At 35.8% G+C, this 72,089-nt stretch overlaps 3 protein-coding genes and 1 long non-coding RNA gene across 4 annotated transcripts; all 4 read right to left on the bottom strand.

Annotated features, from left to right (window-relative positions):
• Nucleotides 1-2,027: 2,027 nt before the first annotated feature.
• Nucleotides 2,028-3,308, bottom strand: LOC137401921 (uncharacterized). Its single transcript, XM_068088394.1, has one exon. The coding sequence runs from the start codon at nt 3,306-3,308 to the stop codon at nt 2,028-2,030; it is 1,281 nt and encodes a 426-aa protein (XP_067944495.1).
• Nucleotides 3,309-3,811: 503 nt separating this feature from the next.
• On the bottom strand, nt 3,812-5,542 carry LOC137401920 (uncharacterized). The gene has a single exon (XM_068088393.1). The coding sequence runs from the start codon at nt 5,540-5,542 to the stop codon at nt 3,812-3,814; it is 1,731 nt and encodes a 576-aa protein (XP_067944494.1).
• A 21,221-nt stretch (nt 5,543-26,763) lies between these two features.
• On the bottom strand, nt 26,764-37,090 carry LOC137401917 (uncharacterized). The gene is made up of 6 exons (XM_068088390.1): nt 36,412-37,090; nt 33,676-33,870; nt 33,378-33,473; nt 33,110-33,165; nt 30,353-30,526; nt 26,764-27,213 (listed from the first exon to the last, which is right to left on the bottom strand). The coding sequence occupies exons 1-6, from the start codon at nt 37,088-37,090 to the stop codon at nt 26,764-26,766; spliced, it is 1,650 nt and encodes a 549-aa protein (XP_067944491.1).
• A 16,818-nt stretch (nt 37,091-53,908) lies between these two features.
• Nucleotides 53,909-63,221, bottom strand: LOC137402082 (uncharacterized). Its single transcript, XR_010979444.1, has 3 exons — nt 63,108-63,221; nt 57,460-57,597; nt 53,909-53,987 (listed from the first exon to the last, which is right to left on the bottom strand). It is a non-coding gene; the product is annotated as an uncharacterized lncRNA (long non-coding RNA).
• Between the last annotated feature and the right edge of the window lie 8,868 nt (nt 63,222-72,089).

The following is a 72,089-nucleotide window of genomic DNA, read 5'->3' as shown; positions in this document are numbered from 1 at the left end:
TTTGCATATCGTTCATATTTTGCTTACTCTGTACTTTATGTTTATCATATATTTTTCTTTTTTTTCATACAGGTTCATGTGGGTACCCTTTACCATTTACTCATTTTAAATTTCCTGTCGACTGTAAAAGACGAGCACAATGGAAATCCTTAGTCAATCGAAAGACATCTTCTAAAAAAGTCTGGTCTCCTTCAAGATATTCTGTTATCTGCAGTAAAAATTTTATCAATGGTGTCCCAACAATAATGTACCTATGCTACACATGGGCTATTCTCCGTGCAGTATTCCACCGCAAGGCAGAGTCCCAAATGCATAGTGGCTACAGATAAACATTTTCCTATAATTTATGATGGCAATAAGTCGAATGCCTATGGTGAAGGCTGGCTAGAAATAACAGGAAGCGCTTCACATTGTGATAGACAAAACTCGCCGATTGAAATAGCACCAGCTGAACCTGAATTTACGACACCTTTCATCTCAAGACGTTTGAGTAAAAAGTAGAAATCTCTGCAAGGGCGATACTTTAATCAAACACTTGCTTTAAGAAGAAAGATGAATCAGCTAAAACTTTACACCTAGCCCAAATATAAACAAACTCTGAAATCTGGTAAGGACAGTGTTTTCTATACTGGGATTCCAAAATTGGAACTTTTTCATAGCTTATGTGAATATGCTGCAAAAGCGAGAAAATAATGTTTAAATACTCCATCTAGAAATGCTGTAGCTGCACTGTTGAGGGCAAAGTATAAAGGCTTTACTACTTTTACTACCATGCGCTGTCATCTGTCTCCTGTTCCCCAATCCAAGTTTTCAATTTATTCGGATCACCAGCTTTCACTCTTATTTGCAGTGACGCCTTGTAATCTAATTTTTTAGATGTATCTTGCTGTTTTAATGTTGGTTCTTCAGAGACATTAGCATTATACAAAAAATATACCCTTGAACAGCGCTCAAGACGAGTCCCCGAGATGCCGCATGCACGTTTTTGACAGTACTCCTTTAGAGCATCAGTTGTCCATGTCTGCACTTCTTCAAGACTTATTAGTTGAGTTTCAAACAAAGTCGAATTGCAGTCGATGTCCATTTTGTGACAAAATGCCAAAGAATGAGAAAATACTAAATTGAATCGGGTAATATAGCAAAGTTTCATTGAGAAAATGAAATTAATGTCCATGTCAAACCATTTGTTTAGGTTTATTAGTGCACTTAGTAATTGTACTGCGTATCACGTTTTGTGAGAAGGAATTCAACTGATGAGTTGTGATGCTAGTGTTTTATTTCTATCACCACAGTTTCACCGTGAAAACTATGGATAAAATAAGCATAGTAAATATTCAAATAACATTGTCTTTGATTATATAATTCAGATAAAACAATGCATGTTACATGATAAAATACAAGAATTATTTTTGTTTCATATTTAAACATAGCAGCCATCAATTCAATGAATCCAATTATAAGAAATGTTTCAAAAATATGCATTAAGATAGAAAATACCTTGTTGGCTCCAGACAGGATACACAGTAAAGGCAAAGAGATGAAGTTCGTATAATTTTCCAAGTATCTTCTTTAAAATGATATGTGTTGAAGTAAAAGGTTTACTATGCTCATCGCAGAATTTGCTTGTTTTCTGGATGAGCCGCAGAGTAAGAATGAAAAAGGGTGCTCTTTTGTGGATCCAAAAGGAAAATATCAGAAAAACATCGCGAATCATAATTGTTTCATAAAGGCAATGAAATTGCTATATAAAGGAAAAAGGTCACATGTTGCTGACAGATTGTGACTATCCGGATGTGGTATGCAATTAATTGTTGATTTACACACAAGGTAACTGGTGATATCATGAATTAGCTGAATGCTGTGTTTCTACATGTGTTTACGTTGTTTGGATTTGATGCGTAATTGCTATTTATAGGGCTATTCCTACTTCTAAATATGCTGACAATGATACTATGAATTTAAGATATGATATCATGATACTAAGAATCTTACACTTCCACCTAAAATAAGCAGAGCGCAATTTTACTTTACTTGCTAGACGTTCTTATCAGTACAACAACCCTGCTCACTGGCCTCTCAACGCATCGCGCTGCCCGGGCAGGATACTGCCGTGACCCAACCCTGAGCCGAAGTGACCTGACCTCACCATCATGTGACCTTACACACTCTTCAACTTTTCCCAGTGACCAGCAATTACGAAAGCCTTCATCTTGTAATACATGAACTATGTCTCCCACCAATATTTCTGGTGTTTTTCTGACCCACTTTTGTCTTTGTTGTAAGCTCTGCAGGTACTCACCTTTCCAGCGCCTCCAAAACATATTTGCTAATGATTGCACAACACACCACCTTTTTCGAGAGTATGTATCTGCGTCAGTGAAATTTTCAGGAGGTGGAAGAGTAATCTCTGATTTCATGGTCAGCAGCATATTAGGAGAAAGAGGCATTTCATTCTCTGTTACACTTCCCAGAGGCCGACTATTGATTGTAGCCATGACCTCATAGAATAAGGTACGCAACTGAGATGAGCTCATTCTCCCTCCATACTTGCTTTCCAATCCTTTCAGAATGCTACGAGCTGATTGAATCTGGCATTCCCAGACTTCGCCCATATTGCTTGCATGAGGAGGGTTGAAAATGAACTTTGTGTTGAGATTCTCTGACCTTTGCGGATTTTTGAATAGTTCGTTAAATGCTCCTACAAAATTGGTTCCTTGATCACACCTGATAGTGCTGATGTGATCTCGGATTGCGATTACATTTCTCAAGGCATTGATAAAACAGTCAGTTGTCATGTCTTCGAGGGTTTCAATGTGCACAGCCCGACACGAAAGACATGTTACCATGAGACCATACATCTTTCTTTCCTTTCTCCCATCTTTGACAATGAAAGGCCCAAAACAGTCAATACCACAGTGAGTGAATGGAGCAGATTCATTCACTCTTTCCTCTGGCAGAGTTGCCATAATTGGATGGCAGGGCTGGCCGCGGATCTTTTTGCAGGTGATGCAGTCTCGGATTGCTTGAAATACTTTGGATTTTGCTTTTACAGTCCAGTATCCATGATTTCTGATATTGGCTAGGGTGGGTTCACGACCTTGATGTCCAGAAAGATTGTGGAAATGGCGAATAAGGAGAGTGGTGATGTGAGCAGATTTTGGAAGGATGATGGGGTGCTTTTTTTCATAAGAGAGCATGGTGCTGTTTTCCAGCCTTCCACCAATGCGAATGATACCATTGTTGTCGAGAAATGGATATAGTTTGAGTAGAGCACTACATCTTTTTAAAGGTTGGAATGATTGAAGCATATGTACTTCATCAGGAAAGTGTTCTTGTTGCACAAGTTTTAGAATTGCAAGCTCAGCTTGCTTCAAGTCGCGAACAGGCTGTTTATTTAATAATTTTTGAAGTGTGGCGACTGCCTTAATGGCATTGTCCCATTGAGAAAATCTTTCAAGGTTTTTGTCAAGAAAAAACTCGTTTTGCAGTGTTGCAAAGGATGTGGAGTTCTTTTTAACTTCAACACATCGTTTGGATTTAGAGTTACTTGAGGTTGGGAAGGAAAGACTATAGGTTCTGTCCACAAGAAAGTTGGTCCAGTTAACCAAGATGATTGCAAAAGTGTATCAGGTGTTGCTCCTCTGGAGACCAAATCAGCTGGATTTTCCTCCGTAGGCACCCAAAACCATGAGTTTGTGTCAGAAAGAGAATGAATGGTTTGAACACGATTTGAGACGTAAGTATGGTAGCGCTCTTTGGTATTTGTGATATAGCCAAGGGTAACAGTGGAATCAGAAAAGAAGAATTTCTGTTAATCAGGGATGTCAATTTCTTCTTGGATTTTGTTAGCAAGTCTGACAGCTCCAGGAGCAGCCTGGAGTTCAAGACGTGGAACGGTAACAGATTTGAGAGGTGCTACTTTAGCTTTACTAGCTAGCAGTGAAACATGAACATGATTGGCCTTGTCTTTTAGACGAAGGTAAGCGCACTGACCGTAGCCAGATGTGCTTGCATCAGCGAAGGTGTGAAGCTCAGCTGTCTGAACTACTTGAAGGTAGTTTGGTTTCAAACACCTTGGAATTTGAATTTGGTCAATGTGACGCATTTGGGCCTTCCATTGTTTCCATTTTTGAAGTATAGGACCTTCAAGTGGAGTGTCCCAAGCTGAGTTAGATTTACAGATTTCTTGCAGGATCAACTTGCCATTTAAAATAGCGGGTGAGACAAACCCAGTAGGATCAAAGAGAGAGGCAACAGTTGAGAGCACTCCCCTTCTAGTATTTGGTTTTTCTAGGGTTAGGTCAAATTTGAATGTGAATGCATCAATTTCAGTGTCCCATGTGACACCTAATGACGTCTCTTTAGGAAGGTTATCAGTGTGAATGTGGAGATTTTGCAGTGAGCTGCTGTGTTCAGTCTTGGGTATTGCTTCCATGACTTCACGGCAGTTGGATACAATTTTATGTATCCACAGATTTTCAGAAGCACAAAGCTTTTGTGTGTCCTGTATCAGTTTGATTGCTTCTTTGGGAGAGTCAACACTGGCCAACGCATCATCGACATAAAAGTTCCGATGGATTAGTGTTGGAGCATGAGAGCCAGGATTTTCTTTCTCATACTGATTAGCGAGATACCTCAGTCCATAGGTAGCACAAGCAGGCGATGAACGTGCACCAAACAGATGCACTTGCATTTTGAATGTTGCTGGTTTGGTATTTTCATCGTACCATATAAATTTGAGGAATCTCTGGTGTTCTGGCAAAACACGGAATTGATGGAACATTCTTTCGATGTCCCCCATGACAGCAACAGGTCCTTTTCGGAACCTTAACAAATTCCCTTGCAAGCAATTTATGTGCTCTGGTCCCTGTAGAAGGAAGTTATTCAAGCTTACTCCTCCCACCTTGACAGCACAATCAAATACAACACGAATCTTGTCTGGTTTTTTGAGGTGGTACACTCCAAAGTGCGGAATGTACCAGTCGTTTGCAACATCATTCTCATCATGTACCTTGGTGGCTTCGTGTTTTTTGATTATGTCATTCATGAATTCTATGTACTGTTGCTTATATATCTGGTCCCTGGCAAATTTGATTTCTAGCATTTTAAACCTATGCATGGCAGCGTGCTTTGTGTTTTGTTGTAAAGGAGATGTTTTAAATGACAGAGGCATGACAACTCTCTTGTCATTGTCTTGGTGGATTTTAGTTTGCATAATTTCCATAAATTGTCTATCATCTACAGACATACCTAAACTACTGTCATCAGAATCAGCAAAGTCACGGTCAAAAATATCTATGAGCTTCTGTATGTCTTTACGTGTACTCGCACTACATTGGAACGTTACTACAGAACGGTTTACTGGCTGGTCTACAATTGTTGCAAATGTTCTATGATCTGAATTTGTCTTGCCCATAACAAGCCATCCTATGTTGGTTTTCATAGCAAACAGTTCATTGTCATGGTTTCCTTTCAGAATTTCAGTGGGTTTGAATGCTTTGCCGAAGTCACGACCTATCAACAAGCCTACAGGAATATTCATTTTGCCGCTAGGTAAGCTGTTTGCTACTTTTACCAGATGCGGCCACTGAATGAGATTGGTTGGTGTTGGAATTTCAGATTTCTTTACTGGAATATTTGCATGGGAATATACAGTTGGCAATGCATGCCAAGTTTCATCATTGAAGCCTCTAACTAAAAGGTTTTAAACTTCACAGCTTTTAACGTCAACATTTTGAGATGTGAGGGTTGTCATAGAGAGATTTGTGACTTTGTGATTTGGTTGAAGTTTGTTCATGACATTATCAGATATATAGGTGGTATCTGAAGCAGAATCTACAAGTGCATACACTAGCATTTCATCATTTTCACTTTCGGAAGTACTTATCCATACAGGTACTATCCAAGCCAAGCCATCTGAGTTTGCACACATGGTTGTTTTCACGTTGATGGCCTGTAAGTTCTGATCACTAGATAGTCAACTAGATTGTTTAGTTTCAGAAGAAATCACGGGAGTTGTTTCTTTTGTGTTGTCAACAGGTTTTGGTGGTTTGACCTCATGTTTCTGTTGAGGCGGAATTGGAGTCTTTTGTTCCCCATTGCTTACCTTAGGGGTTGTCTTCTTGGTGTGAAGAGCAGTTGGGTGAGAATTTTTGCAGATTCTGCAAGTTTTGGGTTTGCTACAGTCCTTGCTGGTGTGTTTTTATGGTTCAAAGCAGGAGTAGCACAGGCATTTTGACCTCACGAAATCATGCAGCTCCTTGAAGAGGAGCTTCCCTAGCTTGAGCAAGTGTCTGTATTGTGATTGGTCATGTCACAGTACAGGCATTTCTTCTCATTGACTCAGGCCTTTTGTTCATAGTTGGTGACCATGGTGGTTGTTTTCTTGCTAGCAGGTTTGTTTTGATTGATATGAGTGGCTTGAAACAGACTACAGCATGCGATCTCTGCCTCCTTCTCAATGAAGCGACAGAACACTGAGAATGGTGGGAAAACCATGTGTTTGTTTTGGTAGGTATTGACATGCCAAGCCCATTTGAGTACCATCCATTCCGGAAGCTTTTGAAGCAATCTTTTGTTTTCTCTAGAGTCGTTCAATATCTGCAGTTCTGGGATTTCATCCATGGCTGCTAGACATTGCTGCAGAAAATCAGAAAATAATCTCAAGGCATCTCCCTCCTTGTTTCCAACCCTAGGCCAAGAATCAATTTTACTGCGGAATGCCTCGGAGATTGTGAATGGGTTCCCAAATTGCTTTGTCAAGGCGGCCATGGCTTTTTCATAGGCTTGCGGGCTTTGCAAAAGAAAGAAACTACTGATTGCTGCTTCTGCTTTTCCTCCAACATATCTTTTGAGATAGTGAAGTTTTTCAATGGATGAAAGATTTTGTTTCCCAATGAGACTGTCAAATGAGAGTTTCCAATCTGAGTATTGCAGTGGATCACCAAAGAACTTCGTGGGTTCAGGAGGGGCAATCTTGACATTGAATATGCCGATGTAATGGCCTGCTCTATGCCAGTAGTGAGTCTATTGATTGCACTGGCAGAGATTTCAGACATTTCTGATGCTGGTGTGTGAATTGTTTTGCTTGGCACACTTCTATCACTTAGATTCCACGACTGCACTGTTATGTTGGGATTTAGTTCGTTTGCGGCGGGTAGATCATCATCGTCGGAGTCAATTACATCAAGTGGGGTTTTATCAGCATGATTTGAAACATGCGGGAGCGCATGGTTGGATGTAACAGGCTGGTTTTTGGCAGCCGGCATCGGATTAGGTGTGGGAGCTGGCTGAATGGTTCCAATTGGTGCAGGTTTAGCTTGTTGTTCTGCATGTTGTGGTTGTGAGGCGTTGTCTGGTGGCAGCGACTTACTTCTCGCATCATTTTTAGCATGGGGAGGTTTGTTGCTAACTACTGACAGCACACTACCAACGCTAAGGAATCTATATTCCTCCTGCTCCTCTTCTATTGCTGCCTTTTGAAATATTTCCGATTTTCTTTTCACTGCATTTAGTTCACTCCGCAATTTGATTTCATTCAGCTTGTGTTGCTGGGCAGCATGCTCTTTTTTGGCTTGCTGCGCTTCTATCAAGGCAGCTAGCTTGGCTTCTTTTTCAGCGGCTTCAACGGCTGCTTCCATTGCCATCATTCTGATGGAGGATGAGTGGTGGCTTGAACCTCGTGATCGCATGCTTGATTTGGAACGGATAGACCTGCTATCAGTTTTGGTTTGCACTTGCTCTATTGTGCTTAGCAGTAGTTGTATGTCATGCACTATCCTATCAACTGCCTTAACTGTTGATGGCTCTACAGTTTCTATAGTCAGTTTTACTGTGTTGTGGGTGTCCGTGATCTCTTTCATGCTCACTTCTAAATTTATTTTCATTTGATTCAGCCTTTCTGTACTAGTACCAGATTTTAGTTCTTGCATGACAGCTTTTTTCATTTCAGTCAGCTGTAGCACAATTTGATTGATTTCGTCATACAACTGTTGTTTAATTGCCATGTTTTTAATGCGCTCTGAGCTGCGGCGCTCATCAGTTTTGGGCAATTTATCTACTGTGATTTCATCAGTTACTGACACTGTGGAAGCATTAGCCTTTGATTGTTTAGTCCTAACATCCATATTACCAGAAATATCAGGGTGAAGTTGGAAGTTTTCATTAAAATTTGAAGCTAGATTTTGCAATGGCTGGTCACCTGGTGAGGTATCAGCAGTGGGCAATCCACTCTCCAGTGAGGCCATCGCAACACAATAAAGGTGTAAACACGGCTGCTATCCTAATAATAATGCCGCAGCAAGTAACTTAAGCTATTCCTATCCTATAGCAATTAGCGCAAGATGGGAGCTTTGTACGCTATGATGATTATGACAATGAGTATTCAACTAATTGTCTGATATCACCAGCTTTACAATAACGAAATTTGTTAATATCGTTGATTGCTACAACAAGAAAGTTATTATGATGCAAAGAAGGCTTCACTAATTAAGTTAAAGTCTACTGATATTAAATTTACAGTTGACTGACAAGAATTGTTTACTGACATAAACAGTTTCAAATTGTTCAGAAGTGCAGGGTTACCAATTTCAGGATTACCGTCCCTATACGGAGTTACTGTTGTGGAGTTACTGCCAGGTTTCTGTAGAATCGCTGTCTCAGTTTTAGTAATCACTCATACCTTGTTTGTTGAGAATGTGTTCTTACGTTCTCGTTGAGGTTGCAGTTTGTATTGCTGCTCCAGATCTTTACCGACAGGTTTCACTGGAAGTCCAAGCTTTCACTGAGCATCAAGTTTTCACTGTACTGCGTATAACGTCTTGTGAGAAGGAATTCAACTGATGAGTTGTGATGCTAGTGTTTTATTTCTATCACCACAGTTTCACCGTGAAAACTATGGATAAAATAAGCATAGTAAATATTCAAATAACATTGTCTTTGATTATATAATTCAGATAAAACAATGCATGTTACATGATAAAATACAAGAATTATTTTTGTTTCATATTTAAACATAGCAGCCATCAATTCAATGAATCCAATTATAAGAAATGCTTCAAAAATATGCATTAAGATAGAAAATACCTTGTTGGCTCCAGACAGGATACCCAGTAAAGGCAAAGAGATGAAGTTCGTATAATTTTCCAAGTATCTTCTTTAAAATGATATGTGTTGAAGTAAAAGGTTTACAATGCTCATCGCAGAATTTGCTTGTTTTCTGGATGAGCCGCAGAGTAAGAATGAAGAAGGGTGCTCTTTTGTAGATCCAAAAGGAAAATATCAGAAAAACATCGTGAATCATAATTGTTTCATAAAGGCAACAAAATTGCTATATAAAGGAAAAAGGTCACATGTTGCTGACAGATTGTGACTATCCGGATGTGATATGCTATCAATTGTTGATTTACACACAAGGTAACTGGTGATATCATGAATTAGCTGAATGCTGTGTTTCGACATGTGTTTACGTTGTTTGGATTTGATGCGTAATTGCTATTTATAGGGCTATTCCTACTTCTAAATATGCTGACAATGATACTATGAATTTAAGATATGATATCATGATACTAAGAATCTTACAGTAATAATTTTTTCCCTCATTAACCACATATAAACAATGTGAACTAGTACTGAAAGAAATAATTTGGTGCATAGAACTGGTGCATTTCGGCCAGAAGTTAATTTTTTGACTTTTCTTTCAATTGGTATGTAGTACATCAAAAGACAATAATCACATAACAGGCTGCATTAGCAAGTGCTAACAATGTTGGATGTCTGAACGATAGTACCAGATACCACATAGTGGTTATTTTTTTGTTGGTTACCCAGTGTAGCGCACCCATTGATGCGCTATGTATACTAGAAGAACTTGTGAGCCTGATGTGTTTTCTTTGATGGCTAAGTTGTTGATTTTTCTTTCAGGTGATATATACAGCTAGGCCAGGGCATTTTTGCAAATATTTTGCTGAATATTCTAACAATGCAAAATCTAGCGTTCAATATTATTTGTGTATATTTTCCACAACCAAAAGATATACGGTCTGTTGCAGTATTAGGAGCATCTGAATACTAGGCTGATGGTTACAAGCTGTTATATCATATTCTTCAATTCATTGCTAACAGAATATACCCTTTTGAAGAAGACAACTCCAATATAGCACTGGGGGAAATTTATGTGAGGAAAAAGGTCTGGAAGTTGAAATAAAATATTGCTCTGTAGATGATTTGAACTCACAACATGCTGCCTGGTTGACAACGCCTTAACAACTGCACTAATCGGTCATTCATGAACTTTACAGAATAATTGTACATAAAGCTGTCGTCTAAACCTTATCAAGTGGTTGATCTCTCACAGCACACTAGCCTGTCACCCTGTCAGAGTACTCGTACTGTATAATTTCAAAATTACAATCTTGTATAAAAATCAATTTTTAAAGACGGCGGGGTTTAAAGGTTATGACAGCTTATATGCACCCTTGTCAGATACTAGGTTTTACCTATTCAATTATGTCTTGTCGAAGAAACTAATTTGTTGACAAAAGAGTTAGGCATGAAATCTTTACCGCAATAAACTCAGCGTATGTCTGAAGCCAAGATCTGAGACCAGGATAAAAAAATTGCCTTGCACAGGACTTGAACTCATGATGTGTAGCTTAATAGGGAGACACTATAATACCTGCACCAATCAATTTGCCCAGTCTGTGATTTATCATACCACTTGATGATCTCTCACTACACTCTAGATTGTCAGGCTACTAGTAGATATTCATATTTATTTGGGTGTTTCAGCTGAGGTTTTCTTTCATTCTGTTATTGCAAATCATCTTCAAAGGACATTTTTTAATTCTGAATTGTGAGCAATATATTTTAATTCATAGTATTTTTTTAAAATCTGCTATTAAGTGTGATTTAAAACTCCAAAAATATACTGTGTTTGTTGGCATTGTTATTATATATAAAAAAAATTTATTTATTTAAAGTTTTAATGCTTTAAAAAAGAAATTGCTACTTTAACAAACTGCCGAGGGTTGACTGTCTATTATGACTTCTACCATTGTGCACATCTATGCGTTTACATCAGAAAACTGCAGCAGAAGGCAACTCCTGGTATTAGCTAACTTTTACCATTAGGCCTGTTAGTACTAGAACAGTAAACTGTCATATCAATGTGACTAAAGGCTGTCATATGGGCTCATCACTACTAATTATATTAATAACTAACACCCTGGTAGTCTGGTGTGTTGTGAGAGATTGTAAGGGGAATAACTAACTGCATGTTTATTACTAAATGTGAAAAAGTTATCAATTAGTGTGGGTATTGGTGTGTTGTGCAGATGAACTAAAAGTAGTGAGTTGGAATCCCATGGGAAGCATTATTTTTTCATATCTAACATTTGTACATTTAGATGTGGCAGCCATGTAGATAAAGCTAACTCAATTATCATATACCTACAGACTCCTGGTGACATGAATTCTACTGGTAATCATCACAATACAAACAGTTAAAACTCACATATTTTCCTCTCTATCTTATATTATATATTTTTTATTTATGTTTTAATATTTTATTACTCTATAAGTAGCTAGCAAGTCTTTGCATGTTTGTCATTTTTGTTATCTTATTGTGCATGGATAAAGTGATATTGCACCTTCACTATATTAAGGAACAATGACTCACTCATTATGTGCAGAAAGCATTTGCCCTGCAGTATGAAGGTTTTGTCTGCACTGAGCATGCACACTGTGCACAGAGCAGCGGTATGATGTGTTTAATCATGTCTTTGGCAGCTAATAAAGTTACTTTTGTTGTAACCTGGTGTATATTCTTATATTTTCATGAAGATTAATAATGATACAGTTTCATGCAGAGTTGTACTTATAACAATCTTATAGACAAATAGTACTACTTATAGTCATGGGTAAACATGACAAGAAATAATTAAGAATCAATGGTCTAGACTAAGAAGCACATTGTAATCTGCAGTCTTATCCAACCATATGAAACAAGTCCAACACTGAAGATATTTTGATCCAGCTATATTTATGTTGATATATGGCAAGAGTAGGTAACTCCTTGAGCGATTGTGCGCACAGTTGTTTAAAACTGAAAACAGTTTTGAATCCCTTTTAAGATTATTGATTTTTGTAGCCTCAGGCCCTTTTCTCATAAGTCCATTTATCGGAATCTTTTAAAATAGTTAAAGGGTGTGAACGACTGATATACTACAAAGAGCTGGAGGCTTTAGACGAGCGTTGAGAGCTAATCTGTTTAGATACGAGCTAGCGCCGACTTGTTAGTTTGTCACCAGGAGATAAGATTACATACAAAAAAGAATATATTTTACTGATGAGCTGGAAAATATCAATGACAAACCTTTATCAATTTACTTAAGTTCATCTAAAAATCGGAGAGCAGCCAATTTGGTTGAACCTAGTTCTGTGCAATATGACACAATAAGCCAAAACAATATATTGGCCCTGTGACCTATCTATATCATTCAGTATCAAAACTTTGGAGTTATGCTCACTCGATTATTGTGACGTTGAGCACACAAAGAAACGGAAATACAAAAGCGATAAATGTGTCGAAGCACCAAAAAATTAGGGGTTGTCTTTTCTCTCTAACAGGGTGTCAAAGCACATCTAATCTAGCGTAGGAATGAAAATTGAGTATATTTGATTACATTTACTTCATTCTCAAACAGCTTGAATTGAGTGAAACCCTTTCTTTGAGATACAACCAGCTGCTACAGTGTCAACAATTTAGCCTGCAACCAGGCGCTGACTGTGCAGCAGCTGTAACCTGCCACACAGTCATGGCCTGGGTTTAGGGCTGCTGGCTACCAACAAACCAGATCAGATAACAGTAGAAGACCCAAGCTAGGGGTGCTCTAGAAAGCAGCAGAAAAAAAAACTGTCTGGGAGCGGTTACACAGGTTTGAACTAACAAACAAACAACAGGTTAAAAAATCGTTAACTGTCTTGGCTGTAAGGATTTTTTGCTGCATTGTCTCCTTAATTGTGGATTGGCTGGCTTTTATTTTGGTAGCGGGTCTTGAGGTACTTCTAATGGCTGGCACTGGTGCAATCTCAGCATAGTTAGCAGGATGATGACAACGTAAGTGTGAATAGAGGTTTGTCATTGAGCTGTCCTTGCTTTTAACTTTGCTGGTCTGTGTATCGGCACCCAACTGGCATAATACTCAATTCTTATCGTCCTTGGAGTTTAAGAACAATGCCCGCAGAGGTGAGCGTTTTCTGGTGGCTATAACTTCAACATTACTTGTGCTCGGACTACTCAGTGTACTGCTACTAGCTACAAGCATGTCAGACTGTGATATCATCTGAATATTGAACCCGCTGTCACCTTCCATTGAATTCGAGCAAAGCAACCTGCAAAATATTAACATGACGCCTTATGCATTGCATACCCTAGATATATGACGATGATGCATACCATAGATATATGACGATGATGCATACCATAGATATATGACAATGATGCATACCATAGATATATGATGATGATACATACCATAGATATATGACGATGATGCATACCATAGATATATGATGATGATGTATACCATAGATATATGATGATGATGCATACCATAGATATATGACGATGATGCATACCATAGATATATGATGATGATGCATACCATAGATATATGATGATGATGCATACCATAGATATATGACGACGATGCATCCCATAGATATATGATGATGATGCATACCATATATATATGACGATTATGCATACCATAGATATATGAATATTATGCATACCATAGATATATGACGATGATGCATACAGTATTATATGAATTGAATGATTAATAAAACATTTCATATTTCATGCTTTTAAATATCTAAGAGGATGAAGTAACATTTTCCCCTGATACATGGATGGTACTAACCTACTATAGTTACTATGTTCGCTGATTTTATTTCAGCATTTTACATTTAAACTTAAATTAATGAAATAAGCACTGTCATGAAGTTTATCTTTAGTTCTTCCAGAGTTGCAACCAAACTGATACAACTACAGTCACTCACTGCATGCATGTATAAATTGATTTATATACCTATATAATAAAAATTGAATTTGAATTGAAATAATGATAATTGGCAAATAAGTAGTATTAATAATGTTATTACTTTTAGGCAATCAATGCTTTGTTGTCTGGCCTTATAATAATGGCAATCCTATTCAACCAATTTTATTATTTATATAATACTTGTTATTTATAGCTTCCTTTACTTAATGCCAAACCAAAAATAATTTAATCAAATTTAACTTAATTAGTAATTAGTTTATTTATTATTACATACGGACGAGTAGCAATAGTTGTGATCACATTTTCTAAACACACTTTAGGTTAGAATATATTAGAGAGCGATCACTAAAACCTGCTTTGTTTGACTATTTCAACAGTTCAACTTCACTTTGTAAAATAATGAATAAAATTATTGTTTATGAAACCTTTTGTCTAGCTTGCCAGCCTGTTTCTAGAAGATTCCCAACGAGAAAGGAAATTTGCGGGCTTGCAAATAAGTTTTCAAGAACTACTGCTGTGCCGATATTGAGTCACGAAAGCCGGTGATAACCAATGTTGGTTCTCTCAATTAAACACAGATACTTCTCGCCTTCACATGATATCAAAAACGTGGATGTACCCGATTACCGAGTCGACCCACAAAACGCCTCAAAATGAAATCGTCCCACACGGAATCGACACCTATCATGTAATATCGTTTTATCGTGCAGCACTAGTTGAACCTCATATACTTTAGAACTTTTATTTGACTGCAACTATAGGAGAAGTGTTGAAAAATAGGGCGCCACCCTTTAATTGAACGCCACCTCTATTTGAACAACTAGTTTTAGGATAAAAGTTGTACGTAACTCGTATGCGGCAAAAAGTTCATCATCACATGTATGTGTGCAAATTGCAACGTGTAAAAGCATGGCTCTGCTAAAATATATCTTTGACGCTAACATCGACTAATTCAGCAGCGCAGAAAAATAGTTGCGGTCAGAAAACATTGTGGAAGGTGCTGAACAATCAGAAGATGTTTGTTCGATCGAAAGGATTGATCAGAATGCAGCTGACCTAGCGAATGAATAAAATATTTTTGTTTTAAAAACATCAATTTTGTTGTGGCATGTATTATAAGTAGGTTTAATTATGTCACTTGTTCTTAAATATATATTTTTATCAATTGATAGGTTACAATTATATAACTTATAAATTTTGAGTTTTATAACATATTATATGATAGCATTGTTGAAGTAATCTGATTTTACATTGGATGGATGCTCATAACTCCACTTCTATTGCACATAAAAAACTAGTTTAGGCAAACCGTAGCAAACATATCAATGTTAAATGACAAGCTGCTACGTAATATTGTTAAATAGAAATATAAAATAAAAATATGTCTTCAAATTTAGCATGGAATAAAAATTGAAACTTCCAAAGAATTGCACAGTAGGCCACAGACTATAATATCATCGCAGGTTAATTGTAAGCCATAGATATTCAGCAAAGATCTTTCTTGGCTTCTCAATGCATATTTATTAAAATATATTTGACAAGTTTGAGGTAAGTTAGCAGATTTATTGCGCATAAAATTGTTAATATTACTCATCCAGAAAAGAAAGCAAGTTATAGGCGACATTTGCTTCACCAATATTAGGGTTAAATTTATCCACAACGAATTCTGATGAGCTTTTTGAAACATACAACACCAGCCTCCATTAGAGCGGCACTTTCTTCTTTTAAATCACTTTTTAATTTTAAACTCCTTCTGAACACTTTTAATTTTAAAGAATCTTTTGAAATGGTTTTAAATTAGTTTTTAACAATTTCAAAAAACAATAATTGTGAAAGGTAATACTAATTGATCATTAAAAGTGCACATTTGGCACTTTTGCACAGTTTGCATGTGCCATAGACCTATTGACTATACAGTATAATATAGTTAATAGGTTTATGGCGAGTGCATACAATATGCGGTATATGATAAGAGTGATGTAATGTTAATGACTGTATAGCCCAGTAGGTAAATACTTGGTTTGAAACTTGGGATTGCATTCCTATGATTTCAAATCGAGAATGAATTGAGCTTTTAATTTCAAAAATTTAATAGCTATAAACGAACTACAGATTGAGATTTATATAAATAAACATAAATATTAATTGTAAATAGCTGCATTGTTTGTTTGCTTCCCAAAATTAACTGTGGAGAAGTTTTAAGACCGGAAAGAGAAAACCATAAATAAGTTACATTAATTCACATCGAAAACATTTAGTTTTTATAATTGAGGGTAGTTAAAGAGGAAATAAGTAGGCCTACTAATTAGTATTCATTTAAATGAGTCCGAAACCAGTTTAAAAGAGATCAGAAACTTCTCTTTACCAAGCCACTGATTTGAAAAGTCTTACAAAGTAAAGGTCATCTTCTTATTTCCACTAAGCTATGTAAAAGATGTAGATGTGTTCTGAGAGTACATCTAAGGAGTTGTCCGTCACTACTTGCATCCTATTTCTTATCATGATAGTAAAGTGTCTTTGTTCCTTCTATTTATTTTAGTAACTGTAAATTTAATCTTCTGATTGTCACTACAAGCAACAATAGCATGAGACTATAGACAAAACTATTTTATAAAGTAAAGAACAGGTGCACATAACTTCTTTTTCACGTGAAGTGGTGCACTCACTCATGGGCAAATCAAATATCAACTCACCCCAGATGTGCTCTAATTGTGATTATCCCATGGCATACACAATGGTTTGTATCAGTTTGTCTCAAACCCCTTTCATCCTTTTTGAGTGTGCCATATAACAACAGTCTGTACAGAGACTCCACCAAGACATACCACAGTAAGTCACAATATGTAACCCAGTATGCTAGTGGTCAGCATAAGCATATCCTATGGCTCTACACACTCACTATATAAACACTGAATATTATGACCCGCTACATCACAATACAACATGTATTATGATGGTTCACCATCCTGTAGCACCCCTCTTGACAGGTTGCTTGATGATATTAGTCAGTCATATGCATCAACTTCTAATAGCAAAGGGACTAACCTGAGATGCCCTCTATTATTAGCCTGTATTGTAGCTAAAAAGTGGAGGTGATTGAGACAATTGATTAGAAGTCTGCTAAGAAGCATGCTGACTTCTCTATGAATCTCAGCAACTTGAAGAGCTTTGGTAAGGGCTGGCTGACTGATGATCAACCACTGAGGAAAAAAGGGGACTAGCTTTGTTTGTCAATTAATTATCCTACTCCATGTGATACCACTAAAGGCATGTCTGTGACAATTTTGTTGGTCCAGACCAAAATCACGAAATGAAAAAAACACACACTTATTCAGCCAAAATCGACAGAATTGTCAGAGCTGTAATCGTATACAGCACACCGTAATCGTAGACGAGACGCTTTTAATAAATTGGTTGAACAAATTATTAGCAATCACGATTTTACGAGTTTTGCTATTGGTATAGTCCGATACACGTATTATGTATTACGTAAACATAATACACACAATGCAACTGCTTAGAATGCACTATTTTTTATTCTAAGCTTTTTTATTTTAAGCTATTTTACCACCCTTTTCTTCAACCATTACCTTAATGCCTAGTACAGTGTCTGCTCCAATCAGATATGTATGTGGAAGATATAGCTGTGGAAGATGAGATACAGAGGTGTTAGAAATAGTTGAAACAGCCATTCAACGTAAACATTGCAAAGGCCAAGATTCAGCAGTTACTATGGTGACTTTATAATACTTATCATGTTTGCTGATGGCTATATTTAGAGATCGACTCACAAACTTTAACAGGCAGGTTTTTATGCTTTGCCGCGTTAAAATACTCATCGAAACTGGCGTGGTACATGACATTGGTAGACAAGTCAAGCCAATCATGTGCCAAGTTCAGCCTGTACTCTTTAGCGTATTGTTTAAGCTATTTTTACAAACCTTTTTTCCAACAGTTAACCTAATGCCTAGTTTAGTGTCTGCTCCAATCAAAAATGACATATGTAGCTATCTGAAAATACATTTAAGGAGTTGTCAGCCACTAATCGCGTACTATTTCTTATCATATTAGCGAAGTGTCATGGTTCCTTCTATTTATTTTGGTTACTGAAAATTTGATATTCTGATTGTTGCTACAAGCATGAGACTATAGACAAAACTATTTTATAAAGTAAAGAACATCAGGTGCACATAACTTCTTCACGTAAAGTGGTGCACTCATTTATGGCTAAATAAATATCCACTCATCTTAGAAGTGCTCCTATTGTGATTATCCCATGACATAACCAATGGCTTGTATCAGTTTGTCTGAAACCCCTTCCATCCTTTTTGAATGTGCCATATAACAACAGTCCATACAGAGACTCTAGTAAGATATACCACAGTAAGTCCTAATATGTAACCCAGTATGCTAGTGGTCAGCATAAGCATATCATATGGCTCTATACAATCACTATACAAACACTGAATGTTATGACCCGCTACACCACACCTTGATTGCGCTATCTTTAACGCAATTAGGTCAGTTGCATTGTATTTTCTATGGCAAATCAAGTTAGTATATTTTACGTTTTGCTTTATGGGTCTTGGAATATATAAATGATGAAAACTGCTAGAATTGTGCTCACTTACAATTTGTTTAGCCAATTAAAAGTGTTTCGACTATGATTTCGGCGTGCATGCACAGCTCTGACTATTCTGTGAATTTCGGCTGAATAATTATATGTTTTTCGTTCACTGCTATGGCTCAATGACTCAAATGATTTTGGTCAGAACCAATAATAACATAAGCCTGTGTGCTGTACCTTAAGGGCAACTTCCGGTGGATTGTACAAATATTGACGGGTAAGGTTACAAATTAGTGGTATGTGTTGGTAAAAGTTGTGTCACATTCTGCAGCCAACAAAGTGTCGGAATACGCCTGTACATGCCATCAGTAGGATATGCTAACTGCAACTGATATCGATGGTAGGGTGAAGGACTGTAATTAAATCATCCCTGTATAAGATGCCATTCCTATGCATGGTCTACAAAAGCAATCATTTTTACATGAGTAATATTTCATGTGAATAATCAATCAGCATATCAAGCAACTCAGTGGGTTGACTGATGAACATTACTTAGTTTTCTGCTGCTAGGCAGACGATTGAACATCAAACAATCCAATCATGAGCTACTCCTACCCCACCACCTTCATTCAGAAGACTTTCTATCTGTTAAAAACAAAATGAGTTATGTAATCCATGTCAACAGCACCCCTGCTCACTTGGGTTCTGGCAACGCTGTCCTTGTTGTTCTCTTCATCGACTTTCCCATCGCTGGTCACTCCCGCTTTCCATAACATTCAGGTGGCCGAGTATTTCTGGCCAGACAGGGTTTTTACCTAATGAGCCCAGATGTTTTCTCTTTTGGCTAGGAAGCTGGATTGGCAGTGGGTTAGCGGGCTTACCTGGCTTTCCTGAAAATTTTCTTTCTTGTTTTGGTTGATTCTCCAGCTCCTGGCTCCTTCCTGAGCTCCTAAAGCCAGCTTTCCAGTTCTTTGCTAAATGCAAGGAAGGTGTAAGCTTCTGTTTTTGGCTTTGCTATTTCCAGCTCTGCTTCTCCATCTGGGCTCCTAGCCCTTGCTCATTTTATGTTGAACCCCTCTTCTTGGCTCTATGGTAGCTGGTGCTTGCCCAAGCACTTCTGGACAGGCATGCAATGGTTTCAGTCTGCTTTCATTCTGCACTGAGAACTGGCCCTGTCGTTCTAGCTAACACGTATTGTTTGGTTAAACCTTTTTTATTTGAAAAGGCCCTACAAAATTAGCCAACAATTTAGGGTTGTCTCCTCACCTTCTTCTTTTATTTCTTTAGAAGCCAGGCTTAGTCTTCCTTTGTTCCAGTCTTGGTCCTCTTGTCAAATGGCCATCCGCTCCACTAAAACAGAGATGTGTCCTTACCCCAGCAACCTCAACGTCTTCACCACATCTTCATGGGAGGGCTGCGCTTCTGGTGGTGGAGGATTGTACTGGATTGGGTTAACTGTCTCAGGCTAATAGTAGTTCCTTGTTTAACCTGATCTTGATACTTCAAAATACAGTACTTGCTCCTACAACATAAATAATCTGCTCCTGCAAGATTTATGTTATGAGGATTTTACGTTATAAGAACAGTAAAATACATATAAACGAGCTCATACGTTCAAATATCTTTTTAAACTCACCCATTTAGCCATAAAAAATAGAAAAACTTGAATGAGCTTTTTTTATTTGCTGGCGGCACCATAACTGCTGTATTATTGGCTTGCATTAACATTTTTTTTCTCTTTTTCACTAATAAATATCACTGGTTTTATAGACCCTCGTTTCAGCAATCTGTAAGAAGTTGATAAGAAACGCACATTGTCGACATTCATTCACATTTATTTGGTTATTTTTTCATTTAAAAACATTTTAATTTAAAAACACACACGACCTGATACTTTACATTATGTTAATTTTTTTTCTAGTACGAAGGTAAAACTTCCCATAAATTATTTATGTTATCTAGAACTTATGTTATAGGGCCATCTACTGTACCTTTATTACCAGGGCCCTTACTTGGCTCCTCCAGCTTTATTCCTTTTTTATTATGTTTTCTTGTTGGCCTGTTTTCTTGATTGTTTTTTTGGTTGTTTTCTTGACACTTTTGTTATTAGTATTTTTATACCAACTTTGATTTGCCATAGAAGTTGTCTTCCCTTAATAACAGTGTTCCGTTCTAAAGATACTGTCATGAAGCACTCCTATTGTTGAATAAGCTTCCCTTTGAGTCTCTGTTGATAAGAATTGTACTTGGTAGTAGGCTACTGTATTGGATATGTATAGGTTATGTACACTGTGATGTACTTCCTCACATTTTCTCTTTCTTTACCATTTATTAGCTTTTAATATAAGGTGTAAACTTTAAAGATATAAATTAAATTTTAAATCACATTTCAAGACTTTTCTAATAACCTTTAGCTGGTGCAAAAGCATGTAAACAAATGTTAGACTGCAGAGTACATTGTGGTAGATGTGATGTATTTTTATTCATTCTTTATATACATTCATTGTATTTCTCTTTTCATGTACCATTTGTATTTACTACAGGTCTTCTGTCACAATGCTACCACTTCACAATTTTCTATTTAAAACACGAGGTCGTAACTCCAAACCATTGAAAAAACTGGTATGTACTTGCTAGATATCTCAATCATCTATGCTTACCTTTGATCTGTGTTATACATCGTCCCAAGACCAAACGAACGGGAGCTTAATTTAAGAGTTTTTATGAAAAATGACTTCAAATGACTGCAATCAACTTACGAAATTATTCATCAACAATGAGAGGAACCTATGATTTGAAATATCATAAACAAATTTAACCATTGTCTTGCAGAGTCGTAAAAGTATAATAATGATACAAAACACATTTAAGCCTATTTAAATATGTTACCAAGTCTTTGTAAACCGTTGGCATTATCTTAAAACTTACCCAACTGATCGGATTATACACAAATAGACAGAATAATTTGGACAAAAATTTCAACAAAACACTGGAAAAGCTTGGTTTAATAAAAGTTAGGACCGGCCTACGATATGCCAATAAAGCCGTGCGACAGATAGTAAAACTATTTAGCAGTGCGAATTTCAAAACCGTGCTCATTTCACCAGTTTATGGCATTGTTTACTTTTAATCAAAATTATACAAAGGTTTCTGTAATAAACGTAGACCGTTTGAGGCGTAGACCGAAATACAGGTACGAAATTGTGTTACACAGTTTATCAGCCTATGTTTTTTGTTCAATCACTGAAGGTTTCATTATTTAAAATGTTAGCCAAAATTATTTACAACTTATGTACAAGCTAGGGCTGAACTACATTGCCCCTTTATGATGTGAACATTTTTATTTTGTTGCAGTTTGCAGAAAACTTTCAGACGTGTGAATGCCCATACTTACGTTCTGTTAAAGATCGCTATCAATACCATTCTACATTCAACACAGCCAACTTTCAAACTGTGTATAGTACACATTAGCTTGCCATTTTACTTCTACTTTTGCATTTCTGAGTTATAAGAAACATATTTCCTTATCGTTGTTGGGAAAATACATACATTACAGTAGGTTAGGCCTACAGCTTAAATTAATATTTTTTTTCGTTGTAAAACAGGTTTGAGATAGCAATATATTAGGTGTGACTTTTTGTGTAATTAGGTTTGATTTATTATTGTATTAAAACAAGCTTTTCAAGCCATTTCTAGAACATTTCTATTTCAATTTATATTTCAAAAAAGTCTCATTTACTCTATAATCTATCAATTCCTGCTGAGAACTACTTTTTCAACAACCAACATTACTCGTTCTTTTTTCCATTATCACTTTGGTCGTGGGCTGTATGACAGTGAAATTTCTAGTTTATAGAGTGTTTATTGTCAGAATATATGACACGGTGCTAGCAAATGCTGTTCTATTTATTGCGGAAGGCAATTTAGTTTATTAAGGTGCATCAGGCGTAGACATCTTGTTGAGCAAGTGCACTTTACCTGTTGCACAATATGGTTTGGAATAATATTTATAACAAACCAGTTCCAGTTTGTGAATTCAATCTTTCTGTACCAATCAGCTTGAATTGCTTAGCTAAGAGGTCAAATGGAGGTTGATTCCCTTTCCCTCTTTATCGACTATGCTATAAGAATGTTTGTTCCTCATCTGGTACTATATATAGCAGCAACCATAACAGGTGGCTTAAGTGTGTAAACGAGGCAGGTGACTAGTCATGGCTGGCATCTAAGCTCTGGTAAAACAGATCACCTCACATACTCACAACGCCACCTGAGATCTTATTTATTAAATAAACCTGGCATTTAGGATCCTTATGTATACAATTCACGTCAATGGCTGTCTTATCAGAGCATTGCAACACCCATGATGCAGGCTGTTGCTGATCATGAGAATAATATAGTTTATCTGAACCATATGCGGCAATACTTCCACTTTATCACAGCGACGGGAAGTAGCAGCATCTGACCCAATTAAAGAAGGCGTAACAGCGGCAAATCTTCTACTTTACAAAACCCTGGATTTTCTATGTCTGACTGTACAACATCCGGTAAATTATAACGGATGATGCAAGTTTCTTTAATACATAGCCTAAGGTTATCAACCGATCGTCTAAAAGGTTATTGGATAGTAGAATATTAAATTTGCACACCGCTAGTAGATTTATTTTTGGGTTGAATTAGTTTCTTGGGTATTATATTAAAGTAAGACTCATCCAAAAAGTCTAACTTTTGGTTTCTTTGCAAATCTGATTCATGGTGTCTCTCATCAGGTCCTCATTCTACTTATTAATAGAGTTAGTCTAGAGTTATTTTGTAACTTTGACTTTTACTTTCTCTTATTTATATTTAGTCATGTAATCACTTTTGAACATAGAGGGGGGATAACAACCATTTGTACTTGTTCAGGTTCATATACATGTAAATGTGCAATCTATTTTTTCTAGTATATGTCGCATAATTGTGTCAAATAATATTATAATTATATACTATAAATTCCCCTATCATACAGCCCACAACCAAAGTGATATTGGAAAAAAGAAAGGGTACTGATGGTTGAGAAATGCAATATTAGCCATCAAATGGCACTGCAGTGCAATAGGATAACTGCAATAGTAGCTGTAATGTACTGAGAGTGGGCGTTATTATGCACAACAAACAGCAATAATGAAAGGAAAATATTATGTTTATATCTCTCCTCCTGCAATAGGAGAAATGCAACATTATAAGTAAAATGCACTGATGTTATGAGAGTAACCAATGTTATTAATATAGTATTACTGTAATAATAGAAAAACAATACACAATTTTGTTTACATTTCAAAATGTCATAGCTAACAATATCAAGAAGTTGTGATATTTATATAGATTTTTAGAAAATCGATTTAACAAAACTATTTAGAAAAAATAATAACAGTAACATATTGTACATCATCAATGTTGTTAGTGTGACTATAACACTTCAATAGTCATCCAAACTTATAATTAAATATTGTAATAATCTCATATGAATCGTTAGAAAAAACATATCACCATCATTTCCTTTACTTTCACTGCGTTGGACATCAGTTAGAATACCAAAGTACTCAAAAGTGTCTAAAATGTCAGTTACTTTGAAATAGGCAAAAAAGAAACGATTATATTTCAGTTCTTTTACGTTAATTACAGAAACCTGCGGCATTTTGGCAATGCTATAGACTGGTGATATGTGCACGTTATTTTATCGTTAAATGCGCACGACTTAATGGTTCTATTTTGTGTTGCTCGGCAGTTCGTTTTCTGGTCCTAAATTTGATAAAAGTAAAGCTTAGCAAGTTTCAATAATGATTTTTGGCCAAATTAATCAGTCTATTTATATCGTTCAGATGGGTAAGTTTTAAGATACTGTCAGCACTTTTCAGAGACTTGGTAATATATTTGAATAGGTTTGTATGTGTTTTCCCACGACCAAACAAGAGTGAAACGATTGATTGGGAGAATTATGATAAATGCACATGTGCACACAACTCCCGAAAAATTATCCGTTAACGGCCGTCACCAAACCCTTGCAATGAAATCCTATCAAAAAATTTAACTATTTTTCAGTAAAGTCGTTTAAGTATAATAATGATACAAAACGCATATAAACCTATTTAAATATGTTACCAAGCCTTTGAAAGGTTGACGCAAATTCCTAAAACTAACCCATCTGATCGGATTATACGTAAATAGGCAGATTTATTAGGACGAAAATCGTCACAAAACGCTTGAAAAGCTTCGTTTAATAAGTTAAGACCGGAAATTGTTACGCCGAGCGACAGAGAATAGAACGATAAAGTCTTGCCACAAATCGCCACAAAACGCTTGAACAGCTTGGTTTATTAATAGTTTCGACCGACCTACGAAACGCCAATAAAGCCGTGCGACAGATAGTAGAACCTTTTACTGTGTACTGTTTGAGGCGTAGACCGATTTACAGGTACGAAAATGTGGTACACAGTTTATCAGCCTACGTTTTTGTCCAATTACCGAAGGTTTTTCAAATTATCTAGAACATCAGCCAGATTTCTTTACATCTTATCTACAAGGTAGGGCGTTACTCCAACGCCCTTTCATGACAAGAATATTTCTTTATTTCACTCCAGTTTGCATAAAACTTCCAGACGCGTAAAGGCCAACGCTTGCTCTCTGTTACATATCGCTGTCAAAACCATTCTACATTCATCACAACGCAACCAACTTTCAAACTGTATATTACACATCAGTTTGCTGTTTAACTTTTAATATTGCATTTCAGAGATATAACAAACATATTTCTTTATTGTTGGTATTGTTGTTGTTAGTTAAATTACGTACAGTAGGTTAGGTCTACAGCTTGAATTAATATTTATTTTATTATTGTAAAACATAAGTTTGAGATAGTTTAATATTTATTTTATTAATATTTATTTCCGTTACATATCGTTGTAAAAACTGTTCTGCATTCAACACAACCAACTTTCAAACTGTATATTACAATATATTTTACTTGTAATATTGCATTTCAGAGCTATAATAAACATATTTCATTATTGCTGTTGTTAGTTAAATTACGTACAGTAGTTTAGGTCTACAGCTTGAATTAATATTTATTTTAACCAACAACCAACTTTCAAATTGTGTATTACACGGCAGCTTGCCATTTACTTTTAATATTGCATTTCAATATAATAAGAGATATAATAAACATATTTCATTATTGCTGTTGTTAGTTAAATTACGTACAGTAGTTTAGGTCTACCGCTTGAATTAATATTTATTTTATTATTGTAAACATAAGTTTGAGATAGTTAATTATTTATTTTATTAATATTTATTTCTGTTACATTTCTGTTATTTCTGTTGCGCCTTTATGGAGTCGTGCTCCCTCAAATTTATTTTATATCATCTCAAACAAGTCTCATTTACATTATACTCTGTCAATTCCTGCTAAGAACTACTTTTTCGACAACCAACAGTACCCTTTCTTTTTTCCATTACTACTTTGGTCGTGGGCTGTATGACAGTGGAATTTCTAGTGTATTGGTATTATACTTAAACGACTCCACAGAAAAATGGTTAAATTTGTTGATGAGATTTTCGTACAAGGGTTTGCGACGTTGTTGATGAATAATTTTTGTAAGTTGTGTGCACATGCATTTATCAAAAAAACTCTCAAACATTGGCTCTTCTCGTTTGGTCATCGGATTACAATCATTATTATTATAATTCATACACTATGATTGGAGTACTATGATTATCATAATAAATAATATATTAAATAAAAAATGTATATATTAAAAAATATATACATTAAAAAATATAAATATTTAAATAAAATATTGCTGTTATCTCTGGCCGTTATCATTGCACCATCAGCTTGTAATAAATGATGCGAGTATATTCAATATCTTTCATAGCATTAATCTTGTGCATCGAGAAGAAAATATAGCAGAGCTACAGGCTTCTTTACATGAATATATTTTCTTAGCCACAATTCCAATAGGTATCTAAAAATTCACAGCTGCAAAGGCTGATTCTCAGGTTATGTCAGGTAGAATCTTATGTGCATTTTTAAACAGTCCTGACAACCATAACAACCAGGTCAACCATAACGACAGGACAACCACAACAACCAGGTCAAAACATAACAACCAGGTCAACCATAACAACCAGGGCAACCATAACGACCAGGTCAACCACAACAACCAGGTCAGCCCCAACAACCAGATCAACTATAACAACCAGGTCAACAACAACAACCAGGTCAACCATAAACACTAGATTAACCTCAACAACCAGGTCAACCGTAACAACCAGGTCAACCATAACAACCAGGTCAACCATAACAAACAGGTCAACCATAACAACCAGGTCAACCATAACAACCAGGTCAACCACAACAACCAGGTCAACCTCAACAACCAGGTCAACCGTAACAACCAGGTCAACCATAACAACCAGGTCAACCATAACAAACAGGTCAACCATAACAACCAGGCCAACTATAACAAACAGGTCAACCACAACAACCAGGTCAACCACAACAACCAGGTCAACAATAACAACCAGGTCAACCACAACAACCAGCTCAACAGGGATAAGTCAAACAGGTGTAAAAGCTACTAATTATAAGTTATCTTTTAATATATTTCAGTGAGATATCCTAATTATACTATTATATATATTGTTTATATGTATACAAAAATTGCTTCTGCTGTGGTATCATTGTGTAGAGGTCAGTGTCGCAACATTATTAATTAGTTCATACACAGAGCAACATAATTTAAAATGGTAAAATTGAATTGTTAGCTATACTTTCAAAATAATAAAACCGTTATAAATAGTTTTTATTATACATTGAGACACAGGAATATAATTGTTTCTTTAGCTCTATAATGTTTCCCTCAAAGGCTGAGTAAATGTTTAACAACTACATGTAATTGGCTAGTGTAAGCCAGTTGTTAGTTTCACTTTCTCTTCAGTAGTTGCTGTAAAGGATCTTTAAAGTTTGACTATAAACCAGCTGTTATAAAAGGATCTTCTATGAAAACCTACATCTCTCTACCTTCTTAAATACGCTGATTAGTAACAGTATTGTTCATAGTTGTTAAGGTTTATATAAACATAGAGCATTTCATAGAGCTACTCTCCTAACGTATAATAGTCTTCCCTCTAGTGACAGCATCATGCAAGCCATGTAATTTTGAGCTATGCAATAAAACAGCAAGTCATTAGCGTTCTACTCACCAACCTATCACACTGAGCAAACTTTGGAACCTCTATTGTTTATTTGCTGTCAGTTGGTTGTCAAAAATAAATACCATCCTGGCATGTGTCCAGTGTACAGCTGGTATTAATTATAAACAATGAGATCCAACAGGATGTTGAGGTATGCACACAAGGTAAGTGATTATTTATATATGAAGTTCTGGTAAACCTCATTGACTCACTGATATTAGCGTATGGCTGTCATTTATAGTAAACAAACCAATCACAGATTTTCAAATGACATATTTCTGCATCCCTCAGCTTGAATTAATGATCCAGCTAAAAACCCAAAAATCGATTGGTTATTTCTCCCTTTTTATGAACATTGCTGTAAGACGTTTTGTTCCTCATCTGATGTTATACTCAGTGACAACCATAACAGGTGGCTGTAGTGTTGAACCAGGCAGGTTTCTAGGCTGGCATCAACACTCGGATAAAATAAATCAAGTGTTGACTACAAAATCCACTGATATCTAATTTTGGTTACTTGCCATCAGTAGGATATGCTGACTGGTCTACTGCAACTATTATTGATACTAGGGTGAAGGACTTTAGCTAAATCATCCGTGTATAAGATGTCATTCCTATACATGGTCTACATGAGCGATGATTTATACTTGAGTAATAGCTCATGTGAATTATTAATCCGCATATCAAGCAACTCAGGGGGATTCTGCTGCTAGGCGGAGGGTTGGACATCAAGCAATTCAACCAGGAGCTATTCTCTACCCCACCATCTGTCTGCTATGCTCATACAAAATGATGATGACATCTGAACCCTCTTGCTGACCAACTCTTAAAAAATTTGGCTGCTAATTTATTTGTTGTAAGCAGACATAATAGTTCTTTGTCAAATGTTCACTGATGTACAGCCACCTGAACAGGCAAGTTGGTGGCTGTTTATCACCCAATACAGCTAATTTTTCGCCAAGCACTAACACAAAGACATGCCTACATATTGGCAGACAATTAATCTCTTTCACTGAGGTGCATGATGCTCCATGTTATTCTATTAATTGATGTTTATACAGTACCACATCAAACATAACTAGCAACTAGCTATTAGTATTTTTACAAGTACCAGTAATTCTACCGAATGTAGTCATAGCTAAAAGTATTAACACCCTCATCATCAAGTAACATTAATTAGGTTTATACTCTTTAATGCCAATCTCTGGTGTCCAAATCAGACAAATTACATTAAAAATGCTTGAGAAGATTTTCTATCCTTTAAAAACATTATGAAATAAAAACTATGTCAGTGGTCACTAGAGGCGGGCCATGGTGAACTGGAGAATTTTCGAGGCATAAATTTGCATCAATTTCTAAGCCAATTCTTCTTTGAAAATGGTTTTATGGTTAGCAGTCTTAATATCATTAGAAATACTTAATTCTCAACTTTCAATGATGTGCAATATGCATGACTTAAATAGAACATGCAGTAAGAAATATATTCAAAGTTAATTTAATTTATGCTAAATGGACTGGGTAACAGAAGCTGAAGGGTTAATACTTTTGGCCATGACTATATATTACTTAAACGGAAATCTTTAGTTCTTTCTGGCTGTTTTAAATATTTTAATTTGAAGCTGATGCTCCAAAAATGCTCAAATCAGTCATTTAATATCCTTAAACTGTTGATAAAAGATTAGCTTGAGGAGACAGTCTGGTCAGAGCAATACTCTGGGCTGCTAGGAAGCAGTCCAAAGTCTGATATCTTATCATTTAATAAATAAACCTCTCGACATTGACACTCCTTTTGTATACAATCCACGTCATGGACTGTATAAACAGAGCATTGCAAAAAAGGGTTAACTCCAATCAACCATGTAATGGCATCTCTCTTAACTCTGCATTAGCAAAAGGGATGCCTAGCAGATGCATTCCTGACATACAGATGCAGTCTCCTCTTATGAGTCCATTCGACCCTTCAGCCGCTCCTTCTTTTTGTTGAGTTCAGTGTCTTCAACATTTTGGCTAAGGAGTAGAAACTTTTCCCTGAGTTTGCTATGTTGAACTCACAAAATCTTTAGCAGCTTTGCTTGCAAGAGGAAAGCTGTACTTGACTGGCTCCTCTGACAGGGCAGAAACAAAAACCGTTATTTCATCCTTGTCATCAGCACCCCTGCTCACTTGGGCTCTGGCAACACCGTCCTTGTTGTGTCACTCACCGGCTGACCCCTCCCACTCTCCTTAACGTTTAGGTGGTGGATTGATTTTGTCTGGCGAGGGGTTGTACCTACTGACCCTAGGTGTTTTTCTCTCCTTGCTAGGAAGACGGACTGGTGCTGGACTTGCGGGCTCAGTTGGCTCTCATAGAATTAAGTTTTCTTGTTTCAGTGATTTCTCTAGTTCCTGGATCCTTCGAAGCTGCTGCAGCCGGCCTTCCAGCTCTTTACTGAATGTCAAGCCACTGTCTTTGACTTTGCCAGCTCCAGCTCTGCTTCTTCCTCCTGACCTTATAACCTCTAATGACCTCATAACCTCTAATGACCTTATAACCTCTAATGACCTTATAACCACTAATACCCTTGTAACCTTTCAGATTGGGCCCTCTTTTTGGCTCTATGGTGGATGGGGCCTGTCCAAGCTTCTCTGGGCCGGCAAGGATTGGTTTCAACTTGCTTTCATTCTACACCGAGGACTGGCCCTTTCATTCTACTAGGCACATATGGTGTGCCAAACCTTTTCTACTAGGACTTGCCCTACAAATTTTGCTTGCAATTTGGGGTCGTCCCCTCGCCTTCCTATGTTATTTAGAAACAACACTAAGTCTCCGGGTTCTTACAGGGAAGGCTCTTCTTAGTCATCTGCTCCTCTCAGAGGGCTGTTTATGCTTCAGGCAGCGTATTCAACGTCTTCACCACATCTTCATGAAATGGCTGGGCCCTGGGGGGGGGGAGGGGGAATTGGATTGGATTAACTTTCTCAGGCTAATATTAGTTCCCTGTTGAACACAGTTGTGATACTTCAAAGTACAATACGCTCTCCTACAACATAAATAATTTGTTCCAGGAAAATATATGTTGTAGGAAATTTACCTTTCATTTTTATTATTTTTCCTTGTTGGTCTATTTTTTTGATAAACTCTTTTGTTAATAGAATTTTCATATCAGATTTGTTTTCCTACAGAAGTTGTCTTCCCTTAGCAACAGTGTTACCCTCTAAAGATCCTGTCGTGAAGTGCTACCATAGTTAAATAAACTCTCCTCTGAGACCATGTTGCTAAATATTGTACTTGGTAGTAGGGTACTGTATTGCATATATATAGGTTATGTACACTGTGATGTACTTCCTCACATTTTCTCTTTCTCTACTTTCCATTGCTTTTTAATAGTAAGCGTAAACTTTTAACAAATGAATTAAATTTTAATTAACATTTCAAGTTTGTTCTTCTATTCACCTTTTGCTAGAGTAAAAACATGTAAACAAATGTTAGACTACTGCAGAGTACATTGTGGTAGATGTGATGTATTTTTACTTATTATTTATATACATTCATTATATTGTATTGTACATTCATTGTGTGTACATTCATTGAATTGCTAAACTCAAAGCCCAAATGGCAGTTGGATTCTTCTCCCTTTTTATGAACTTGGCCAAAGGAATGTTTGTTTCTCATCTGGTAATACATATAGTAGCAATCATAACAGGTGGCTGAAGGTGTGAACCAGGCAGGTGCCTAATCAAGGGTGATGTCAGAGCTCTAATAAAATGAATACCATGCTAACTACAACTACAACACCCCCTAATATCTTATCACTTAATAAATAAAACTCTCGACATTTAGACTCCTTATGTATACAATCCACGTCAACGACTGTCTTATCCGAGCATTGCGACACCTATCATCTGAATGCTGCCAAGAAATCATGAGAATAATATAGCTTATCTGAACCATTTGTGTCAATAATTCCACCTCATAATTGCGACATGAATGAGCAACTTTGACCCACCTAAAAAAAAGCGTGACAGCAGTCAGGACTATGTAATTTACAAAAACTGGTCAATTTTAATCTGGAAGATTTTTAATGAAATAACATTCATTTATTTCAAGTTTAATTTAGTTTGATAAGGAACCATGCTTTATATTGCTGGGTATGAGACAATATATTGTAATTTATAATTAATGGTGCACTCCTTGACATAGCCTAAAGTCATCAACAAATTCCTCATGGTTTATTGAACTAAAGGCTATTTCAATACCCGTATTTTACCCTACTAGGAACTATCAGTCATGTTCATCAATTCGACATCATTGCCGCCTCATGTAGCCAAGTTATGAGTTTCAAAGGAAGTATTTAGTTATATAATTTGGTTGATTAAGAAAGTCTAACAGTGCAATATGTACGGATGAAGAGATGAAGTGGAAAAAAATAGATATATTTATTCGAAAATGATGAAATACAAGTAGGGCGTGTTACAATACAAAAAACAATATAATGGGATTGCTCTGTCAATGTGTGTCTGTGGAGCACATGCGTGTCTTTAAAAATTATAGGCCTTCCTATTTTGTTGGCTGGTCATTTCTTTATATGCTGGTTTAAGCCAGGATGGATCGAATCATCTTTTCATCTCAGATTGACTGAGTCGTAGGTCGGCAGGCATCTTTAGAGTCAGAGGTTTTAAGTAGAAGGCAGGCTAGCGTCCCCCCACCATTAACTGTCCGGGTCGTGACATTGATTGCCTGTCAGATTTGTGTCACCCGGAGCCTGTAGGTATGTGACAAATTGTTCCAGTTTCCTCTGCATCACAACCATATCTAAAATGCCAGGCATTTATCATTATTATTTATATACAAACAAGAGTTGATTTTACTAATGAACAGGAAGATATCAATGACAAACCTCTATCAATCTACTAAAGTCTATCAAAAGTCTGTAACCATTTTAGTTGAAAGTCATCTAATGATACTTGAAGATCAGTAAATCCTCAATTATCATGAAATGCAAGCAGCACCAACATATCCTCATAAAATGACCAGGAGGGAGTAATGATTGGTCAATAGTAATCACACAGAATTAGGCCTTCAGGATGGTACCTCAGCTAGTATAATATATAATACGAACAGGTAATTTTTAGGTAATAATAGTGTGAGGTAAGAAGGGCTAGCAGCTACGATGCGTTGTCAATTACAGATGCAACTGACTTATCTTCCTCAGTGCTATGCTAACATTGGACTAGTAAGACATTTACATAAAATTTTATCGTTTGCCTGCTGCTCAGTTTCCTTTTGCAGTGTTTTTATGTGTTGTTTAGCCTCAGCTAATGCTACAACATAGTGAAAAAAACAGCTGATAGACGTGCTACAGTTTACATCCTTGCATTTAACAATCACGTTAGGTGCCCAATAAAAAAACAACATTTACCTGCTAACATGATTTCGAAATGCATCATGTACTTTCAATTACAGAAATAACTGACTTATCTTCTCCAGTACAATACTAACAATAGACTAGTGAAATAATAACATAGGAAGTTACCTTCCGCCTGCTGCTGAGTATGTCTTTGTAGAGCTGAGACTTTATGGTCACTTTCTATTTGCAGTGTTGTTATTCTTTGTCTAGCGTCATACAATGCTACAACATTGTGAAAAAAGAATTTACTGATAGATATGCAACACTTTCCCTGCTCACATTCGATGATCACAGAACATGTAATTTAGCACATTCACCTGCTAACCAGACGTCAATATGCATTTTCAATAACAGAAGTAACTGACTTCTCTCCCTCGGTACTATACTAACAATAGACTACTGAAACATTTATGTAGGAAGTTACCTTCTGCCTGCTGCTCAGTTTTATCCTGTAGAGCAGAGACTTTCTGCTCACTATCTCTCTGTAGAGCGCAAATTTTCTGGTCGCTTTTTTTCTGTAGAGCGGAAAGTTTCTGGTCGCTTTCTCTCTGTAGAGCGGACAGTTTCTGGTCATTTTTCTCTTGCAGTGTTTTTATCTGTTGTCGAGCATCATCCAATGCTACAATATAATAAAAAACACCTGTGAATAGTACAAAGAGCCGTCAAGACGCAATATGATGTACAAGTGTAGAGGTCGAGGGGTGTGTCAGGCCGAGGGGTGTACAAGCCAAGGGATGAACAGGCCGTGGGGTGTAAAGGCCAATAGATGTAAAGGCTGAGGGGTGTAAAGGTCAATGGGTTTAAATGCCGAAGGGTGTAGAAGCTGAGGGGTGTAGCGGCATATAGGAGTACAAGCCGAAAGGCGTAGAGGCAGAGAGGTGTAAAGGTGGAGAGTTGTAGAAGCAGAGAGGTGTAGAGGTGTAGAGGCAGAGAGGTGTAGAGGCGGAGAGGTGTAGAGGCACAGGGTTGTAGAGACAGGCAGGCACAGAGGCAGGAGCCTAAGAGCACAGGCAGGCTGGCCTGGCAAATATGCTTTGCAGAGTTCATACTCAAGCTGCAACCATAAAGAATAGTCTTGATCAGCTCGGCTATATGGCCGGCTGATATTTAGGCAGGCTGACTGACATGGGCGGGCAGGTTACCAAACAGACTCAACATTAGTGCAATCAAGTCAAACAGTCAGCATAAAAAACATGCTAACGTGGTCCACTCGGTGGCAAAATGTGCGATCATTGTGAATTTGGCAGCATAGCGTATGATCATTTTTTGACTTGATGAGAGTGAGCAGGCTTGCTTGCAGGCAGGGCAATCAATTCAGCTATTTGGTGAACAGAACATATAACCATTATCTACTAGGAAGCAAAAGCGAGCAATCGTTGTCAACTCGGGGGCCAAACGAATAGCCGTGATTGACTCAGCTAACCAGGTGGGCAAACTGGCTGGCAGAGAAGTGCTGCCAAGCTAGCGTGAGTCAACACAAACGGGCACAGGTCGAGCAGGCGGCAGCAAATGTGGCTGGTAAGCAAGCGACCTAGCAGACAGGCTGCTAAGCTTGCCACTTGTTTTAAGAGAGGAGAGTTGCAATATTAGTAGCGGTGGAGGTGCTCAGCTAGCCAAATGCTACCTATTTGCTTGAGTTTCTTGAAAACTAAAATTTACTGCATACACGCAACCGTACCCTCCTGCAGGGGGTTACTACACAACAGTTTGATCAACGAGAGTTTGGTACACCGTTCGGTATACCGAAAAATAGCTGTAAAAGTGTTTAGTTATTGCCTACCAAGCCAAGCAAAAGACAATATCTGATGTGTAAAAGTGTGACTTGAATAAAATCTATTAAGATAATAAAGCATATTTCACAATTATCATTCTTACTGGAATTAAGGTTGCATGCATCTGGTAAAATTAACCTTGTCGTTTGGTAAGGAATTATCTAAGCAGTACTAGCATACACAGACAAAGGCAAACAACGAGACACAAGCAGGTACAGGCAGGTAGACTTGAGTGAGCATGACCAAGCCATGTATTCAGTAAGCTACTGACCTGACTCAATATCAGGCAAAAATTGTTTAAAATAGTTGTAAAATCCTGTAGTTATTGTGAAGTAGCTATTAGTAGCGTGTGAAGCAAGACATGACATGACTAGATGTTTGGTTCTAATAAAATGAAAGCTCATTTCACATCTACCAGTCTCATGGGAATTAAGGTTACGCGTATCTGGTAAAATAAGGTTAGTTGTTTGGTAAAGAATTTTCTAAGCAGCACCAGAAAATATAAAATTCTAATAGGACTGAGCACCATACGAGCTTTTCCTGCTAGCATATGCCATAAAAAGTTGAACCACACATTGTCTTAGAGCTTGTAAAATAAGAAAGAGTTAATCTAATTTTAATCTTTACATCAAAGATTAGTATTGTTATAGATTTAAAGCCTGAATATTAAAGCAAGAGGCTGCTACAATATGTATTTTAGCCTGTCATTCAGTTTACTACTAAACATGACAAAGGATAGAATCATGTTATGTTAATAACTTAAACTATTTAACAAATAAAATTATGTGGATAATCTACAGCAGTGTAAAATATGGTTGTAATACTTTTTACTTTCCATCCAAAACTGCTGCATAGATGATTAGCTATTCATAAAAAAGGAGTGTAATGTTGAACCTCCAACCTCTGCTTGAAGGAATGACTCACTAGTCTACCACCACATACAATAATCATAGTATCATTACTATTGTGTTAAATTCTTCACATCTCATACATTTCAAAATACAGAAATATTAACAGACAGAATAGAGTGGAACACGAGAGTCAAGCTACTGAGTCTGCTACAAGAAGTCTATATTTAAAGAGCTGCTAACATCACTTCAATCCTACCAGTTTTGAATAATGATATTAATTTAAATACTCAGTCTATAAACTGTTCAGCTGGAGGCTGGAGACAAGCAGCACTCTGTCTATGCAAGACTCGGTGAGTTTACAAAGAAATAGAGATGCAACCCTCCAGGGCATGTCCCAGGTATCAACAGTAAATGTATACAATGAATGAACTACTAGCATTTAGTTTAGATTTTCAGTAGAGAGTTGCTGAGACTGAAGAGTTTAGCAGTAGAACAGTTCAAGTGAGTAGCTGGCATCACATTGTATAACAAGCCTACCTTCTACTACTGAATGCAGCAGCCACCCCTTTAATAGCTCTGATGACTCCTTCTTCTTATAACACTCAGCTTCCTCCAATGGAGTCCTGTTCTGTTTATTCTTTATGTTGAGAAGTGAAGATGCAGTCACTAGAGACACGGATCTTAACATGACCTTCAGAGCAGTTGTCTCTCCACTGCCTGCTGCATTGTGTAGTGGAGTGTTAAGGTAGTTATTATGTATGTTTAATAGGGAGTCTCTCTGTAGTGAGGAGAAGCTGTAGAGAAGGGACTCTATACACTTGCTACTTCCATACCCTGCAGCCACTCCTATAGCTGTGTCACCGTATTTAGTCTTCTCAGCTACAAACTCGTATTTTCTCTCATCACTCACTGTGTCTATCAGTAACTCTACACACTCACTGTATCCCCCCTTTGCAGCAAGGTGTAGTACTGTAGTTCTATCATTTCTCTTCATCCAGAGCAACTCATCTGCTGTTCTTCTAATTGGTGAGAGAAGCAGATGACATGCTTCTGTGTGGCCTACTGCTGCAGCTACCATCACCGATGAGTATGAGTCATGCTTGATAGTAATCAGTAACCTCAGTAGCTCAGCTGGTTGGCATCTCTCTAAGGCTGCTCTCAACTCATGCATGTCTATCTTTCCAACTCTAACATAACTCTTCAGTAATCTCTCCATGTTTAACTGTAACATATGTACTGCACTCTATTAGCTGCTGCATACAGTAAATTATGATAGAAAAATGAGTACAAAATGTGACTCAACTGCAGAGTTGGAAAGGTGCCAGCCATAACCGAGTGGCTGCCAGTGAACCCTGGATATTTACACTGTATAAAAAGGAGTCCAAGGATGTATTACTCTGGTAGAGCTGAAATACATGAAATATATGCAGTAGGAAGTATTTGCTGGTCTGATTGTGACTAAGGATTGAGACAAGAGCCTCCTGAACTTAACTCAACCTCACTACATGACAGACTCTTTGAGTCTCCTCAGGGTAGACAGTGATAGTCTCAGGAGGTCAGAGTTATATTATAATCACACTGACTCAGTGTCTTTCCCCATTTACTCTATTATTCCCAGTAAGTACAATATCAACCTATGCTAAGATAAAAAATAAGTTATACTTACCTGTTTTTATTATCTTTGTCACCTGCTCTGGCTACTACCGGCTTTTTTATAGCTTGTAGCTGGTTATAATAATGTTATCTGTCTCCTGATTGGCTGAGCTGAATAAGAGTTACTCAAACAGTGATTCATGATGAATTTATAAGATATTGAATAAAGGAACAAGAGCTAGTTGTTACTGCAGCTTTATGATTGGCTGGTTTTACAGCCTTGTAATTGGCTGGTTTCATTTTCTGTTTAGTATTTAAAGTGAAGTTTTTCTGCTTAATTTCATATAATAAAATAACAAACATTAGGTTACTTTTACTAGTAACAGACTGGCCTCGGGCACTGTAAATAGTCACATTGTGACCACTGGTAGTAATGTGACGAATAGCATTTTTTATAGAATAAACCTTAATAGAATTTGTGTTGCCGCAATTAAATAGAATTCACGGTAGATATCCGTTTTAATGTAGGTACTAAGTACAATGTGTTATATTACATTTTAGTAATAATCAATCACAAACAGTTATTAGTCAATGGAAATATTTAAGGATTTGAGTAAGTACATGTATGTTAAATATCCCAGCATATCAACCCCTCACACTCAGCTAGCAACAATAATGTATAACATATAGACACTTGCTAGACAAAGTCACTCGTAGTAAGTTACATGTAGCTAGTGGCAGATGCTAGTCAAAGTGTACTAAGTAAGGCTAGTGCTTTTTAGATAAATTCCCAAATACCAAACACTTAGTTTAAGGGCAAATAATAAACAGCATCACTTTGAACATCACTTTGACATTCTTTTAACTATACAAACCCACAATAGCAAATGACCGGTAGAAAAGTGTTCTCAAAACTGTGCTAAGAATGACTCGGTTCCATTAATAGCAAACAATTTTAATTACCTTTGAAAGCAACAAGTAGAAACAATTAATAGCTGTATCAGAATAATAGTAGTTTGTTTGACGTGCTCTTGATACTTTGATGTATGTAAAAACTGTTTACATTTACGACGGTATGTGAGTGACTAGTTTTAGTCTAAAAGTTGTGCTTATAGATGCAACAAATGCTTAAATGCAGCACATAGGTGTTTTGCTCTTCTCAAAATAATGTTTGGACGTTAATATTGGTTAGTTCAGCTGCGCAAAAGAAGAGTTAAGGTCAAAAAAACATTATGAAAGGTATTGAATAGTCAGAAGATGTTTGTTCTATCAAATGCAACATTCAGATCACAATTGGTGGAGCTAGCAAGCAAATATTCAGTTTCAAAAATTTTAATTTTTGTTTCTGCAGGTAGTAAGTACGGTTTGTTTATGTCACTTGTTTGTGAATGTATACATTTGTAACATCTGATAAATTATCACTATAAAGCTTGTTAAGTTCCAGATTTATGAAATGTTATTTAATGGCATACTTGCGGTTATCCTAACACGGCTGGCAATTGATCGACCCTCATAACAGCTCCTCTTCTATTGCATGTAAATGTCAGTTTTGACAGCAAACTGTAGCTAACATATTGATGAATGCAATGAGCTTGTATGCAAGTATGTTAAATAGAGTATAACATGAAATTATACCTCCAAACTTTGTACAAAATAAAAAAATTCAAAGCACTAACAAATTACAAGGCAGGGCAACAGAACCAAACATGCTTTACGTATCATCACAGGTTATTTGCAAGCAATAGATATCAACTGGTAGAGATATTGCTCGGCTTCCCATGCTTGTTCTTTAGAGGTCCTCAACAAGTTAGCAGATTTATTGCATTCAATAGGGTTAATGACATTAAGGGTTAAGACATTGACTTCGCCTGTAAAAGGGTCAAACTTATCTTCCAAAATTCAGACAGGCTATTTGCAAAATACAACACCACCGTCTATTTGACCGCCATTATATAGGAAAGGTTAAAAAATAGAATGCAATGTCATTCAAACATAGGTTTCATGGTAGTTTTTGTAGTATACAATCCTAAATTATAAAATGAATAACTGCTGACATACCCTCCAAGTCATCTTGCTCTGTCATTCATCTAAAGTTCTTCTGCAGATAACAGAATAATCCCTGTGTATAGTGAGTGTATACATGGTCAATCTTTGGTTGGTCACAAAATCGGTTGGTAAACACACAAAATCTTTAATAAATAATGCAGGTGTGATGCAGGACGGAATTAAAACATGTGATACCACTTCTCTATCTGTTTAAAAAACAAGAGAAACAGAGCTATAAACAAAGTATTAATAATAAATTACTAGTTAAAGGAAATTACTAGAAATTAGGTTATCTAACATTCCTTGATAAGTTATAAAATCTGCAGTGAAACCTGCCGGTGATGACAGCATTTTTGGTACTTTACTTAGTAATATATTATAGTAGAAAGATACTTCTAGATAGCAATATTAATTTCAGGTGAACATTTCCTCTCTTCCTTTGTGAAACAAACAATAGAAACACTGTATGTCTCGACAAAACAGCGTTCCAACTGGTAAGAAGTTTGAGATACGAGATGAATTCTGAGCCAATACATGCCTTGAGATATGAGACAAATTAGAGATACTAGCATACGAGACAGTTTCAATGCTTACGAGAACAGCATTGCTCATTCTTTCTCCTCTAATAAAAATGATAAAGAAGGCTAGCTATGAGTATAAGTGATAAAAAGTCTAAAATTGAAGCAGAATGATCTTAATCGGAAAATACAAAACAATGAAAACGAAATTTGAATAAGCTTAAGGTAAAATAAAAACTTATTTACAATTATATGCGTAATCAGCTAAATTAATTTAGGTTAAATGTAAAGTATATTTACTGTTGCGTAGACAAAAGTGTAGTGTTCAGAATGAGTTCTAGTCGAGTATTTCCTGAACCACTGCTAGCCTCTACCGTCTGTCTTAAAGGTGAGAACTCTATACAGTACTGCATATAATTATGTTGTTTTATTGTAGATCATAACCATTACATATGTACTTAATGTACATTATAAACGGGAGACAAAAAATAGTGAGGGATAATTTTGTTAACATCTCTAGATGCTTTACCTAGTAATACATAAAAGTACTTTGATATCCTAAAATAACACTCTTCCTATAACATAAAACAATTCAAATCTTGTATACGGTAAAACCTCCAATTGAGTGCACTCTCTTTTTTAACACCACTTCTCTTTGGCCGCCACTATGAGAAAGGTTGACAAATAGAGAGCAACCCTCTATTTGAACGCCACCTGTATTTGATCACAGCTTTGACTATCTTTGATATTTATGAACCCATAATATCAAATGATCAGTAAAAAAAAGTTTCCACATATATGTATTGATAATAAGTTGATTTGTCATTGTTCACATTAATAATAATCATTATTAATGTGAACGATTCATTTATGTTTAATAACGATAATATTTGTTACCATTAGTAAAGTTTGTTTATGTCACCTGTTAACGAATATATATTTGTATCATTGGATAGATTGTCATTGTATAACTTATAAATATGTAGATTTATAGCATGTTATTCAATAGCATCTATGTGGTTATCTTAACACGGCTTAGAGCGGATCAATGCTCATAACTCCACTTCAATTGAACATAAAGAGCTAGTTTTGGTTGCAAACAGTAGCAGACATATAGATGAATGCAATGAGCTTTTATACAACTTTGTGAACCATGGGTATAAAATAAAAACATGGCTTCAAATTTAGAGTGAAATACCAATTCAAAATGCCAACAAATTACAAAGAATGACACAGGCTATAATATTATCACAGGTCCATTGCAAGCAATATATATCAACTGGTAGAGATAATTCTCGCTTTTTTGATACATATTTACTGAGAGATAGCCGGCAAGTAGGTTAGCAGATGTATTGCATTCCAAATGTTTAATATTGGTCCACCGGAAAGGAGAGCAGAGTATAGGCAACATTTGTTTTGCCCGTAATAGGGCCAAATTTATTTTCGGAGAATTCTGATGAGCCATTACAAAATAAGAAACACCGCCAGCCCCTATTTGAATGCCACCTCCAATAGACTGCCACTGTAAAAAAGATTGAAAAATATAGCGCGCTGGCGTTCAATTCAAAGTTTTATGGCAATATATTTTAATACACAAGGTAATAATTTATAGTTAAAACCAAGGAAATTCTTTGAAGTGAAAAATTCTAAAAAAGTCAAAACTTTCCTCACTCTTGTTTTCTATTGGACATGACATGTACTAAGCCTTTAAAGAAAGTACTGGGATGCTGAAACTGGAGCCAACCACCTAACTATCTAGCACGACCATATAACTGCCAGAATAAGTGAGTAACTGGGAAAGGAACAGCGCAAAATGTAACAAGAAGGCTAAGCAAGAAATATGGTAGCTAGTTGGGATGATCAGGGTACATGATGAGCTGAGATAAGCAAGTCTAGTGGGTGGTGAATAAGTAAACATCTCTTTAACCCTTTAGCGACGGCCGGCTTACGGCTGGGAAAATACCAGCGGACGGGGGCAATTACTAGGGCGATTTGAGCTTTCGACGTGGCTGCATAAAAACTGCAATAACTTTCATCACAATTATGGTAATTACATCAATTATTATGCATAAGAAAGCTGAGAAATTTCTCTACAAGCTGATATTTTCTCTATGCAGATAGCTTGTAAATGCTTACCAGCAAAAATCTCAGATTGTTGAAGCAATAATTTATTTATTTTCACGTTCATTTTCCATTGCATTTTTCTAATTGTTAAAAGTAAATGACAGTATTGTATAAATACTGGTTGCAAGGATTCATAGGTTCACAACAATTTTTAAAAGAAAGTGGTCATTGGAGTGCCTTGAAAGTGGAGTTATGAGCTCCGAAGCATTACGGGAGGGCCATGCGAAATTCTCAGCGACCAACCCAAAATACCAGCAGAAAAATGAGGCCTGACATGGTCGCCTAAGCTTAGCTATAACTTAAATGCAAATTGATATGAAACTGCAAATGAATATGCATCTGAAAGCTGATATATTTTCCTAGAGACTGAGATCTTTTCCTCCAAGTAGCTTGCAAGTCTTATCATTTCGATATCTATTTATTCGCAGTTATGATTTTCTGCAGTCAAATTTATATGTATTAATTAGAACTATAGATATATATACCAGTAATTTTACCTATAAACTCATTGCACAGATTCATGTGTGCTGCAGAAAAGATTAGCTGGTTGTGTACAAGAAAAATTGAGTGGACAACCTGTATTCACACATTTGGTGAAGCAGCAAAAGACAGGAAGCAACATTTATTATAAGCAGAAACAGCAAATCATGGACTGCTACATTGCAAAACAATATAAGAACTGAACTCTTTGATTAGGTGAGTGCCCTGAGGAGAGCAACAATCCACAAATACAACATACTAATGTACCACAAATACCATAGATTATGACATTTCAGCGAATGCAACGTTGTACAAGCTAGCAATACAAAGCAATGAAGCATTTGCAGAAACTAAACAAAATACAATTTGTAAATAAATCTAGTTAGCATGACAAGGATCAAAACATGACTCGCACAAAGATACTCCACAAGTGACTCCACTGCGCCTTCAGCTTGCTCTCGCTACTCACCGATGTATACAGACAACTTGTGCGCATAGCGAGAGACAGCATCGCAGAGTGCAAATAACTTTATTCCAAATCTAGATCTGTTAGATGGAATATACTGCCAGAAGCTGAGCCATCCTTTCCATATGCCAGCTTTCATCTATAGATATAAATTTACCAGACAGCAAAACAGAATATAACCAGTCGCATATCATGGCAAAAACATCTTCCAACTTGAACAATTTATTGCCAGCAGGCTGTTCAAAAAAGTCAGCCAAAAAAAACCTGTTTCTATTTTGTTGCTAATTTTAATTTTTATTAAAAATCAGCGTAGGTAATAAAGGATTGTGGAGCAGTAAGACAACAGAGTAGGCTTTTCAAGAATATATATGCATAGCTAAACCAATAACTCGCCAGATGTATTTACTATCAACAGGCTCCGAAGCATCGCAATGTTTTTGAAAGCCATATTTATTCGTTTCGTTAATTATAGCATTTACAATGGCCGATGTTATAAAAAGCTTTAAATGTTAAAAAAACTTACCTGCTTAAAAATTCAAATTTTTACTCCTGCCAAGCTGTCAGCAAAACGTAATTATTTTGGTTTTAAGTCAGCTCCTCTTGGAAATCCGTAAAAACTCCCGGTTTCATCGCCGGCCGTTTCACCGTCACTTTCGCAATCCAATTCTCTCTGTTGATCTTCTTTTTTAATTCCATCGTCTTTTCCACATTTTTCTGACCTAGTATCTTCTTCTTCATTTCCAAACCAGCCGATGTCTTCCTCTAAACAAACTTTTTAGCAGAGCTTGAACAATCGCGTGCGTACGCGATGAATAACTTTCCAAAAAGGAAGATCATATCTTCTACAACGTGTTTTGCTTGCACATGCGCATTAGTGATTATTTATAGCTTCAAACAAATAGTATAAAGCCTACCAAATTTGATGGAACAATTAATTTTAATTTTTAACAATTTTTTTTAAAGAATAAAATATTTTAAAAAAGGCCTATTGTAGACTGAACTTTAACGTGATTTCACGGGGTTCGGCCTCTGCGACATTGCCCGTTTGACGGGCTTTCACGTTCTTCGTCCTTAAAGAGTTAAAGATAAATATTAGCGGTGATATGAAATCTTTGTAAATAGGTAATGCTTAAATGCTATAATTATGAATTGCTTGTTGTAGAAAATTCATGGTTGATGAATGTGAAAAATGCTCTTATTAGAGTTGCTAATTGATCATTTACCATTCATTAGATTGAGATGCATATGGAGAGTGTAATTCTCAGTTTACAGACATGTGCAAGCCTATGTGGTAGATAATCAAGTATCTCTAATCTATGATAGATTTTGTTGCACCGTTGTTCTATTCCATCTGTTAGTTAAAGGTTGACTTGCAACAAAGTTCACATTACAGTTATTTGGTATTAAAAGATTCGCCATGTCTTACTCTGTTATGTAGTAGGTGCCAAATATGTGGGAGTGTGATTAAAAGCTCTTAAATACTCAAAAACGAACAGAAAATCGCAGCGACACGAGACCGCCGTAGTTTGGATTCGTTTTCCAAAACGGCTCAAATATGACGTATGTGTGGGAGATGGTTTATGTTTACTCTTCCATGCATCCTTATTCGTCGAATTATTTTCACAAATATACTTCACGCTTGCGATAAAAACCATGTTTATTGTTCTTAAGCGTCTATTTTATCGGCATCGTAATGCTGCAGCTTTGAGCACTGATATCTCAAAGCATAGCATAAAAATTTGTTTAATTTTTTTAAGTTAGCTTGAACGATTGCATATCATCATCTGATAAAAATGATGAGCCTTTTGGTCCGCTATGCTGGTCGAAAAATGCTGTAAAAGTTGTTCGCGCCATATGGCGGGAATTGTAAGTCACATGGTCAGATAATATTAGTTTCAGTTCGAGTTTGATCTATCGCAAATAACAGATACGCTTTCTCGTATTAAACTTGTTAATTTCAATTTGTCATAATCTCTAACGCGCCACATCGTGTTTATGCAGCTGGCAAGCTGAGAAGCACCTTTTTTTCTTAGCCAATAGCAGAGAAAAGACCAGACCTTCACCGGGCGTGGAGTAACTGGGTGAAGCTGGATGTGACAAACTTTATTTATTCGCCTGCTTACTCTTACCTTTGTTTTCGCCATTTCAAATACGGCATGTTTTCTAACCTGTTTGCATATTCCACATGCCACCAAAGCATGTGAGTAACTTATTTTATGAACCACTTGTATTAGTAATAGTAACTTGGGTTATTTTATAGTATTTTCCTAATACTACTGTATTAATCTATATTTAATATTACAATAATAATGTCATTTAATTGTAATATGATATTATTAGTATTTTATCTTTTTAATTATGTGTATTATTCTTATTATAATAACAAAGCTAATTCATACTGCATATCTATCTGTAAAACGTAATATATTAATCTATAATTAATAAAATAATGTTATAAGTTTCACGATTAATTTCGCCAAATTTCTTAACCCCACTCACTTATAGATATGTTATATAAAATATGTGTTGTCAATTTTTGGTATCATCATTAATAGCATATTAGTATTATTAGATGATTATTATTAGTATTAGATGATGAAGAGTTTGTGCCAACCACTGAAGACTAGGAAAAGTTTGAGCGCTATGTTGGCCAGCGTCAAACATTCTCCAATTACATGTAAGATACAGCTGAACTTAACCAAACTTGAGAAAATATAAAGAATATCCATAGAGTTATTACTCAAATTTTTATGTTTACAATATCATGGATTCTGATTAGGTTTTGTAAAATCTGTGTCATGATTGCATGGCTATATATTTATTCATTTTCCGAGCAAGCAAATATGATATAATAACAGGAAATGCTGTGGTACAAATATTATTGCAAGTCAACTATTGTGTTGTGATTTCAGACCCGAATCCTCCTTCAAAGAGGAGAAAATAATAGTAAGTGTGACAGCACTCCAGCGACTATTTCATTGTCATGCCCGCGCCCTCCCCTGCTCATTCACGATGGTGCGAGAAGGCGGATGGGTAGAGTTCAAGGTTACATTTGCCTCCTGTCACCAATTGTACACTTAGGAAACAACTGCCAGGGTGAACAGAGCTCACGTCATCAACCCCCTGCTGGCAGCTGCATCACCCTTTTCTGGCGGATGACTTACGCAGAACATCCGTTTTCTGTCGCTCCTGAACATCGTGATACTAAGCCACAGCGTTTGCCTCTACCAACAAAGAGAATATTTGGGGCTTGCGCAACGTTAGCTGGGCTACAGCGCACTTATGGCTCCATCATCATTATCTCGTGCTCAGGTTGAGTGAATTTTGCTATAAGCTTTTCATTTTCTCACCAATTTGTAATTAACCTGATATATTTACTAATATGCAGTTTATTTTTCTGTATTGTTTTTTTTGATGAAAATAAATACACACACGCACGCGCGCACACGCGCACACGCCCTCACGCGCACACGCGCATTCGGGCATACGCGCATACACACACATACACACACACACATACACACACATACACACGCATACACACGCATACACACATACACACACATACACACACATACACCCACATACACACACATACACACATATATACACACATAAACGCACATATAAACACATATATACACACATATATGCACACATATATACACACATATATAGACACAGATATACACACCTATATACACACGTATATACACACGTATATACACACGTATATACACACGTATATACACACGTATATACACACGTATATACACACGTATATACACACGTATATACACACGTATATACACACGTATATACACACGTATATACACACGTATATACACACGTATATACACACATATATATATATATATATATATATATATATATTAATATATATATATATATATATATATATATATATATATATATATACACATATATACACACATATATACACACATATATACACCCATATATACACACATATATACACATATATACACACATATATACACCCATATATACACACATATATACGCACATATATACACACATATATACACACATATATACGCACATATATACACACATATAGTATATACACACATATATACACATATATACACACATATATACACACATACACACATACACACATACACACATACACACATACACACATCTATGCATATGCATCTGAAAACTGCAGCCGAAGGCAACTCCTGGTACTAGCCCACTTGTACCATCATGACTGTTGGTACTAGAACAGTAAACTGTCATATCAATGTGTCTAATGGCTGTAATATAGACTCATCACTGATAATTATATTAATAACTAACACCCTAGTAGTCTGGTGTGTTGTGAGAGGTTGTAAGGGGGAATAACTAACTGCATGATTATTAGTAAATGTGAAAAGGTGATCAATTAGTGTGGGTATTGGTGTGTTGTGCAGCTGAAATGAAAGTTGTGAGTTCGAATCCCATGGGAAGCAGTCTTTTTTTATATCTAACATTTATACATTTAGATGTGGCAGCCATGTGGATGAAGCTAAATCCTTTACCATATACCTACAGACTCCTGGTGATAGGAATTCTACTGGTAATCATCACAATACAAACAGTTAACACTCTCGTCTTTTCCTCTATATCTTATATTATATATACATGTATTTTATTTATGTTTAAATATTTTATTACTGTATAAGTAGCTAGCAAGGATTCGCATGTTTTTCAATTCTGCTTTCTTATTGTGCATAGATAAAGTGCCATTGCACCTTCACTATATTAAGGAACAATGACTCTCTCATTGTGTGCAGGTAGCATTTGCCCTGCAGTATGAAGGTTTTGTCTGCACTAAGCATGCACACTGTGCACAGAGCAGGGGAATGATGTCATGGGAAAACATGACAAGAAATAATTGAGAATCACTGGTCTAGACTAAGAAGCACATTGTAATCTGCATACTCTTAACGAACCATATAAAACAAGTCCAGCACTGAAAATATTTTGATCCAACTATCTCTGCGGTGATATATGGCAAGAGTAGATAATTCCTTGAGCAAATGTGCGCACAATTGTTTAAAACTGAAAAAAGTTTTGAATCCCTTTTTAAGCTTATCGATTTTTGTAGCCTCACAGCCCTTTTCTCATAAGTCCATTTATCGGAATCCTTTAAAGTATTTAAAGGGCAAGAATGACTGATATACTACAAAGAGCTGGAGGCTTTTGACAAGCGTTGAGAGCTAACCCGTTTAGATACAAGCATGGAATGCTTGTGCCAGTTCCATTAGTTTGTTGCCCGGTGATGAGATTATTTACAAAAAAAATCTTTTACTGATGAACTGAAAAATATCAATGACAATTATTTATCAATCTACTTAAGTTCATCTAAAAATCAGAGAACCACCAATTTGGTTGAACCTAGTGCTGTGCAATATGACACCATATACCAAAACAATATATTGGCCCTGTGAGCTACCTATATCATCCAGTATAAAAACTTTGGAGTTATGCTCTCTCGATATAATTTATTGTGACGTTATGTGCAAAAACAGAAATACAAAAGCGATAATCATGTCCAAGCACCAAAAAATTAGGAGTTATCTGTTCTCTCTAACATGGTGTCAAAGCACATCTAAACTAGCAGAGGAATGGAAATTGAGTATATTTGATTAAATCTACTTCATGTTCAACCAGCTTGAATTGAATGAAACCCTTTTTTTGAGAAACAACCAGCTGCCACAGTGCCAACAACTTAGCCTGCACCCAGGCGCTGACTGTGTAACAGCTCGAACCTGCTGCACTGTCATGGCCTGAGTGCAGGGCTGCAGGCTACCAACAAACCATATCAGATGACTTTAGAAGACCCAAACTAGATGTGCTGAGGAAAGCAGCAGAAAAACCAACTGTCGGAGAGCGGTTACACAGATTTGAACTAACAAACAAACTACAGGTTAAAAAATTCATTCACTGTCTTAGCTGTACGAATTTTTTGTGGCATTGTCTCCGTAGTTGTGGATTGGCTGGCTTTTATCTTGGTAGCGGGTCTTGAGATATTTCTAACAACTGGCAATGGTGCAATCTCAGCATGGTTAGCAGGATGATGATAACGTAAGGGTGAATAGAGGTTTGTTGTTGAGCTGCCCTTGCTTTTAACTCTGCTGGTCTGTGTATCAGCACACAACTGGCATATTACTCAATTCTTATAGTCCTTGGAGTTTACGAACAATGCCCACAGAGGTGAGCGTTTTTTGGTGGCTATAACTTCAACATTACTTGTGGTCGGACTACTCAGTGTACTACTACTAGCTACAAGCGTGTCCGACTGTGATATCATCTGAATATTAAACCCGCTGTCACCTTCCACTGCATTTGAGCAAAGCAACCTGCAAAATATCAACACGACGCATTATGCATTGCATACCATAGAATATGATGATGATGCATACCATAAATATATGACGATGATGCATACCATAGATATATGATGATGCACACCATAGATATATGATGACGATGCACACCATAGACATATGACTATGATGCATACCATAGACATATGATGATGCATACAATATTAAATGAATTGAATGATCAATAAAACATTTTGTATTTTTTGCTTATAAATATCTGAGAGGATGAGGTAACATTTTTCCCCTGATACATTGATGTTACTAACCTTACTATAGTTACTATGTCTGCTGATTTTATTTCAGCATTTGACATTTAAACCTAAATTAATAAAATAATCCCTGTCATGAAGTTTATCTTCAGTTCCTCCAGAGTTGCAACCAAACTGATACAACTACAGTCACTTTTGGTATGTATGTAATAATTAATTTATAAATTATAACAATTGAATTTGAATTTAAATACTAGGTAATGATAATTGGCAAATAAGTATTATTAATAATGTTAATACTATTAGGCAATCAGTGCTTTGTTCTCCGGCCTTATAATAATGGTAACCCTATTCAACCAATTTTATTATTTATATAATAGTTATTATTTATAGTTTTCTTTACTTAATACTAAATTGAAAATAATGTAGTTAAATTTAAATTAATTAATAATTAGTTTATATATTATAACATCCAGATGAGTGGCAATAGCTGTGATCACGTTTTTTAAACACACTTTTGGTAAGAATAGATTAGAGAGCGATCACTAAAACCTGCTTTGTTTGACTATTTCAACAGTTCAACTTCACTTTGTAAAATAATGAATAAAATTAGTGTATATGAATCTTTTTGTTTACCTCGCCAGCCTGTTTCTAGAAGATTCCCAACAAGAAAGGAAATTTGCGGGTTCGCAAATAGGTGGTGATGCAAAATGCGGTGGCGATGCGCAAATGCTGTGGCGATATTGAGTCACGAAAGCCGGCAATAACCGATGTTGGTTCTCAATTAAACACAGGTAATTCTTGTCTTCACATGGCATCAAAAATGTGGATATACCCGATTACAGAATTGACCTACAAAACGCCACAAAAGGAAATCATCCCACACGAATTCGACACCTATCATGCAATTTCATTTTAACGTGCAGCACTAGCTGAACCTCATATAATTTAAAACCTCTATTTGACCGCTACTATAGGAGAAGAGTTGAAAAATAGAGCACCACCCTTTAATTGAACGTCACCTCTATTTGAACAACTAGTTTGGGCTAAAAGTTGTGCATAACTCGTATGCGGCAAAAAGTTCATCATCACATGTATTTGTGCAAATTGCAAGCTGTAAAAGCTTGGCTTGCTAAAAATATTTTTGACACCAACATCGACTAGTTCAGCAGCGCAGAAAAATAGTGGCAGTCAGAAAACATTGTGGAAGGTGTTGAACAATCAGAAGATGTTCGTTCGATCGAAAGGAATGATCAGAATGCAGCTGGCCTATAGAACGAAGAAAATATTTTTGTTTTAAAAACATCAATTTTGTTTCTACATGTAGGTTATTGTAGGTACTCATGTAGGTACTTATATTGCATGTTCTGTAATATAAGTAGGTTCAGTTCACTTGTTCTTAAATATAATTTTTAGCAATTGTTAGATTATAATTATATAACTTGAAACTTGTGATTCCCATGTTTTCAAATCGAGCATGCAGTGAGCTTTTAATTTCAAGAATTTAATAGCTATAGACGAACTAAACTACAGATTGATATTTATATATATACATATATATAAAAAATTGATTCCTCACCCCGGATATCCCGCATGGGTGGTAAATTCTGCTCTAACTCGGGTCTCCTGCCAGAGACCTGGGATTTTGAGCACTCGCCTCAAAATCTTAGCTGTTCCCAATAGCGCACTTTTCTGCAACTCATCTGAGTTGATTGCTGTTGGTATTTGGGCAAGCCACATTTTATGCGCCGGTGTTATTGCGCCCAGTGCCCTAATGACTACTGGGATTACAGTTGTTTTTACATTCCAGCATTTTTCAATTTCTTCTTCAAGAGGGAGATATTTCTCCACCTTTTCTTTTTCTTTGCTGGCTATATTGTAGTCATTGGGTACTGCTATATCTATAATAGTAGCCCTCTTGTTCTCCTTGTCTACCACCACTATATCTGGTTGGTTTGCTAGGACATGCTTGTCAGTTTGGATGTAGAAGTCCCAGAGGATCTTAGCGCGGTCATTTTCATCGACCTTACCAGGAGCTTCCCACCAGTGTTGTGGTTTATTATGGCCATACTCATCACATAGACTTCTATACACAATACCTGCGACATGAATATGCCGCTCAGTGTATACGTTCCCTGCTAGCTCCCTGCATCCACTGATGATGTGTTGGATGGTCTCAGGTGCATCTTTGCACAGTCTGCATCTAGGATTGTCTCTAGTGTGATAGATTTTCGTTTGGAGTTGCCGTGTTGGGAGCACTTGCTCCTGGGCTGCTATGATTAGCAACTCTGTATTGGCCGTTAGGTTTCCTTTGTTCAGCCACATATATGTCTGGTGAAAATCGCCAACCTTAGATTTATATAGATATATATCTATATATATACATGTATATATATATATATATATATATATATATATATATATATATACATGTATGTATATATATATATATACATGTATATATATATACATGTATATATATATACATGTATATATATATACATGTATATATATAGTCAAGTTAGATTTAATAGGAGGCCACTTTGGAAAATATATCCACGATATAGGGCTTTCGGATAATAGGAAGCTTCTGATAGGAGGCTTCGCTAGAAACATGCTTAAACAACTCTACTCGTCATGCTGATCGCATACGTATCCATTTTGCATTTTGCATAAATTCTGCCGGAGAGTTCAACATTTTGGAAAATTTTGCAGGTTAGGAGGCTTTGTAGTTTGAAATGGAGGACCTCCCATTAGCGTAAAATTTGAAAATTTTTATTCAAAATTCTGAGTTGTCTTCTCTTTTGCAAGAGAAGTTATCTTCTCATTAATTTCAGGGCCTCATATTATGTTTTTATATCTTGAATTAGATAGTCCTAGTTCCAAGCTCTACTTCTCTTCTTTTTATATAAATTTAGCTAATTATGATATTTAGTTTGGTTCTTTTTAGTTGTAATGAACCTTTATTGCATCATTTAATTTTCTATCAATTGGTTAAAAAGGCAAACTAATTTGGGTTTCAGGGATTTTGCCAACAGATCCTAAGAAAACCGATTTGCAGGCACATCTGTGTGTGCTTTGATGTAAAGTTTATCATACGTATTATTCATAAAATTGAAAACTTATGCTTTCCCTTAATAGCTTGTTAGTGGTCATGCATGGAAAAAACGAGCATTTTGTCCATTTTAAAAAAGTTGTAATAAGTTGCAATAAAAACTAAGATAGTATTGACATCAAGTAATTGGTATTGAAACCATCCTGGTTGTCAAATAGAAAACTTTTAAAACGTATATTAATTAAAACAGTGCATATATTCATGCTGCCAAATATGCCTGGTAGAGTCAGAGACACCCAATTTTTAAAACATAAATGTCAAACAAGGGAGATTTGCATACCTGTGGCCACATTTATTGCTTATACAATTTGGTTAAGTCAATTCATTGCTACTGAGGCAAAACTGGAAAATATAGCATATGTGGGCCCTTTAGATTATAAAAGGTTTCAGATAAGAGCTTTTGATGAAACCATGCAGTAACATTGAACACACTGTGCAGATTGCATGCATGTATATCTAACTCGCATTTATCAACATTGGTCAGCTTATTTCTTTAAAAAAAGCCCAAACTTACTCATAAGGAAAAAAATTTACTCTTTAAGCAACCCCGTCAAGGAGTTGAGTTTACAGAAAAGGAAAGCTCAATATAAGTACGTCAAACAAATTGCTTAAGTGAATGCAACGGTGACAAATAAAATATTCTTAAAACACAATGAGTTTGTATAAATCTAAAAGTCTTTAGTGCAAATGGAGCAACCTATATAAAGCAGGCCAAACAGCTGTTACATTACCAAAAGATTAAAAATCAAAGCATTCACAAGAATACCATAAAACATTTATCAACAAAAGTGGACTATTTTATTTCTGTCAAGTAAAGCTGTAGAGCTTCAAAACACTGAGCTCCATAATTGTCTTACAAATTGTGTGATCATTTCCTGGCAACTCGAGCATAATGTGTGAAGTTGTGGTAGCTGTAACTAATGGCTCTGCACAACGTTTAAAATATGATTTTAGCTAGAGATCTTTGAAGCGATTCGCAAGAGAACTTTGCTGACTGTAGACACGCCCAGCTACAGAAAGAACTTTAATGTTGGATGTCATTCCAGTCACTGGATGGTTTTTTAGAAATTGAACATCAACTTGTTGTTTGAAGGTTAGGCAATCTAGACCACTTTGCCTCCACTGGTAAATATGCTGCTCTACCTGCAAATAAACCAGTTATTAACCTGTTAGTATAGTTAAAAATTAGGAGAATGTTGAACACTACTCATTTTACAGACTTTCCCAAGATCTCAAACCAGCTTTAAAACAATACTGACTAAAAAGTGTGCTCCATCATGTTGTTTTAGAATGCTTAGGAGATTGGCCAGAAACTTGAAGAGTAGGCTTTTGCAGCAAGCTATATCGGTGGCTGTACTAAATGTAGGTCGCACAGAGGATGCTTTCCTACTGAAACTCTACATAATTATGTTTCCCCCTATAGAGATTGCAGTACTCACTATGTTGATGTTTTGCCTAAAAAGAAATTAACCTAGTAAGCCTTAAAAAATTCTTGTTTCGATGTTGTTAACACAAGTAAACTCAATAAAAGTAAAAAACAACAAACATTTTCATTAATGCTTTCTTTTAAGCTAAAGCTTTTTTGTCAAACTATTAGGTAAGAATGGTATCTTTTAAATATAAAATGTAATGAATAATTGGGTTAAGAAAAGCTTTATTTTACAAACTAATAATTGCAGCGTTACTATTCCTCTTATTTCTAAGCAAAATGCACCAAAATCTACAAAATTTCACACATTCAGCCTGTACTGTGATGAGAACCGTGTCTGTCCATATAAAGCCACCGTTGGATAATGGAAAAAATATTGCATCCCACTGGATTTGAACTTGCAACATTTACCTTGCTAGACTGACACTACAACAACTATGCTAATTGACCTTGTAATAATTTGCAATATTTGAATGCATAATTATTGCAACTGATAATCTTTTACAGCACTCTACACTGCCATGGTATTTTTTGGTACAAGCCAAGTTAATTCAAAATCTTGAGCTGAGTAAAATTCCTAACTGTCTACACGGTCAATTTTTTCCATGCACAGATCGACTATGAATTGTATAAAAGTCCATTTTCATTCAGTTGGCCTTTAACACTGTAAGGATGGTGTGTATGAATATGCCTTTCACTGCAATGCATACATGTACAAATTAAGCATAGGGTTACTGCCAGGTTACTCTGCAAAGCAGAGTGGTCCTCTCGCGCACTCCAAACAAATCCTAAATATTTAGGATTATACATTAATCATTAATTATATAGACATTATTGAAATTCTTTAAATAGTTTAGAAGTTTCTATTAAAACAGATTTTCAGCTTTTGTTTACACTATTTAGTCTCTGCTTATATAATAAAGCTACTCTTTGCCATAAGCATGTCTGTGCAAATGCGCTCGTTTATAACGGTTCATCTTTGCAGACTATTTGAGAGGACCAAAATAAATTCTAGCTCAGCTAAAAATTTAACTCTGATGCCCATATCAACTGATTTGGCAATTAAAAAACATTCAGTTTTGAAGGTAGTAAACATGAATTTGGAGATCAAAAAGAAGGTGAGGTGAATAAAAGCCACAAGAGACAGACTGCTACTTAGTGGCTAACTAACAAAGTAAAATCAGTGTCTGTATGACTTATCATTTATCCATCGTCGGGAAGAGCTTGGGAGCAAGATAGATTTTGATGAGACTAGATATCATGACATTCAGCTTGGTATACAGACGGTCCCCAACCTACGAATGAGTTACGTTCCGAACAATTGTTTGTACAGTGAATTTGTTCGTAAGTTGCTTCAGTGCTATATTTTGTATTATAATTTATGCTTAAGGCCTACATGTATATAAGTATATTGAAGGTTTATATAAGTATGTTTAAGGCTTGTATAAGTAACCTGTAAATTGGTTTGTACTGAAAAAACTTTTTAATAAAATGGAGAGAATACTGTGGTGGACGCCGGGCCATGACACTGCATTTCTTATTGATTGTATGTGTTGTCCTTTTTTATTATATCGTTGTTTTAATCGTTATGCTAGAATTTATCGTTGTTGTCCTTTTTTATGTGTTGTCCTTTTATTATACCGTTGTTTCACTCGTTATGCTATTGTTATATCTGATATCACGTCATAACACTAGCATTTATAGTCACTTTTATTGTTGTCATACCAACTCGCTAACGGTCCTATTTATTCACCTTGTTAGCCGGTGTTCTCACCGTTTGCCGTTAGGACGGAACGGTTGATATTACCGAATATAACGGAGCGCTCTCATTTATTTGAGCAGAGCAGATAGATGTACGCTCATCGAGTAGTGAAATTTCCTTCGCTAATAAAAAGCTGAATGAAACTACACACACTCTCTTCTTTTTATTTATTAGTCTAGATCGTGCCAAGTAAAGGTCGGCAAACTCCTTTACAATACATACAGGAAAAATAAAAAAAGTTCTTTGCGCACTGGAGATATGTTCACGCACTTATGCACTGCAACGAACTGGGCAGAGGAAGGTGGATGCTGGGTGATGCTTCTACGTAGCGCCTCTTTTTGCCGCTAATACGTCGGTAATACCGTCGGTATTATCGATGACTATACGCACAGACCTGTTCGTATGTACCGTGGTTCGTAACTCGAATGTTCGTAAGTAGGAGACCGTCTGTATTAACACTCCAAAGCTTTCACTGATAGATCCCCTTCAAATATTTCTGATTTTTTGCGAGGCAAGTCATTTTACATATTTTTGACAAAAATGACAATATCTAATGACAAACTAGTTTAACAATGTATTGCTATCTATAATAGCGAACCCTACGCATCTTATCATTGCTCAAGTTTGGCAAGAATGTAAGCGATATTTTTAAGGACAACTATGAAAACTTTGTTAATAAATTTAGGAACTTTCACCAACTTGACACTTTACCCTATATGGCATTACTTATGTTGGTCAAACAAAAGCTTTACATAAATTCTTTACATTGAGAGGAATTTGCGTTATAATAGGTATACATGTACATTATAGCAAAATTTGCTGTACAACTATTCCAACCAGATAAAAATCTGACCTATGCCCATATTACAAAAAATTCATAATTTGAGTTAAAATACTTGGATTTAAGTTAGAATATGACCTAAAAGTCAATGAAAGGAACTTTAATTTACTTTTCACATAGGAAACAATTACATTATGCTTATGAAACAATGCAAGTGTTTTGGCCTTAAAGTTTGGCTCATTTATGTATATACATAAAAACATTACTTTTTATTTTGTGGGTTTTCACTGTCCACAAAAGACCCTGGTCCCCGTTGATCCCGAAAATTGAATGATGACTGCAGAAAACAGCTATGACAGGCCGAACTGGATTTGGAACAAAAGGTAAACTTCTCAAAAACAAAGATTGTAAATGGTACAAAAATGCAAGTTAAGCCATACGAGTGTCATTCAGAGTTAAAAAAAACGCTATAGCTTGTTGCAGACTATTTGATACATTGTCCAAATACATATTATTGAACTTTTCGGACTAGCACAAAATTTTTCATCTCAATATTTGTAAAATACATCTAAAAAAATATTGTTTTTCACCAAAGTTCATTCTATGTCACTCAATATTTTGGTGTTTTGACACCATAATTTACCTTCACTAAGTTCCTTTGTCCGCTCTCCTCTGACCAGAAACCTCCCCAAATATGTAAGCTTTTGTAACCTTGAATCGCCAATTCTTTAGATAACTTGTCTAGCACCAGAGTGGGTGCGGAACATGTTATAGCAACACCCTGCAATTAGTAATAACAAAATAGAAATATCTCATTTTTTGAACAGATAATTTTCCGATTTAAATTAAACTCTGTTCATAGCTAATCAATTGCAAGCTCATTGATTGCTGCAAAAAAGGAAAAAAACTGATCGAGCAGAAGTGCATCTGATATTTTAGCTTATGACTCTCAATCCCAGCTTTGATATTTGTCACCATTGTGATTTGTAGGCAATAGAAGAACGTGAGTTAAGCAATGTAAAAACTTATTCATATCCTATTAAAAAAATGGACTTCAAATATTGAAGTGGTATTTCAAAACCAATTACTCATTCATAAAATTGATAGTCAGTAATCTGACCCTTATCTGGACTTGGCTTTTAGATATTATTGCAAGGTAAAGTTTAGAGCTGGTCACCATAGGTTTAACTGTGAGTTTCAGTTCCTATCCCAGACACTATGCTTACATATAGTCTGTACAAGTGTTATCGTCAGTGGACAGGCAACCAGAATGCAAGAACATGACAACTATAAACATGCAAGGGTGAATAGGAGCTGTATACACAATTAAAATAAAGCAGTTATTTCACAGGGCACAGTCCAATTTGTAAAACAGAATAACTAGTAAATGACATTCAACTAAATTGTTGTTGATGACAGCTCTGCACAAGCTTCAGCTAAACATTCACAGATAATAATTACATAAAGAAATACACAAACTAAAAAGCAATAATACTTAGTCAATACTAAGAATGATTATGAAGTTTAAGAATATTAATCAAAATTACGTACAGTGGCACTCGCATACCGTTGTTGCTTGAAAGGTATGTTTCCAAAAGAAAATCTTGTCATTTTTCTAAAAGATTACTAATGCTTAAAGGTGGACTTGCAACAAAATTCACACTACAGTTATTTGGTATCAAAAGATTCACCATGTCTTACTCTGTTGTGTTGCATGTGCAATATATGTAGAAATGTGATAACATGCTCTTAAAAGCTCAAAAGCGAACAGTTAATCGCCGCCATCACGAAATTGCCGAAGATTAGAATCCCGTTCCAAAAATGGGTCAAATGGAACTTAGTTCAACAAGATGGCTTCTGTTTACACTTTCATGCAACCTCATTCATTCAAATATTTTCACAAATACACTTCACGCATTCAATAAAACGATTTCTATTGTCCTCAAGCATCTGTTTCCTCTTCACTGTATTGATGTCACTTTGAGCACTGATATCTCAAAACCTACCGTAAAAATTTGTTTAATTTTTAACCTTAGCTCGAAGGAATGCATATCATCATCTGATAAGCATGACAAGCCTGTTGGTCACCTGTGATAGTCAAAAAATGCTGCAGAAATTATGCGCGCTGTTTGGCAGGAAGCATGGGTCACATGATCAGATTGCGACTAGACGATTAGATCAACCCAAAACAAAATTGTAAACTAGCGAGCATCTATATTTGGTAAGAGCTCTTTGGCGAAACCCAAAGTTTATGTCATAAACTAGTGCTACAAGAAGTTTTATATTGAGCCTTTTACGGAACTTGCAATTCATGTGAGAAGATCACGTGTCAAAACAATAACCAAATCATTTTACTATGTCAGAGAAATAAATTGATTCCAATCTACGGCGGTTTCGGGATCGCGGAGATTAACTGTTTCTTTTTTAGCATTTAAGAGCTTGTAATCACATTTCTCCATATTTTGCACCTACAACACAGCAGAGTAAGTCATGGCGAATCTTTTGATACCAAATAACCGTAATGAAATTTTGTTGCAAGTCAACCTTCAACAAGCAAAATGATAACAAGCCCCAGTACCATGCATTGAAAACTTGGGCAGCTAAGTCGTACATGCAAATCAGATGAGTATTTTACGGTATTTTGGAAAGGCCAATAATTAACCAATATTTGAGTTTTCATCAAATTAAAGTACATTTAATGGGCCATTTTAGCAGCGCAAAGAAAGCACATTTCTGATGACCATTTGCACCAATTTAGGGCAGGTAGTAGGAGTGAAACAATTTGGTTCGACTTATTTTAGTCAAAAATGGATACTAGTATTAGCCAAATGAAAGTTTGTTACGGAAAGTTCTATCATAATAACATAATTTGAAATAAATTCTATGATAAACCTCTTGCAGTTGCTTCATTTTGTCCTGCAAACACATTAAAATCTGTAATAGAAAACAAGACACTTATACAAAATCAAAACTGGTAGTTAATTTCTGTTTGTGATGACATATTTTTATTGTAGTTCTACATTAGCACTATAAGTTCCAAACAGTGCATTAACTATTAATATGTGTCATGATCACAGAATTCATGGTAAGTCGGGATTACAAGATTTAGCAAACAAAATTTTGATTCTAGCCTAATTACAGCAGATTTTATGGTCCAAAAACTGAAGCACGTTTACCATTAGTGCAAAAACATAGTTCCAAGAAAACTGGTGTTAAAGTTTGAGAAACGAAAACCAATGTACAGATTTGTTTACATTTCAAAACGACATAGCAACCAATATCAAGATATTGTGATATTTTTCTAGATTTCTGTACTTGGATCCAAAAACTTATGCTGAATTTAAAAATCTAAACAGATTTTAGCTGGTTGTCAAAAAAATAGCTGTATATTTATCAGAAAGTGTATTACTTAATTTTGCAGATATTAAAAATAGCTTGAGAGTATCTCGATATTGGGCACACCCAAATCATCAACCAAATCTTTAGAAAATTAACAACAGTAACATATTGCACACCATCGGTCACTATATACTTCGACCTTGCAAACTCGAATAATTATTCTCATAACTAAATCTGATTATAATTTCATAAAAATTGAATAATTATTCTTATTATTAAATATTGTAGTAATCTTGTAAGAATCGTTAAGAAAATATCACTGCAACTCCCTTTACTTTCACTGCTTTTGACATCAGTTAGAATACCAAAGTACTCATTACAAGTGTCCAAAATGTCAAAGTTACCTTTAAAATCGGCAAAAAAGAAACAATTATTTTTATCGGACACCATTTTTCAGTACTTCTTGTTTAGCATAGCAACAGTTTTAAGTTTTTTTCGAGGGTAAAATACTTTTATTGGCTAAACTGACTTCAGATTCAGAAAGATCACTCTTTGATTGGTCCAGACCTACAGGTTAAAAATATTGTTACCAATATTATAAGTTCAGTTGGTGCAGCTTCAAAGTCGAATAACTCAACTTCGTGATTTTCGACTTAACCATGGTTTCTGTGACCGCGACCCATATGATCTACCTGCTGATAACTTCAACTCCTTTACTACCAAATGGATCTCTCTACCGCGACATAAGTGTTTCGTGAAACCTAATTTCTAAAAAGAGTTATAAATGGTTATAACTTTACACCCCAATTGTTTATTAACAATATTTTTATAGCAAGTTTGTCAGCATAAGTTTTTATGTTAGTTCATGCCCCCAAAAATATTACAAACGAGTTGCCGAGTAAGAGGGACCACTTTTCGTCCATTTTGAAATTACTGTGAGGTAAGCACAAAACTCTAGTCGGATGATTTATGAATATTATTAGTTTACATGGTAATTAATCTGATGAACATAATTACTCTCATTAGTACTATTGCTCAATAAAGTTACTCAGTCTATAGATCTGAAGTTAGTAACCATTTATGGCTGTATTGCTTCTAAAATTACTGGTCATCAGTAAGAAGATTTCATAAAACAAGTTTTTGCAAAGCAAAACTATGCTCAGGTTGTAAACGCATTCTTATTTGCTCAACATATGCAAATAATAGTTTTTTTCAGGTATAGATGTAATAAGGTAATTTACTAATTACTCAGTAATCGGAAACAATTTGTACAAAAGCTTGCTAAAGCCGCATCATGCAGCACTTGGCCATACAGAAACACATTGCCAAACGAGCTGTACTATTGGTAGTTTAAGAGTTCCCACTGAAACAGCTTCAACATAAAATTAAGACATAAGAAATCAGTGCAAAAACTGCTTTGTATTACATTTACTTCATGCCTTGTTGTAATTGAGCATCATACTGCGTGCACAATTAGGAAAAAAATGGCTGCAAGATCAAAATTTACCAAGTCTTTAATTTGTTAATGAAGCCGTGATAAAAAACAATTTAGACAATTTATGCAGAATTTAAATGCAACTGCATTTCATCAGCATTTTTATAAGCAGGCCTATTGTAAAAACAGAGTAAGAGCCATACCACAAGTTCATGAAGTTTTGAACAAATTGTTACTTAACCCTTCAATATGTTGTAAAATGCTAAGACAAGGTTAAAAAATTATTGACGCTGTTGGAAGAGAGAACGTTTCAAATGCCTCTAGATTTCATAAAAAACAGCTAAAAATGATGGCCAGGGTTCTTGAGGACACTTTTATTTGTATGAAAGATTGGTAGATAGAACATTATTACACGAACAGACAACTCCAGAATTAAAGCGCAAACATTGTGGCTATAAAGGGCAAATGAAAATGGGTTCAAAGTAAAAGCTAAAAGGCTATTGTGCCTAGTAGTGGTAGCATCATTACCATATCACTTTTCTCTTGAATAACGTAATACACTTTTTATTAGAATAGAACAGACTTTGGTACATTAATTTGTCCTACATGTGATGGCTCTTATTAGAGACCTAATTTTCACCAATGAAGTGTGCCCTCAGATTAAGATGACCCTATTTATGAACCACACCGCCTATCAGAGTTTTTTAACATACACATTAATCAGCAGAAGGTTTTACGCCTAATGTTACCGACAAAAAATCTAAAAAGTGTGTTGCAGTATGAGCTTGGTCAGGTTCTCATCCTCTTTTGCTGATACAATAGGTAGCAATCAGTAGTCCATTTTCCAAAGGTTTATTTATTGCCCATTTCTAAAACATTGGTAGCTGTGAAGGTCTAACACAGCTTTTTATTGCAATATTAAACTGTAAAAACAAAAATAATGATTCTCAAAAAACTTTGGTCGCTGTTGGCTGTTAACATGTTTTCTATTAGTTAGATGCATGATGGCGATTGGTTTTTTCCTATTTGGTACACATATGACCGGCTAACTAATTGCCTACTCATTAATAAGAAATGTTTTGTACAAAGATTTTTTAGCGCATTGCTCTTGGTTATAAGCGTACATTGTGCTGAGCTGCACAGCGCAGCCTGTTGTACGCACTCAGTTAACGGACTAGACCAAAATCTGATTGTGTTTTAGACTTTTTCCATTCGGAAAACCCAGGCTACACTCAATAAGAAATACATTCAATCTTTAAAAAATGGTTAATATTTTAATACTTTGATAGTGTATTTGTACAATTTAAATATCAATTGTACATGCCACTCCATACATGGTTATTTTGCTTCATAACTATTGTTTTACTATTTTTGCGGATTGTCAGTGCTATAGTATTGTAGTGTAGCCAACTACCCAATGTAATGACTGCAGTCTCCAGAGCTCACTTTAGTCATCAAAGCCCAATTTAATTATCAGAAGATTAGGATTACAAAAAGTAGAGGACTCGTCAACTTACTCTTCAGTTTTTCAAAACACTTGTAGGCCAATATGATTAGTTCTGTGAGAACATGATTAAAGAACAATAGTTCTGCGTGGTGAGCTCATCTTCGTTCTCCAGATTAAACAACTTCTACAAAAGCACAAAGTTTTTAACATTGTATAAAAAAATAAGTTGATGAGGACCTTATGCACAAAGTCTCTGACCACCTTCAATTTGGTATTGGGAGAAATGTTGAAAGTGAGCTACCGTTAAACCTATATTTGAATGCACTTTGATTTGATTGGCACCGCTATTTGGGACCACATCAGGAGATTGCTTTGAAAATCGGGCGCCATCTTTTTAATGAACGCCACCTCTATTTGAGGAGGTAAGTTACCTTCTCAGTATAGGTATAGGTTTAGGTATAATCGCCTTTTGTGAAAATATAGCAAGGAGCTTTTAAGGTCCAAACACACTAGGCGATTTTATTGCAAGCGTCATGAGGAGGGCGGAGATATCGCTGTTGCGTGCATAAACACACTTGAGCGATTTACTAGCAAATGATATAATGGGCACGCTCACAAACTGCCAATAAAAATCTGTATCATCAGTTTTTTCGGAGTTGTTAATAAATTTAGGCCAGTCAATATGTCGTCTAGGCTACAACATAAACAACCTCCACATTTGTTATTAAACCTATCTCCCTTTCAAAGAGTGTACACTGCCTACACTACAAGAAGACAAAAGAAAAACGATTCTTGTATTTTTAACTGTATTGTTTTTACAATTTTTTGTACATATTTTATTTTGTAGTGGTTTTTCATATTTAATATATTAAATATTTACCATTCTCAAGATGGTCAACCGACGCAACGATTGACTCCAGATATTGGTTTTCAACTCAGATTTTTTTAAATTTTGTTTGATATGATGGACAGAACTGGGAGTGCTATTATTAAATTCATGAACAATTGAGTGTTCGTTCTGAAGAAGTTTCAATCGTAACAAAATAGAAAATTGGTGCTGCTGTACGTTGTTGAACATCGGTAAGAAATAATTACCCGCCGTAAAATTACATTCTGGTAAAAACTGACCAATCGAAATGCATCTCGTTAGCAACAAAGTTGTGTAGAGAAATTCTAGCTTTATCGCTCTGCATGAACACGCTCTGCATGAACACGCTGAGTGAATTATAATGCAGATTAGCACCACACAGCGCAATATCGCTCTAATTATCGCCTAATTTGTTTTCACCTTAAGAGAATGCTTCAGCGATAACACTTGTTCTATTGAGTCAAATATGCTACAAAGCAAAACATTACTCCGCATTTATTGTCGGGGTTTTATAAAAACACCATTATCAGCTTTTCAAATGTCTTAACCGCCAGTACATCAGCAGTCATAATTAAACATTGTCCCAAAAACAAGCTGCCTCAAACTGCCTAAAATATTGTGCTAATCAAACATTCCACGTTAGGTGGAAAGAAAATGGGATAAACTACAGCATTGAACTGAAATTAAAGCACTCCCACACTCACTTCGTGAACAGTTCTGTCAAAATCTTTATTGATAACTCAGCTTGCACTTTTATCCCATAAATGCCAGAGTCACATCTAAGAGCAATAGGTCAACTTTGCGCTAGAGGACAAGCAAGGCTAAAAGTGATAAAAATTAGATAATACACAATAAACTTTATTTGTCTACAAAAAATATAGCATAAATGCTGAGACAATGCGACAAAACGTGGTAACCTGACCAAAATTTGGAACAGAGTTCAATTAGTGATGAGGGAGCAAAAGTATCCTACATGGGAGCTATTGCACACTTTAAACATGATATTTGTACATCACAAACTCACATGGTCTTTTAGAGTAAAGTAGATGCTCCTATAACGTATACCTATATCTCCTATAGCATAAATTCTAGAAAAAGTCAGGCAATTTTGTAAAGTTTTTGCTTCGTACCGCGTAAAAAACTCCATAACTTAAAGTGTATCATCGGGCGAGTTCTAAAGTTCGATTTGAGTGTTAGTCTGTCTCGCCACACCTGCGAGAAAAGAAAGCGACATACAGTGGTGTCAGAAAGTCTTTGTCCACCTCAAACCTCACTGCCCATTTTAGGTAAATTTGTTGTAGTAGTCATGTAGAGGGATTGAACTCTGACAAACCATGCATCATTTAAAAGTAAATTAACATTAGATCTTGTTGACACCATCAGTAATAAAATTAGGGTTAATCAGGGATCAATAATCAATTTTAGGCCAATCAATGTGAATCAGTGCTTATTAACTCATTTTCAAACGCAATATGACATTATTAATTTTCAAGTGGAATATTATCACAACAATAGAGATCCTGTTGGACAGCATGTGCAGCAAAGGTTTACAGTTTTGCTTGTTAAAAGAGGAACAGCTAGAGATCCCAGAATTCATACCAGCGTCAACATCAACCATGGATAAGAAATGTGTCAACGACCTCATTATTCACCTGCATACGATGGGCAATCTGAGCAATAGAAAAATAGCGAAGAAGCTTAGAGTATTTCAATCTAAAGAAAATTAAGTGGTAAAAAAATGAATGCAGCATCAAACCACCAAAGATCTACCACGATCAAGGCGTTTGAAAAAACCAGCTGTCCAACATGATTGCTGGTTTCAGATTATGAACACTCAAGCGCTCGTGAGGCTTGTTCACAGCATGCCTAAGGCTGCAGAATGGGTATAGTCTGCAAAGGCTACCAGATAAAATATTAAAATGCAAAACAACCCCAATGGCTTTTTTCTGGGCCCATAACAGTACAAGACTGTTATTTTCAATTTAGAAAATAATTAAAGAAGAGATAATAACAATATTTGCGATGACATTTTCTGGTATGTAGTGGGAATGAGTAGGCAGCGGTTGATACAATTGAAGATATTTGGCAATTTTAAAATCTAGTTATTTCTATTCTTCAGCTCATTAGGATGGTTTTGATACAGGGTTTTATGTATGCAGTGCAAAATATTTCCAAATTATGATGAATTTATTGCAGTGCTACACTTACTTAAACAGGCAGACAAAGATTTTTTCCCAACACTGTACATAAAGCATTATACATATAATACATACAATTTCCATGACATTCTGACTCTTGTGATAATTTTTCCAAAGTGACAACGGAACAGAGAATAGGTACATATAGCAGTGCAATTGTTGATAAATACCTTAAGGCTATTGGTCGGTGCATCTGAATGTCACGAGTTGGAGTTGCAATCTTGAGCTCTTAAGGACGAATAGATGACGAAAAGGTACTACCGCTTTTTTATAGTGAAACTATTTTTTCTTATCAATTGTTGTAAGTTGCTGCCGCGTCAATACTATGCACTCTTCATCAAGTTATTGTCAAATTACCACAATCATGGTCTATTAAACCAATGAGGTTGATCATGAAAAGTTGTCGATGAAAACCAATAATACAGTTAAGGCACCGCCAATACATTCAAAAGAATTTAAGTCAGATTCTCACATGAGCGAGTTTGGAAAGGTCCTGAAATGGTTTAGACAATTTACATGTATGTAAACATTCTTATAATGAAAAATCCTTATCATGTAAACGTTCCTGGAACTGATCATCCTATTTTAGGAGCGCCTCCTGTACAGTCATGTCTGATATGAGAGCAAAATGCATTCTGGGACAAAAGCTCGCAAGTTAATTTTCTTAAAGTCCTATCTCGAAAAATGTTTTTTATATAAATTAACTAAAGATAAATTATTGTGTTGCCATCCTCTAAAAAACTACCAATAAGAGATATTACAATGAAAAAATACATGATTTTATCTATTCATGCTCTATACCCATGCCCCCAAGGTTACAAATACCTATGTAAAGGTTATGGTCTGCATTAAAATGTAGCAGTATTATGTACAACATAATTTTGAGTAGCGGCAGTATGCAGCAGTCCATACAGTAGCATACAGTATGGATTTCTTACCTTTCAGAGAGTCATAGCACTAATGACGGTGTGAGAGAGACTTGATGCAACACGTTTGGTACTCTACACTTTTGTGAAATCGCATAAACAAACTTAAAGTATAAATTTAATATAACTGAATCCAGCTTAATAAAACATACTTAAAAAAAACGCTCTGATCTTATATTAGAGCTAATTCTATTTTTTCTTCATTTTCATTTTTAAATCATCTCTTCTTGGCTTCAAACTTTTCGATTTGCTTATACTCTCATTTTCAGCCAATCTTTTTAAAACAAATTTGAAGCAGACCTGACGGGAAAACCAAGTGATGTAGTTTCCATAACTGGCCTCTCGCATCCTTGGGCATTTAGTGATACATCAAAAACCACCTTGCAAGTTCGCATCTCTAATTTTCTAGAATTTGAAGGCGAAAGTGGGTAGCGAGATAGTGAATGGTACAGAATTTGTGTAAACATTAATTGCTTGAATTCTTAAATCTATTCATTGGCTATTGTTATATATATATATATATATATACAGTCAAACATGGATAACTCGCCCACGGATAGCTCGAACACATGGTTAATTCGAACGGTTTCTTTGGTCCGTTCCTACGTAATGATAAATTGCTATATACAACTCGAACACAACACTGTTAATTCGAGCTGTTTTTTTTGCCCAACGGCTACCGAAACGGTTGTTATCGCTTTAGAAAATCACTTTATTCAAAGCCATAGAGCTAAACCTCATCTTTCGTAATTCATAATCGTCGTTATTACCACCATCGGCAAAATATTTTTGTCAACGACTTTTCTAAAGGTTTGGTGAAATTTGATTTATACTGCTATAGCACCGGCTAGCCGGGTCACGCTTGCAAGGATTTTCGCCCCGCACAGACAAAACAAAAATCGCATATTTTTTTTGTTTGGTATGTGCGTGGCGAAAATCCTTGAGTGCGTGGCGTAACCCAGCTAGCCCGTGATGAATAGTTTTCCGACGTTGATTCCATGTTGAATCAACGTTGGAATATTGAATGTTTAAAACGTCCTAAAGATTGTTGTAATTAAACGTATACGTTGTCCTAGCTACAAAACACTATTCATCGTTTGACCTAAACACAGAATATGTGTATACATTCAATAAGTATCTATTAAAAAAGCGTGAGTGATATAGAATGAACGTAAAACCTCGTGAAACTTCTAATTGAACTGCCTCGGAGTGTTGCTCTTAACGAATCCCAGGTAAAGTAAGGTAATCTTTGCATAAACTTCAAGAAAAAATGGCAAAATTGATCGTGGGTAAACCCCAAAAGAAAAAATGTCTTTTCTTTTGAGCATTTCAACAACGATCAAGTTTTGCCAATGTCAATCTAAAAAAACGTCCTGGCAATAACATCACCTCAAACAATGAACCAATCTCAAGTGATAGAAAAATCTCTATACTTTTTGATAAAAACGTTTTAAACTTTACATTAGAAGCATTTAATTCGAAACAAGCCATTTGTGCTTTTGATTTATATTATAGTTTGTATATGTACATGTATCTACTAATAAATAAGTAAATACATGGACTTGTGACAGTGCTCTGATAACTTGAACGCTCTGATAATTCGAACACTTTGGTTCGGTCCCGTGAAGTTCGAGTTATCCATGTTTGACTGTATATCAATATATTTATTTTGAAGGTTTGGGGTAGACTGACACAATCTTCGGAAGAATCAATTGATTTCCTATAGCCGGTTTGTGTATTGACTCGTGTTCGCTTCAAATTCTGTATCATTTACGATTTTGCTACCCATGAAAGTTTATTATAAGTTAGGACTAATGTGTTGAAAGTATATGGGAGGTCATTAAGTACAAAGCCCATCAAGTCAAGTAGTCAATGATGACTTACCAGCTGTTTAAAATTAGGTTGGGTACGTGTCTAATGACAGGGAAGAACCGTTCAACTGACATTTATGATCTACTCATCACCAAAATCTTCCGGAAGACAATACAAGGAAGAGGACCTTGATGACCGCCCAGGCCTATATAGATGAAGGAACCGTGAGTCACCACCGGTTTGTATGTCAATGAATTCGATATAGAAATACATAAAAGTGCTGGTCAAATGAAAAGCAATACACAGATGTTATGGATGAATAACTATGCAAATGGCTTTGTACTAACCCTTGGTATGAAATATTACCCAAGCCTGTGTCATTAGACAGCAACCACATTTGCTAGTTAAAGCTCTATAATTTTCAAATAAATTAGACAATGCTATGTAAATACATGTAAGATAATATCATAGTTGTGAAATATAAATACAAACTTGTAAAAATCCATGATACAAAACCGAGTTTTAACCCGTTGATCCTTGCTCGATCTAATCAATGCGTGTCAGTAAACCTAGACAATATGTCCAGCAATCCGAAGTTATTAAATTTTTACCAAATATATCTGAACGTGCTAACAATGCAATGATATTTGGTGCAACATCAGTACAAAAAGTCGGACAACCTACAGCAGATGTCATCAAACAGAAAAAAACAGTATGTCACCATTATTCGGGCTAAAACTATAAAAGTTCGCACGATTTTAAACACTCATTAAACATTTACAGATAATATTCATCCATAGCACACTCATCATACTTTCATGACTCAAAATATACTGGAAATTTATATTTATTATCATAAAATTCTACATTTGTATCACAGTCATTTATGACCTACCAACGAATGAGTCGTATTGATTGTTTCGCGATACCATTCTAATAAAATGTGTTATTATAATGTAGGAAGTAGATTTAGTGAAATTGAAATTTAGTGGAAGTGAAATTTAGGATCTAACATCCTGCGAAAGAATTAATTTGATTAGTTTTTGCTGTTGCTTAAAAACATATTTTGTAAACAGAACCATGTGGAAGCCTGTATTCCGCCGTTAAGGTTTCTGCCACAGCCTACGCGATTCCGTAATACCAGCTGTGAGGGTTCAGAGGGCAAACATTGATGAGATACTGCATTATTTACTGTTTTGATTGGTATTGTTCCTTATACCTAAATTTTAAAAACAAATGAAAAATAATTTTCTTTTGTCTTGCAGGTACAACTACAAAAACATTGACAACAAGCGTGATAATATCAAATCAGAAGATTGGAGACTAAAATTATAAAAACACTACACCATTCTATGTCATTTTAATTGAACAATTTGAACTGACTGAAACATGCTACATCTCCGGTGTTTTTTTTTGTAAAACCTAACTTAATACATGACACCAGCATAGTCAGCATGATATTTAAATGCAACTACAATTATTTCCCGAGTTTCATTAGTCCATAGCAAGCATAGTTGCTGAATATTGCACATCTTTCAAGTGGAGTAAACCCAGCACTTATACATTCTGCTCAAAGAGTCCTTGTGCCAAATCTCAAACTCAGCAGTCAAAATTCTAGCCAACAAGATAAAAATACTCAAACTTTTAAATATCAAGATTTGAGAGAAGATAATTCCCGCATTTCCAGAGAGTATAATACTACTTTGTACTAACAAAAGTCAACCACAATACCATGAGAACAGTACTACACAGTATGGGTAAGGTTAGTCGGCTAGGCTATTGAAAACTAGATGAAATCATAATTGTTATATACAGGGTTTAGCTTTATAAGAGGGTCAGTATGGTGTAATCTCAAGAGTTCAAAACTTTCAAGTTAGAAACATTGGAAAACATTGAAATCAATGTTCAGAGGCTAAGCATGACACTAAACCACAAAAATGTTCATTTTAATGTCATGACCAGAGCTTAATCAATTGCTAATTATGATCTTTGTTATGTGGGCCTACAAAGAAAGGCTATTTTAAATAGTATTCCATTGGCTCCTATTATAATTATTTAAAACAACATGATTTTTAAATTTTTTGTTGGCATGAATAACAGTAAAAAAATAACATGAAAAAAAGGCGTTCAGCTAAAGACTAAGTCGCAGTTGTTGTCAAAATTATAGACCATATAATTGAACACTGAAAAACAAAATTGAAAAAAGAGACAGATTGTTTTATCTTGTCAGTACATACCTGCAACAAAAGCAAGTCGGGCATCATAGCACCATTACGAAACACAATTGCAGAATCTACAGGAAAAAAAGGCAATTGATGATTAGCATGCATTCTTGTTGACCAAGACAAGTTAGACACTACAACACAAGTTAGACAAAGACCCACAAGTAACGCACGAGTAACGCACGTAACAAGTGCCAGCGAGGTATTGACAGTGGCTGATGGAATTAGCCATTTCTCTGAACTAAACAATCACCAGCCACGCTATTACATAATGCCATACACTCAGCTATACACAAATGGATGTTTAATTAATGCTAGCTACTAGATTATGACCTTCAGTTCTTGAACTGGGTAATGTCTGGCTCTGAAAGCTAAAGCTCGCAAGATACAAAAGGTGTCCCACATCACATTGGAGAACTATCAAGCAAATTTAGTCATTGATTTTGCTAATGCTACACACAAATTTGTTGCTAACTAGCATATTAATGTGTATACAGAGAGCTTAATTATTTTGCATGTATCTGTATCATGGTTCAAAAGCTAAGCTTGCTGAAAAATTATTTAGTAATTCATATCTACCAAAGCATTATGAATTATAGCAAATCTTGACTACTGGTAATTGCTTGACATTTCTACAGTTTCTTCGGCTTTTATGACTACAGAGGTTTTCTTGGTTTGCGATTAGGTTATCTGGAGTGTTCTTGTCCCTGCATACACATATCTTTTTTGATCACTCAAACCTTATCTCTATCTCTTCTTCGAGTATATGGAACAATTTAAGTATTGTTCAATATATATGCCTAACTTGTAATTTTACAGGTGAAAATAACTTTTTATCATTTTGCAGGTAGAACTACAAAAACATTGGCGACAAGCGTCAGAATCTCAAATAAGAAGAATGGAGACTAAAATTATAAAAACACTACACGACTCCATGTCATATTTAATTGTACTAGTAGAACTGACTGAAACATGCTATATCTATGGTGTTTTATGTGTACAACCTAAATTATTACAAGACACCAG

This window comes from Watersipora subatra, chromosome 8, assembly GCF_963576615.1.
Source record: "Watersipora subatra chromosome 8, tzWatSuba1.1, whole genome shotgun sequence".
NCBI lineage: Eukaryota > Metazoa > Bryozoa > Gymnolaemata > Cheilostomatida > Watersiporidae > Watersipora > Watersipora subatra.
Note: the sequence above shows the minus strand (reverse complement) of the source record. Positions and strands in the feature narration are given on the sequence as shown.

Bases quoted from the DNA above. Each gene is read 5' to 3' on its own strand.
- LOC137401921 (XM_068088394.1), bottom strand. From the start codon at position 3,308: ATGCTTCAATCATTCCAACCTTTAAAAAGATGTAGTGCTCTACTCAAA.
- LOC137401920 (XM_068088393.1), bottom strand. From the start codon at position 5,542: ATGAATATTCCTGTAGGCTTGTTGATAGGTCGTGACTTCGGCAAAGCA.
- LOC137401917 (XM_068088390.1), bottom strand. From the start codon at position 37,090: ATGGAGAGATTACTGAAGAGTTATGTTAGAGTTGGAAAGATAGACATG. The intron at 33,871-36,411 runs GTAGGCTTGTTA...ATTATATTGTAG, and splicing joins GCTGCATTCAGTAGTAGAAG to CATTGGATGATGCTCGACAA. The intron at 33,166-33,377 runs GTAACTTCCTAT...ACTATGTTGTAG, and splicing joins TACTCAGCAGCAGGCGGAAG to CATTAGCTGAGGCTAAACAA.